Source organism: Mesocricetus auratus, unplaced genomic scaffold (genome assembly GCF_017639785.1).
Source record: "Mesocricetus auratus isolate SY011 unplaced genomic scaffold, BCM_Maur_2.0 Super-Scaffold_100008, whole genome shotgun sequence".
Taxonomy (NCBI): Eukaryota; Metazoa; Chordata; class Mammalia; order Rodentia; family Cricetidae; genus Mesocricetus; species Mesocricetus auratus.
The window spans coordinates 17,426,845-17,498,933 of NW_024429192.1; the positions used below are offsets into that span (position 1 = coordinate 17,426,845).

Here is a 72,089-nt window from a genome sequence, read left to right on the forward strand (position 1 = left end):
CAAATCTAACTCTATGGAACATCCTACAGACCTGTGAGAAAAGCAACAAAACATCTGGGCTTTAGAAGGTCCAGAGATATTTAAAAAATGGTTCATTTTTTACTAATAAGCATCCTTAGGATGGAAAGACTAGTGGACGCCTGGGCTTCTGTGATTTATGTTGAACACAGGCACATTCTGTCTGCTTCAAAAACCTCTACATACATATTTAAAATGCTTTTAACTCCTCGGGCAATACAAGTATCTTTTATATAAGCAGAAGGTATGCACAGCATCTTGAGAATTCATGGCAGGAGGAGCCAGCTTTGTAACTTAGACTGAGTACAGAAGCAAATATTTAGCTACCTCATTAGTTCTGAAGCAGATGTATTCGACTCATACTTGGCAAATTATTTGAGAAACTTAATTAGAGGGCAGTAAAGAGGAAGATATCTACATCAGAATGAAAAAGCTTCATTTTCTGAAGTTTTAAGATACAGTTTGAAACTATGTTGTAATGTTGACACAGGTGATTTATAATTCAGTCAATTTGGATATAGAAAATAAGATCCTGTCAAAATCTCTTCTGAGAAATAACTTTTCCTCTATTGTCCTATGATATTTTATAACATCTTGAATAATTTTGTACTCTTTTTTTTAGGTTTATTTTTATTTTCTATGTATTGGTTTTTGGCCTGTATGTATGTCTGTGTGAGGGTGTTGGATCCCTTGGAACTGGAGTTACAAACAGTTGTGAGCTGCCCTGTGGGTGCTGGGAATTGAACTAGGATGTTCCTGAAGAGCAGTCAGTGCTCTTAACCACTGAGCCATCTCTCCAGTCCCACAATTTTGTATGTTTAAATAATATTGTCCCTGTTTTAGACAAATACAGTCATTCTTTCACCACTGATGTCAGTGCTGTAGAACAAACTGGCAAAGAACTTTGTAATAAAATAGTAATAATAATAATAATGATACTACTACTACTACTACTACTACTACTACTACTAACAATAATCCTGCGCACAAACAAACCCAACATTCTCCAGATGGAGAATGAATGTTTTATTCAGCCAGAAACTACATATAATTAGAGGGGATTTGTCCCTACCTGCCCCTATATCTTCCTCATGGAAAACGACTTTGGTTAGGATTGACCACATGAATCAAAATCTGGTTCGTGTGGGCTGTGGCTGATGCCAGTGTCAAAGGTGGAAATATCTTCAGTGTCTGCTTTCCCAGGCTCACTAATTGATCCTCTACCAACCACGATGACAATGAATACATCCGCGAAGAGGCTTATTAAACAGGCACATGTCAGCCACCATAGAAATGAAGACACAAAGCAGTTAGACTTGTGGCTTTTATGTTATATTCACTGTGTGGAAAATGTTGAAGATGCCATTAAAGAAAGATTAGAAAGGATCAGTTGTCACTTGTTCTAGGACAGTTAGGGCTACACAAAGGAACCTTGTTTCAACAAAACAAAACAAAAAGGAAATGTTTTCTATGCATTTAAAAGAAAATTCTTAATGTTTTATGTCTGTTATTCAGATATGAGGGTTCTTTTTTGTGGGGGGCTTGAGAAAGGGTTTCTCTGTGGCGTTGGATGCTGTCCTGGAACTAGCTCTTGTAGACCAGGCTGGTCTCGAACTCACAGAGATTCACCTGCCTCTGCCTCCCAAGTGCTTGGATTAATGGCGTGCACCACCACCATCCAGCCAGATATGAGGGTTCTTAGATCTAAAGTCAGTCAGGTGTTCTTCATGCTTGTACAACAAGAACTCATATTAGCTGAGGCATATTTCCAGCCCCGATAAACTCTTTAGGTTGAAGCAATAGATGTAATTCAAGAAGAAAGAAGAAGTTTGTTTGTGGAAGTTGGGATGGTATGTCAAAATTCAGGATGAGAAACAGGGCCTCAGGATATAGGTATAACCAAAAAAATTGAGACCGTTAAATTCTGAGTATTTGTCTACTTTTTTTATATATGTTTCACCCCACTGTTTTACATACTCTTTTCTCTGACAACTAGGTTTCATCATTTCTCTACTCTGGAAAACTGATTTCCAGGCCTGCAGGTCTTATTCAGTTGTTACAACACTTGCCTAGCATGCCTGAGGCCTGTGTTTAATTCTTAACACGGGGAAAAATATGTTCCAACAGCTTTCATGATTTATATAAAGTTTAGACACCCAGAGGGAAGCCTGAAGTGTTCTTTTGTTTTTTACTATCATATCAAAAATACCTGGGGCGAGATCTGTCAACAGCTAGTGAAATAATGTGGACAACCAAATAAGCCCTGAATGTGTAATCCAAAGTGTAAAATAAATACTGTGCAGATACAGTGATCAGACAATAAGTAAATGGAGGCAGATTCATAAAGGGAAGCTCTCTCTCTCTCTCTCTCTCTCTCTCTCTCACACACACATGTGTATACTGTATTGATAAAGAAGTGAGCTTTAACTCCTGGCTAGAATAATTTACAGTTGATGCAGCCTGAAAAGGGGAGAAAGAATAACGTTAGAATGCAGAAACCCAGCAAATAACACATTAACCACAAGCCCTATACTATATCAGTAGTAAATATCCTTGATACAATCGAGTGCGACCTTTCCTTCAAAATCCAGAGCCAGAATCTAATCATGATAAAAACATAAGAGAAATTCTAATTCAGATAACATTTAGTAAACACCAGACAAGGACTCCTTAAAACTCCCAAGTCTTTTTTTTTTCTTTCTTTTTTTTGGTATTTTGAGACAGGGTTTCTCTGTAGCTTTGGAGCCTGTCCTGGAATTCACTCTGTAGACCAGGCTGGCCTCAAACTCACAGAGATCTGTCTGCCTCTGTCTCCTGAGTGCTGGGATTAAAGGCGTGGGCTTTGAGATGGCTGCCTCTGAGTCTCCCATATTTCTAGGAAGAGCTGACTGATTCTCCCGTCTTACACTATTTGCCTAACTACCATAGAATGTGGACATGTTTTGTCCCGAGTATCTCCTAGTACATTGAAAGGAAATCCTGTATTCTGCTACCCTTCCTGGGATGCTCATAGTTGAGAAATCCAAGGTGAAATCTAGGCTGGGTGTGACAGATGGGAGAGGAGGATCTGGGACTTTGCTTGGTTAATTTTGAAGATTGTCAGTGTCCTATACAGACTATATAGATGGTGCATGGTGCATGTTATGGTTTTGGTATGAAAGTGCTGTTTGGGCTCCTGACCTTAGCTGACTCATGCTGCTCCAGGCTTCTGACTTCAGTCCAGCCCATGGAGGACTTGGAAACAATGTGTGAGGATCCTATACTATCATCTGATTTCACTTTTAATAATATTTCAGTAGCTTTTAAACTTTAACTATCCTTACATAGGAATTATTTATAGGTCCTACTGTTACTGCATAGCTTGCTATAAGAAAATAAAACCACTTACTTAAAAAGCTGAAAACAACATCACCAACAACAAAACAAAGAAACAAACAAAAACCTCATGTGTTGAGGTCTTGGCCTATTATGCAAATTTTCGAGAAGGGGATTTTGGGAAGTGATGAATGATGTAAGCTCTGATCTATTCAGTGGATTGATCTATTGATGGATTCATAATCTGATGGCCGCTTTGGGAGATTTAGCGATCAGGAGATGGGACCTCACTGAAGGGAGTATGTCACTGGGAATGTGCCCTTGGATGGTCGACCTATCTTGTTCACCCCAATTCCTTACTGTTGTCAGTGGGTAGCTTTGCCTCATCACACCTTCTCTGTCATTTCTGTCTTGGTGGAGTACTGGAACCAAAGTAATCAAGTCAGGTAATGTATGGACCAAAACCTTCTGAAAGCCTTCTGAAACCATGAGACAAATAACCACTTCCATTTTTAAAATGGTTTCTCACTGATTACTTTTTTTTTGTTCAAGTAGTGATATTGTCCTTAAGACTGTGTCTTCTCTTGAAACCAAGGAGTGATCAAACTATCACACACCATTATTAAGTTCATAATACCATGACTGAGAGAACAGCTTCTAGCATTTGGAAAGAAAAGGACATGTAGAATATCACCTTTCCCATTATGTTCAAAGTCCTTACTACTAAACCATTTTTCCTCATGATTTCATTTAACTTTAAGATCCAAAACCATTATTTCTACAGTATCCCTTTCTTTTTGGAATTGTAATCAAACACTACGATACATAGTTTCACAGTGAAGTGGGTATTGTTACAGAGAACGTATGGGTTTATGGCTTTCTCACTGTTGAGCTAATATCTAGAGAATGTGTTAATATATGATCTATATGTTGAAAAACAAAATTTGAATGAACTCAACATACCCAGAAAAACACCAAAACAGAAACAACAACAATTAGAATACAAAATAATGCAAGGGCAGTGTCAGCTTTAAGTTCATTAAACCATTACATGCGTCATAATAAACCATCTTTTTGTTGTTGTTGTTGACATATGGAGCTTCTAAACACAACAAATCCAAAAACCACTTGGTGGGAGCTGGTGATAGGGGCTCACACCTATAATCCCTGGACTCTGCATGCATTCAAGTCTAGCATGACTATATATCAAGGGTCATGGAGAGATTATTCAACAGTCAAGCATGCTTGCTGTACAATAATTTGAGCTAGAGTCCCACTATTAGCACCCAGGTAACAAGAAGAACATTCTATGTACACCCATAACTCCAGTTCAGAGGGAAGCAGAGGCTGGAGCTGTGGGGCTTGCTGGCTTCTAGCCTGGTTGAAAAACTTCAAGTCCTGCATTGAGGGTGTGTGTGTGTGTGTGTGTGTGTGTGTGTGTGTCCCATGGAGTTTAATTAGGATTACTTGCATGAACCTAGGTAGGATATTATTTATTGGAGCATTAGCAAGTTACCAGTAACCACGTTGCTGAAACTATTAATTACCAGTAGTTCCTCCTGGAAGGGTGTAGGAGGAAGTCTGTATGCCGCCATTAAACATGTGACTTATTAGAGGCGCATACAGATGAGGTAATAAAAGGGCGGTTTACCACACCGCTAACCACACCCACTTCAGGCAGGACTAAAGACGTATACGGCTGGACGTAAAGACGTATACGTACGTAGGCGGAACTACGTCACTAGCCAGGCCCACTTTTGGGCATGGCTAGGGGGTGTTACGGGGGAAGGTATAAAAGCCAGCACACAGGAAGTCTCGCTCTTTTTTCCCGGAGTTCGGCTTCTGGTTCGGCAGCGGAAAACTGCTTGTCTCATCTGGGTTACTTGTTTGGTATCTTGTGAGTAATTTCTACAATAAATACTTAGTTTTACTTCCAGTAACTGTCGCTTATCGTTACAGCGTCCTTTGGAGCCTACAAAAGGGTAACCCTTAATGAGCCCCTCCACATGCTTGGCAGAATACTGACAGGCCCAAGCTCCTCAGGTCTTGTGCAGGCAACCACAGCTGCTATGAGTTCATGAGTGCTATAGCTTGTCACGGTCAGAACATAGCATTTCACTACACCCTTCCTCATCTTTCAGCTCTTAAATTCATTTTGCCACCTCTTCCCAACAATTGCTGTATTTTAAAATGTTTCACAATTCCAAATGTTGAAGGCAGTTGCATATTTGAGAAAATACATGTCTCAAAAACAGATTTATTATCTGCATAAGCAGTTTCAATCCCTTGCATTAATAATTTAGCTTTGATTTTGAGACCAAGTCTCATGTTTCTTAGCTTGGCCTTGAGTTTGCTGTGAAGTAAAAGATGATCTTGAACTTCTGATTCTTTTGTCTATACCTCCTTAGTGCTAGGATTAGAGGTATGTGCTATCATATGTGATTTGTATGGTGCTGGGAATTGAACCTAGGGCTTCCTGTATATTAGGCAACCATATTACCAAATATACCCCTATCTTTAATTAGATTTTTAAATGAGTCTTCAAATAATGGATTTTATAATTCTATATGGATAGATAACAGTACAAACAAGAGTCATGATAGCAACTGTTAACAGCTGTGGTACATTCTTGCTGCTTTAAGGGCGTGCTGTAGTATGTTAATGCAGAACAGATGCATTTTTAAGGCATGACAATTATTTTCAGTTATTGAGAATGGGAAAGGGTTTTGAAGACTATAATATAGATACGGAAAAAAGCTTTTAGGGTACCTGTAAGAAGTGCTTTTATGAAATTTGAATGCACAAGTGTGTTAGGTGATTAGGGATCAATGGTCTAAACCCCAGTGGGACAGTAATGTGGGACTAGATTTATGGAAGTCAACTCAGTCACCAAGTGTATCACTAAAAGGATGGTAAAGAGCCTATGGAAGGATCCAGTTATTAGTCACATGACCTGATACAGTGAGGAGATAAGAGCTTAGATGGATCTTATGGAAGCTTGCCAATACTTGTCTCCATAATACATGAGGAAACCCTGACAGTATGCTACTCCTGGGAGTTCAGCATTAAATTCGAGGAGTGGCTGTTCTTTGTGTTCACTGTTTTCAGATCTCCAAAAATGACTCTCTAGTTTAGAAGGCAGAATACTGAGGTCTATTCTCTTATCCCTCCAACCTTCCCCTTATTGCTCTATGCTGGGGTTTGCTGCAGAGTGATGGTAAATGCTAGTGTGTAACATGCAACATTTACCATGTTTCAGCTGCATTAAGATAACACACATAGAGCTTGAAGGATATCCAACTGAAGAACTCTCATCTCATTCTTTCTAGAAAAAAGATGTATCTACATACTTGTACTTTAATCTGAGATACTTTTGGCCCCCTTTCCAACTCAGAAAGGTAATTCAACTTAAGGAGATAGTTTTATTTCTAAATGATAACCATCAGAATTATTCATACCTGGAAGGAGTTTTACTTAGAAAATATTTATGTCTGTAGTGGAAGATGCAGAATTTACTGTGCCCAGAATGATGAGAAAAAAAAAGATGAGAGGGTTATAAAAGGGAAGAAAGAGCGAGAGTAGGGAGAAGACTTAATTTGACACATTTAAAAGGTCGATTACATATATTTGTGTGTGTGGAGTGCAGGTGCCTGTAGAGTCCGGAGGTACCAGGTCTAATGGAGCTAGAGTTACATGTGGACACTGAGTGCCAAACTCAGGTCTTCCCAAAGAACATTAAGTGTACCTAACTACTGAACTGTCTTTCCAGCCCCCATAAAAATTTTGTTAAAGTCCATGGCGTATGAATAAACTTTGGGAGCCCATTCCACATGGAAGGATACTCTCTCAGCCTGGACTCATGGGGAAGGGCCTAGGTCCTGCTGTGGATGAAATGACAGACTCTGGAGATCCCCTGAGGAGGGCCTCACCCTCCTTGGGGAATGATGTGGGGATTAGGTGGGGGCTGGTGGAGGGACAAGGAAGGAGGGGTGGGAGAGGGAGCTGGGATTGACATGTGAAGCATGCATATTTCTAATTTAAATAAAAACATATATTGAGAAAAAATTTGGTAAAGTCAAATGAACTCAAGAGTTTAAAACATTAATTTCTTTTTAATTGCAGTCAAACATAAATAACAAAGTTTATCACTTTAACTATTTTAAGGCATACTTTAGTGGCACAAGGTAATTCATGCTGTTGACCACCCATCACCATCTCCAGAGTTTTTGCTCCCTCCTGTAGTTTTTTAAAAACTCTTTGGGGTTCTGCCACCCATCTCCCAAATAAATACATGGAGACTTTTTCTTATTTATGAGCCCAGCCTTAGTTTGGCTTGTTTCTAGCTAGCTTTTCTAACATGAATTATTCCATTTTTCTTTAACTACATTTTACCTCTAGGCTTTTTACCTTTCTTTATCCTATGTATTTTTCTTTCCTTCTTACTGGCTGTGTGGCTGGGTAGGTGGCCCCTGGCATCCTCATCTTCTTCTCCTTTTCTTGATCCTCATTCTCTTCCTTAGATTTCTCCTATTTACTTTTTCTGCCCACCAACCTGGCTTATTTCTTCTCCCTACCTATTGGCCATTCAGCTTTTTATTAGACCAATCAGGTGTTTTAGACAGGCAAAGTAACATGGTTTTACAGAGTTAAACAAATGCAACATAAAAGAATGCAACACATCTTTGCATACGAATGTAACACATCTTAAAATAATATTCCTCAACACCATCCTAAATAAACACTTTATTCCTGTTAACAAAGACCTCTCCATTGTCCCCTTTCCCTCAGGTCTCACCAATTACCATGCTACCTCTTATCTTCATGAGTTTGATAACACTAGATATTTCATACTAGTGTAATCACATAGTATTTGTTCTTTTGTGAGAAATTCCTAGACATTTCATAGTATCTTAGACATGAATGAAGGCATGCTTTCACATGAACGATGGTATGAGTGTGGGCCAGAAGATTCTGAAGGAAGCCGAGAAACCTGGAGATGGAGGTGGCGCTAGAGCAGCGATGGAGATTTCACTTCAAGCTGATGGAGTCTTACCGCAAGGCTTAGCTTTTGCCTGAGAGTGCCTTTGGTGCTCTGGATGTCCCAAGGAGTGTATGAACTCAGGGCTCAGCTGGTTCCATCTGAAAAAGGCATTTCAGGGTTAGGAAATCACCATCCCTGGGTAGGGACTAATGTATCTATCATACTCTGGTCTTCAGCCATCTAGGGTATGGTTTTGAAAACTTTCTATATACCTTTCTGGAAGTTCAAGCAGAATGAGCCCCTTGTGTCCACTGACAGTACTGATAAAATCCCTTTATAATGGCTCTTATTTCTTCTCATTCTCATCTCCCCTGTCTCTACTATTCAGTGGGTTTACTTTTCAACAATTTATTTGCTTACAATTTTGTTATTCTGTCTACTTTTGAGCATTGTCACTCCAACCAGCTTGTTTTGGGGCAATTATTTATCCATTTGTTATGTATGAGTTGAACTGTAACAATGCACTGTCTCCTGCCCCCATTTCCCCACAATCCTCTGAGTGTTGAAGTCATAATGCTTAGTACTTCAGAGTGTGGTTTCGAAAGAGGGCTGTTGTAGATGCTAGTAGTTCAGCTGAGGTGACTGGGCCACCGCTACTGCCATTCTCATAATACAGGATATAGACTAATCATTACATAAGAATGCTTCCTGAGCATGTTGGTAGATCCTGTGGCTTAAAACTTTTACTCTGTTAATGGATGGCATGCCACCCATTAATTTTTAAACATTAAACAAATCTTGTGTAACAGAGATCAATTATACTTGGTCATCATGTATAATTCCTTAGATGCACTCTTATATACACATATGTTATTCTTAGAGATTTCATAAAACATGTTTTGATCATATTCATACTCTACTCCTTCCCACAACTCCCACTTCACTTCCTTGACCCCAAGCAAGAGACTACATATCTCATAGCAGAATCTTGGCCCTTTGGCTCTTACAATCTTTATGTCCCTCTTCTGTGACGTTCCTTGAGTCTTATGTGTAGAAATTGTGTTGTAAATGTATTAATTGTGTCTGGGCACCCTACTGTCTCATTTTAACCAGTTGTAGCTTTCTGTAATGGTCTCTGTCTGCCCCCAAAAGAGGCTTCTTTATTTAGGGGTGAGAGCTACATTACCTATGTATATAAGGATAAATATTTAGAAGACAGGGAAAATTATGTTGGTTTAGGAAACTGACAATAGCAATCCTTGATCTTACCAGCCACAGGTTGTTGGCTAAACTGGTTTGAATTCCTCCTTGCTGAGCAGGCCTTAAAAATCCAGTTAGGTGACTGTTGTTTCCCTCCAGGATTAAGTGTGACTATTACACCTCTATGAATATGTTGTCATGGTATACATAGTATTCTATTGACAATTGTTTTTAATCAATGTTTATTAAAGAAATTAGTTCATAGTTTTCTTCTATTGTGGTGCTCATGATGGTGGTATCATCACAGATGAGTTGAGAAGTAAAACCTATTCTAAATTTTATAAAGGTTAAGGAGAATTGATATGTTTTTCTGTGAATGTTTGAATGAATTCAGCTGTGAAGCCATCTGGTTCCAGACTCTCCTTCCATAGGAGACTTTTGATCAGTGGCATTTCTTCTTGACAGTAATCATCTATCCAAAATTAAAATAGAAAACATTCCAATTTATGACAGGTGCTTAGGATTGTTGTTCATTAGGGAAAGCAAATGAAGAACACATTGAAAGTTAGGATGACTTGTCAAAATGATAAAAGAGATGTTCCTTCTATTCCCAGGACCATCCCTGAAATGGATGCAACTGGGCATACTTATTAACCAAATTCCATCAGACTCAGAAAGATACATTTCTCATTTTTTTCTAATTTGTGGTTACTAGGTGCTATATAGACATAGAAAATCAGTTATGTATATGGTACACAAACAGAGAAGTGAAATTGAGAAAGGGAACAAATGAGACTATTGGGAGTGCAGTGGGGTAAAAAGTAGCCAACATATAATGTATACTTGTGTAAAACTGTCCCATGAGACATAGTACCATGTACAATGAAAATTATATAAAAAGATAGCAAGGGCTGGTGAGACTGTGGAGGGAAAGGAACATGCATACTCTTGGTGGGAGTGTAAGTGGGATGTCTGTTATGGAAACCAGTACAGCATTTTCTCAGAAAATTGAAAAAAGAATGACTCTATACCCCAGCAGAACCTATACCTAATATGAAACCAGCGCCTCAAACAAGGATCTGCAGTTATCTGTCTGCTGCAGCATTATTCATAGTAGACAAGTCATGGAGTGATCTAAATTTCCATGCATGCATGAAGAAATAGTGACATAAGTTTACATACATAATATTAGGTAATTTATAATAGAGATAGTGTCATTTTTCGTGTCAACACAGGAAAAGCAGGAGCATGTTATACTAAGCCAAATAGCATAGACAGAAAGATGCTATATGATCTCAAGTGTCCGTAGAATCTAATAATACATCCAGAAAAGACTGTAGCTATAAAATAGAGAAAGTAGATCACACTTGCAGAAACGTAGTATGAATAAGTCTAGAGCCAGTCTACATTAATTAGTAACAACAACAATAAATCTGCCAAGAGAGTGTATTTTCCACCCCTTTTCCATATGCACATGCAAACATACAGCTACATTATTGAGCTTGGTCAGGTTGATAATCTCAACTGTAAGATTGTGCACACAACAAGCTATCATACTGCATACATTGACTACATAAAAAATCACAAAAATAACACAGCCAAATTTTCTAACCCTTTACTCACAATAGTGCTACTTTTTATCCATTCTCATTCTGTTGCTTTTATTTTTTTTCCTGAGCACACAGGCAGGCAGTTTTCACTAGCCTCATCTACAGATGAGGTTATGTGACAAAATTCTGGCCAGAAATTGATTTAACGGAATGTAAGTGTGCATATGAAGCCAAGGATGAAAGTCAATATTAGCTAGGAGAATTATGATGCAGAAGAGAAATCAATGAGGTATCTTTGAGTTAATAATAAAGACTTCTCGGTTGGAACAAAGGCTCAGACATCCAGCTCCTTTCTGATATCCGAGCCCGCTAATCTTCAGTGAATCCCAGGATCAGACAAAAGCTTGTTTGTGGAGCTTTATTGGTATTTCAAGGTCTGTGGAAAACGATGAGGCATTCTGTGTGTGTGGTGAATCTCAGAGGAGATGCTGTAACACGTATCTATAGCTAAGCTATTACTTATTGTTTCTGCAAGTTTCCTGGACAAAGCATGGTTGTTTCCACTTGGTATGTCTTTGTCGTAATCATTATAGGCTGTGGACATGGTAGACTAACAAATACTTTCTTACTAATTAGGAACGATGCTATGTAAGGTACCCCGAGTTGGGAATAAATACATCACTCTTGACCTTTGAGAACCTTCTAATCTTATGAACTCTGTATACAGTGAAGATAAAAATTAAAAAAAAAGATAAAAATGAACTTGAGGATAAAAGAATAGGAATGGTAAAGAAAGAGTTTGACAAGGAGGGTGGTTGTAGATGGAGATAGCTGAGAAATACTTAAGAGGCCTAGACCCTGCCCCAAATGACTTGACAGACTTTGATGATCTCTCATGGAAGGCCTCACCCTCCCTTGGGGGAATGGGAGGGAAAGGGAAATAGGATTGATATGTAGAATAAGATCGTTTCTAATTTAAATAAAATTTAAAGCTTTCAGAAAGGCTTGAAAATGAAGGATGGTGATTCCTGAAATGTGATAATTTAACTCATCTATATTATACACACTCAACAGGCATTGATTTCAATCAACTCTGCCATTTCAAACATATTTTTTTACCTCTTTTTCCTGGAGTAAGCCAACCTATCTCTTTACACCCAATATGTAGTTATTAACTAGAAAAACAAGCCTTTATTTAGAACTATTATTAAAGCTAGAATAAACTGGTTACAGTGTCTGGACAGGATAGCAATATACCTTTATTGTCTTTTCCAGGGACATTCCTGTCCATCTTACATAATAACCTTGTCTGTAGGAATTCATTCCACAGAGCTTATATCAAACAATTCCATTGGTTGTGCCATGTAAACTGGGCGACCATATCAGAAGTAGTTGCGTTAATCAACTTAATGTTACTATATAACAAAATTCTTGAGGCTGGGTACTTTATGGACTAGGAGAGGATTTTTTACCTCTCAGTTCTGGAGGCTGAAGCACTTGGCAGTAGCTTCTGCTTGGCTCTCATGAGATCCTTGTGGCAAATGTCAGGGTTGTGGGTGCACATTGGAGAAAAATTCATTGTCTAGTGTGACGGGAATCCAGAGAGAAACTGGTATCCCCCAGGAATTAGGCTAAGGCTTTGCAAGTGTGTCCTTCAAGGGCTTCATGACTTCTATGCTTCACCACCTCTGAACATTGCCACACTAAAGACCAAGCTTTCAACCATCATGAGACAAGATGCTTGCAAACATACCAGTATTACTGACTACACATTTTGGTGAAATACACACGTGACACAGGGTGGGTGACAAATCCTACAAGAATCAATCTAAAATCATAGTAAAATTTCCAAAGGTGTACTGTTCTGAGATGTTTCTGTATTGTGTTCCAAGAGGACTGTCAGGCTTCTTTATGGTATTTTCTTCTGTCTTGAAGAAATAGAAATGGCACAGCACATCTAGGTGCTGCAGGCAACATATCCATTCATCTATGATATTCTAATCCATCAGTCAGATAACTTGCAAGGAAATTCTCATAACAAGCCTAGATCACTGTGTAAGCTGGTCTGTCCCTTGTGGAAATCTAGATGTGATGTGATAGCAGTTGATGTGTGAGTGGCAGACGGTTGTTTTCTGGCAGTGGTTCTCAACTTCCCTAATGCTGCAATACATTAACACACTAATACAGTTCCTCATGTTGTGGTGACCTCCCAGGTTGGTAATTCATAACCATTATTTTGTTACTTATATGAATTGCAATGTAAATATCTGTGTTTTCTAATGACCATAGGCAACCCCTCTGAAAGTGTCATTTGATCCCCAAAAGGAGTTGTGACCTAATGTTCTATGGCATCTTTTGCAGAACCCTCTAGATAAACTACAGCACACCAACTCTCGGGTTTTTAAAACAAAACTAACCTACCTCCTGTAGATAGCTCTCGTTTTGAGAAGCAGCACAATTGTGACCAGTGAGCTATCATGGAACCTGAGTTTCCATAAACTGGGACACCAACTTATGATGTGAACCTCGGATTCCACGGCAACTTGGCCCATAGTCAAGGCACTTCTCAAAATAAGTCATTGGGCCAAACAGGCACTCCAAAGGTTTAAGCTTGTTTCATATGCAACTATGCCGATAACCATGCTTCAAACTCCTTTTACAGCAACAGTTTGCTGTCAGTGTTGATGACCTAGTGGAAAACACCCATCATCAATTACAGGGTTCTTCGCACTCTGCTGACATCAACCAAAGATGACTACATCATGATAGACTCACTTTGTCATGGCACTATGTCAGTTGGCGAGCTTTTTGCATTTTCGTCATTTTCTTTTTCCCCTGAGGGAGGTCAGATGGCAGGATGTAAAGACCTACATTATTTCATGGCTTCAGATGGTTCGCCTTGATGAGGTTAAAGGTTTGGAAGACATATGCCTGGAAAACCAATGACATAGATGTTGAGGGAAGTCTATCAGAGTGAGTGTCCTTTGTGAATGATCACCAAAGAGCAACTCAGACAGAGGAAAATCATCATAGTAGGTGGTAAAGATGACCTGTTCTCTGGACATGAGTCAACCTCCTAACCTTGCCACCCCTGTTTTTGCTGGAGGGATCATAAACAAAGTAGCCATGGTGATGCAAGCAGAGGTTATATATAGGCTGGGCAATGTGGATTTCAACTCCTTTAAGCTCATTTAGTTTTAGACACTGGTTATTATCTGTCCAATCTGTTCACATCAGAGACAAACACAAGCTCCTCTCAGGACAGCCTCTCCTGAGAGCTTTCATCAGTTAGTTATCTGGTGACAAGGACTGTGTATGTCATGGAAGGGCTAGTATTTATTCTTAGCAGAGCAGAGTTTTACAGTGAACACACACTTACATTTTTTTCCCTGAAATACTTCTATGGAAACTACTGCTCATGAACTTGATGAGTGTGTTACTAGTTACTGCAGTCCATACAACATTGCCTCTGGCCAAGTTCTCATTTTACAGAGAGTGAAGCATAGTAGTGGGCTCATTCTCACAGTTCATCATTCAAGCCACATTTCCTCACACTGAAGCAGCTGGCTTCATATGAGAAATGGCTTTTGGACATTCTTCTATTGTGCTGGCTATAGACCAACATCTATATGTTTACTGTTCTTCTAGTACACAGTGTATGTTCCAAACTGGTTGATGATACAGTACTTTTTCTCTTATTTCCAATATTCAATTTGGGGAATAAATGGATTGAAATAGATGTAAATCCTTTCATTATGTCCATCAGAGAAATCAATTAATGAGCTTAAATATTTGGGTTTTCTTTTACAAAAATTTGAGTCATACTAGATGAGGCTTTGTCTCCATGGGAGGAATGATTCTACCTAAAATACAGCAATGGCTCCACTGCCTGCAAAGCTGATCCTGGCATTCTGGATTATTAAGATCGGAAAACCAACAGGCAAAGGACTTTCTCTAGTACCTTTAGTCCTTTGATCTGTGGTGATGATTATTATTGACCATAAAGAAATTAGATAGTTTCTTCTTAATATCAGTAAGTATGAATGTTTTTTGAAGGCAGGAGATCCACCAAGGCATGACTGACTACCCTCATATCCTCTGGTGAAAGTCAATGGAAAATTAACAAGCAGATAGGGTGGAGTGATACAGATCTTTCAGGAAGAAGGATTCTAGGCATGATAGGATGACAAGCTGGGATGTAAATACTGCACTTGACAGTTAACTCTGTGGCTTACGGGAGGAGAAACTGAATAGATCAGAAAAGAACTGTTTACAAAGTTGAAGGTGTTAGAGACTGCATTGATTTCTCTGCTTCAGTAGTAAAACAGTGTCATTATTCCATTAGAAGAGAAAAAAGAATAAAATGATTAATATAACAATTGATTAATGAAAAGGTTGCAATCCATAACTAATATACTCTAGTAATGAATGGAAACTCAGAGTTTTATTCCTTCTTTTACAATTTTTATTTTAAATGTTTGTCTTAAATTGGAATAGAATTGTATAACTTTCTCCCTCTTTCCTCCACGTAGCCCCTCTGAGCTACCTGCCCGCAAACCTCTCCCATGACCCCCACTCTCCAGTTGATATCTTCTTTTTCTTTGCCTATTAATATTACACATATATGTTTGTGCATGTAGAAATATATTTAAGTACTTCTTGAGTTCGGTTTTGTTGTTTTGTGTGTGAATGATTTTGAGGTTGACCACTCCACAGTGGGCAACCAATAAGGGGGGCTTATCCCTGGGAGAGGCTGTTTTCCTTCTTTCAGCATTAATTAATTGGTAGGCTTTTTTTAAATCTGTGGGTGGGACCCTGTGGAATCCCCCCCTTCCATGTCTTTGGTATTCTCATTGTTCCCATCTTGTTTATTCATCCATTTTTAGGAGATACTGTTTCACAGTTGCCTTTTTTGATAGGGGAGTATTCTGGTTCTTATTATCTTTCTATTCTCTCTTCCGTGATGTGCCCTGAGCCATAGGTTCATGAGCTGTGATATAGATGTATTTGTTCGGGATGGGCCCACCACATTCTGTTGATCTCTACATTGTGTCCAGTTGTGGACTTCTAAGATGGTCTCCACTTACTGTAAACAGAGGAGTGGTAGTCTTTGACGGGGTGGGGAGGTAGGGTGGGGGGCAAGGGGGTGGATAACTACTCTTATCTATGGGTCTAAGGACAGATTAGATTGTAGTAAAGAACTTTTGGTCTAGCAAATGACAGTAGTATATTCTTTTCTGAAGTTCATGATGTGCCCTCACTAGCCCTAGGAAGCTGATTCAGTTTCCAGTACCAGGCATGATTTCTCTCCTGTTGAGTGGGCTTAAAGTCCAATTAGACATCTGTTGGTTGCTACTGACATGTGAGTGACAATTATTGTACCTTTATACATATCTTGCCATTCTATTATCTTGGCTCATAAGTGTTGCAGCTGGGTAGGATGGTTGAATCACTTCCATCTCTTGGCAGCTTGCATAATATTTTTGGAACCATGGGAGGTAGACCACAGGAGACAGACTTTAAGGCCAGATCCAATTTGAATCTTCAGAGTCCCATGCCGTAAGTGTGCAGTGTCTTCAGCAATAAAGCCCCACTCTTAATCAGGAGAGGCAACCAAGGTTTACACGAGACTTCATTAAATAACCTGGTTGTTAATTGTCTCTCATCCCTCTTTCTTCCCTATTAACCCTTCTCCTGCCTCCCATTGTTTCTTTTTTAATCTCAAGCTTCTTGTGAGACACTGTCCCAAGCAGATACAAATTTTGATTAAGTGATCATTTTGCTTTTTTTTTCAGTGTGAAGGAGGCAACCTTAAAATATTGGTATATCCAAAGTAAGCAACATAGTTTTAAAAAAGAAATTCCGTTCTATAATGACAAAACATAAGCTCAAAGAATATGACTTTCAGTGTCAACTTTCCCATTTCTGAATTATTGTTTTAAAGGGCCCAGATACAGGAAGACATACATACAAGAAGATATATAAGCAGAGGTTCCATCTTATATCTAGATTCCAAATTAAGCACATCATCAACATCAGTGTCTTCAAGAGCTGCAACTGACACACTTCTCTTTGTTATGCCTTGGGAGGAAGGAATGTGTTCTGAAATCCCTTGTCTAGTGTTGTATAGAGGTGTTTATAGTGGTAGAATCTGGAGTTGCTTCTCTGTGGTTGAGCTCCCAGGCTGGAATGCAGGTCACCATAGCTGTTTTGAAATAGTTTAATAAACTCTTGTGTTCTCTAGTGAGTACTCACATTTCCCCTGTTAATTTTTATTACATTTTTACATGTGTTATGGTTTGTTTATTGGAGAAGGGCACACATGTGCAATGGTATGCTTGGAGAAGTCAGAGAATAATTTGCAGATGTTGTTTCTCTCCCTGTGTCATGTAGATGCTGAGAATAGAACTCAAGCCATTAGGCTTGGTGCAACATGCTTTAACTCCTTTGGTCAGTTTTATTACAGCAACAAAAAAGCCAATTTAGGACAGGAGGTGACTGTTTCTGTGTGGCGGCCCATGAGGACCACTTCTTTGAGTAAAATTTATATCTAGCATGTATGTCTTATGATTTTTACTTTTTCATCAACTTAATGAACTTTTAATTTGGTCAACATAAAAGTCATCCATTGTAAGTGTAAACTCCAGTGATGGTTTTGCCACAGTCCTTACAGACCAAGTGGGAAACATTTCCCCTGCTCCATGAAGATTCTTGGTTCTTTTTCAGAGCACAATCCCGCTTGCCCTCCTAACCTAGGCAGGCCTGCTTTGCTTTTGTCTATATTTGCTTTCTCTGGACTTGTCTTGTGAATAGACTTTCTTTTTTCCCCTAGATTTTTTAAATTTAAATTAGAAGCAATCTTATTTTATATATCAATCCCATTTCCATCTTCCTCCCATCCTCCCATGCCCTCACCAACCCCCATCCCATTTTCCTTCTTCTCCCCAGGAAGGGTGATGTCTCCAATCGGGGATCATCTAAGTCTGTCACATCATTTGGGGTAGGCTCTAGGCACTCTCCAGTGTGTCTAGGCTGAGAGAGTATCCCTCTCTGGGGAATGAGCTCTCAAAGTTCATTTGTATACTAGGGATAAGTGCTGCTCCACTACCAGAGGTCCCTTAGACTCCCCAGGCCTCCTAACTGACACCCTCATTCAGGGGGTCTGGTTCAGTCCTATGCTGGTTTCCCAGCTGTCAGTCTGGGGTCTGTGAGCTCCCCCTTGTTCAGGTTAGCTGTTTCTATGGGTTTCCTCTGTCTGGTCTTGAACCCTTTGCTTATCGCTCCTCCCTCTCTACAACTGAATTCTAGGAGTTCAGCCCAGTGTTTAGCTGTGGGTGTCTGCTTCTGCTTCCATCATCTACTGGATGAAGGCTCTAGATGGCACATAAGATAGTCATCAATCTCATTATAGGGGAAGGGCATTTAGGGTAGCCTCTCCACTATTGCTTAGATTGATAGTAGGGGTCATCCTTGTAGATCTCTCGACATTTCCCTAGTGCTAGATTTCTCTTTAAACCTATAATGACTCCCTCTATTATGGTATCTCTTTTCTTGCTCTCCTCTTTTCTTCCCCTGACTCAATCTTCCTGTTCCCTCACATCCTCCTCCTCCCTCCTCTTCTCCCTGTCTCTATCTCCTAGCTCCCTCTCCCCTCCCCCATGCTCCTACTTTGCTCAGGAAATCTTGTCCCTTTCCCCTTCTTTAGGGGACCCCATATGTCTCTCTTAGAGTCCTCCTTGTTTCCTAGCTTCTCTGGAGCTGTGGATTGTAGGCTGGTAATCCTTTGCTCTATATCTAATATCTATATATGAGTGAGTACATTCCATGTTTGTCTTTTTGTGACTTGATGAACAGACTTCCTATACCCAGCCTTTCACATGTGACTTTTTTTTCTTAGCGTGCTTTGGAGATTTATTGTTGGCATGTGCATGAGTAGCCTGTTCCACTTGTTGCTCAATACTATTCCAGGTAGTTTCCACACATTCATCCTATGTGTTTAACTGTGGTGAATGTAAAGTTTGTTTCCATATTTTCACCACCATTAAGAATGCTGTTGTAGCCAGGTATTGGTTGCTCACACCTTTAATCCCAGTACTTGGGAGGCAGAGGCAGGCGGATCTCTGTGAGTTCGAGACCAGCCTGGTGTACAATAGCTAGTTCCAGGGCAGCCTCCAAAGCCACAGAGAAACCCTGCCTCGAAAAACCAAAAAAAAAAAAAAAAAAAAAGAATGCTGTTGTAATCGTTCATACATAAACCTCATGTGGGCCTGTCTCATTTGTCTATTGGTACATTCATGGATGTGGGCCTGTTCTCATTTGTGTATTGGTACATTTCTGCATGTGAAATTATTGAATTACATGGCAGGTTTGTATTAGGTTTTTTGTCATAGTGGCTCTACTGTTTTTACATTTCTAGCACCAGTTTGTGAAGGCGCCAATCTGTCTACATACAACTGATATTGCTTACTACTGTTTGTCTTTTATATTGTAGTCATTTCTTTTGTATTTACCTACTGGCAGTGCCACTGAGTGTCTTTTCATGTGGTTATCTGCCATGCAGGTATCTTAGGTTTGGTATTTTCCATGTCTTTTGCTCATCTTCACATTCGTTACCTTTTTGCTGAGTTTTATGCATCCTTTTTTTTTTTTTGCTTGTTCCAATAAGACTTTATTAGCAGAAGCAGATGGAGAATAGGCCTGTACTGCAGGCTTCTGGTTCAATGGTCTGGAGGCTACTGACATGGGCTTCTTGGGTCTGTGAAGTCAGTTCCATGTCTCTTCAATATTGTACTTGAAGTTCTAGCTACAGCAATAAGACAACAAAAGGAGATCAAGGGGATACAAATAGGTAAAGAAGAAGTCAAGCTTTCACTATTTGCAGATGATATGACAGTTTACATAAGTGACCCGAAAAACTCCGCAAGGGAACTCCTAGAACTGTTAAACACCTTCAGCAAAGTGGCAGGATACAAGGTTAACTAAAAAAAAAATCAGTGGCCCTATTATATACAGATGATGAAGTGGCTGAGAAAGAAATCAGAGAAATATCACCATTTGCAATAGCCATAAACAGCATCAAATATCTGGGGATAATGTTAACCAAGGAGGTGAAAGACCTGTATATCAAGAACTTTGAGTCTTTAAAGAAATAAATCAAAGAGGATACCAGAAAATGGAAAGATCTCCCATGCTCTTGGATTGGTAGGATCAACATAATAAAAATGGCAATCTTGCCAAAAGCAGTCTACAGATTCAATGCAATCCCTACCAAAATTCAGGCACAATTGTTCACATACCTTGAAAGAACATTAATAAACTTTATATGGAAAAACAAAAGGCCCAGGATAGCCAAAAAACAACCCTATACAATAAAGGAACTTCAGGAGGCATCCCCATACTTGACTTTAAGCTCTATTATAGAGCTATAGTCCTGAAAACAGCTTGGTATTGGCACAAAAATAGACAGGTAGACCAATGGAACCTAATTGAAACCCTGATTTTAACCCACACACCTATGAACATTTATGCATCATTTTATATCCTGGTTGTATTCCTGTGGTAGATATGTCTGTGTACTACATATGTGTGGTGCCTATTGAGGTCGGAAGAGGGCATTGGTTTCCCTAGCATTGGGGCCACAGGTAGTTGTGAGTCATTATATGGGCTCTGGGCATGAACCCAGGTCCTCGTAAGAGCAACCACTGCTCTTAACCCCTGAGAGATCTCTTCAGGCCCTATTGTAAATTTTTTCAGAATTCTTTTTGGCTAGATTATGGGGAGGAGATTTATATTTCCATGTAAAACTTAGGGTAGTTTTGTTTCTATAAAACTATGTTGAGGTTTTATAGTAATTATACTGAATTTGAAGTTCAATTTAAGGATCATTGGCATCTTAATGTTGTAACCTGAGCCACAGGATGCCTTTTTACTTATTTAGGTGTTGCTTAGTTTTCCTCAGCAATGCTTTAGCGTTTTTGATAGACAAGTGTTGCTTTGGGAGTAAAATGACTCCCAGTTGCTCCATTCAATTTCTTGTTAATATAAATGGAATTTCCACAATTTCAATATTGGATTACTGTTTATTGCTGTTACATGGTTATAAAACAATTTTTTTGTTCAATATATTGAATGTGTATTTTGCAACTATTTTAATTTTATTAGTTTTAGTGCATTCCTAAGAATTTCTCTCCTACAAGATCATATAACCAGCGAGTAGAAGCTGATTTATTTCTTCTTTCTTTTCACCATGGAAAACTTAAGATCATTCTTTTCTAATTTTTATGCCTTATTGAACTGGTTAGAATTGTAAATATAATATGAACAGCAACAAATAAAAAAGCAGTAGCAGAAGTCCTTGCATTGTTCAATGTTAAAGTGAAAGCAGCTCATGTTTTATTAAGTATGATACTAGGTAAAGGTACAAGATAGTTTATTATGAGAAGTTTCCTTTTCCCTAGTTTCTTTAAAGTTTTATGTGTATTAATATTATTAAAAATGAAATTACATGTAATCAAGTTGTATATATTCATTTTAAAGATGTATTCATTCTTATGTCTGTGTTTTGCCTTTATGTATGTCTACATAGCACACCTGGAAGTACTCATGGAGTCCAAAAGAAGGCATAGGATCCACCGGACCTAGCATTACAGACAGTTGTGAGTCGTCATGTGGGTGCTGGAGATGGAACCCAGGTCCTTAACCAGTGAGAAAACTTTCTAGCTACTCTTCCTTGCTTTTTGATGAGACAGGGTCTCATTATGTAGCCCTGACTGGCATGACCTTGCTGTGTAGACCAGAATGGCCTCAAACACACACAGATCTACTTGCCTCTGCCTTCCAGGTGCTGGGTTGCAGGTGTCTACCATCACGCCATGTCAGTTCAGGTTTGTTTCCTTTTTTTTTAAAAGTAGAGTCTCATGTGGTCTAGGTTGTCTTTGAGCTGCTGATTGTCTTGCCTCCACCCCCCAGAGACTGGGATTATAGATGTATATATACCACTACTCATGGCCTGTGATGGGGTTTTGCATTTGTATACTTTGTGGAGTGGTTACTGTAATTAATATGTTTATCATGTATAATTACTATTTTTTGTGAGAACATTCAATACCTACTTTCATCAATTTCACTATTATGATACATTATTAACTCTAAAAATCAAATTTTACAATGTTTTCAGAACTTATTTATCTTATTGCAGACTTCTTTTTTTTTAAGCCATCTGACCGAAACCCTCCCATCTTCTTTACCATACAAGCCCAGTAACCACCTTTCCACTCCATTTCTATAGGTTAAACTTCTTTATTTTACAACATTCTCTGGATTTATCCTTGGTGCAATTGCCTGAATTTCCTCTGTTAAGGACATAGCGTTTCATTATACACATAGCTACACCCATGTATTGCCTTCTTAGCATTCCTTTGATGGGTCTTTTGGTTATTTCTAGAACTTGCTATTGTGAACAATGCTGTTGAGAACAAGGAACTGAGATATCTCTATGATAATGGTTTTCAGTCCTCTGAGTATGTACGCAAAGGAGGATTGCAGGGTTTCTTTCATTTTTTACCCAGTTAATGTGACTTGTATTGACTGATTTTTAATTTAACCTTAAATGCCAGCAATCAACCTCACCTTCTGTGGTGTTAATCTTTTTAACACAATGTTGATTTGGTTTGTTAATTATTTTGAGTGGTTTTGCATTGATGCCCATAGACTTGGTCCAGTGATTTTTTTTTCTTTCTTGTGTTTTTCTCTGACTATGGTATCACAATGCTGATATATACTGAGTTGAGAACTTTTCTTGCCCCTTAATTTTTAAAATTAATTAACATTTTTCATTTATTTTACTTATTGACCACAGTTTTCCCTCCCTTCTCTCCTCCCCCCTTCCATCTATCCCCTTCCCCATCCACTCCTCCATCATTCAGAAAGGGGCAGGCCTCCCATGGTCTTGAATAAAGCATGGACCGAGCTCCTCCTTCTGCATATAGGCTGGCAATCCAACATGGGGAACTGGCTCCCAAAAGTCAAGTGCCAGGGACAGGTCCTGATCTCCCTTTTAGGAGCCTTACAAACAAACCAAGCTACACAACTGTCACATGCGTTCAGAGGGCCTAGATTGGTCCCATGCAGGCTCCCTAACTGTTGGTTCAGAGTCCATGTGCTCCCAGGAGCTCAGGACAGCTGCCTCTGTGGGTTCCTCTGTCATGACCTTGATACCCTCTCCATCCCTCCCCTCTTTCTTCAGGAGGAGGAGTTCCAGAGCTCAGCCCAGTGCTTGGATGTTACTCTCTGCATCTGCTTCCATCAGTTATTGGGTAAAGGCTCTCCAATGACAATTAGGGTAGTCACTGATTGATCACAGGGGAAGGCCAGTTCTGGCACCCTCTCCACTATTGTTAGGAGTCTTATCTGGGATTATCCTTGTGGAATCCTAGGAGTCTCTGTGGCATCAGGTTTCTCCCTAGCCCTGAAATGTGCCCCCCCCATCAAAATGTCTCTTCTGTTACTTCCTTCTCAGTCCTGTCCCCAGTCTCCCCAGCACACCCCCTCAAGTTCCCATCACCCCATCCTCCCCACATCTGCCCCAGTTTACCCAGGAGATCTCTTCTATTTCCCTTTCCTAGGGAAATCATGCATCCCTCTTTGGGGCCCCTCTGTTATCTGTGGATTGTAGGTTGGTTATCCTACACTTTACTTGTAATATCCACTTATGAGCTATGTTTGTCTTTCTGGATCTTGGTTACCTCACTCAGACTGATTATTTCTAATTCTGTCCATTTGCCTTCAAGTGTCCTGTCCTCCCCCCTCAATTTCCACACATGAGAGAAAGCATGTAACACTTATTTTGTGAATCTGGTTTATCTTGTTTAAAATGATGATGTATCCATATTCCCAAAAGAGAAATAATTTTCTTTTTTTATGGCTGAATAATGCTACAGTATTGTTTTGTATGCACCATACTAGTATATTATGTATGCACAGTGTTTTCTTCATCTGTTCATCTGTTGATAGGTGGATTCATGCGTAGGAAATTTTGAATAGTATAATGATACATGATACACAGGGGTGTGCATCTATCTCTATAGTAAGCTGATTATGTGTCTTAAATATAAACCTAGAAAAGGCATTCTAGTGTAATATAGTAGTTTATCAGTAATCTTTATAATTAATTTCACAACAGAAGCACTAATTTACATTCCACTAGAGTGTAGAAGGGTTTCCTCTTGACATCTTTGCCAGTTTTTTTTTCCTGGATGGTAGCAATTTTGACTGGAATGAAATGGGATCTCAATATAAGTTTAATTTGCATTTTCTTGGAGACCGAAGATGTACTTTTTAGTGTATTTCCTGAATATTTGTATATCCATTTGTTTAGTTCTCTTGTCCATTTATTGATCCAACTATTTATTATTTTGGTGCTTAATTTCGTTTTTAGTTCTTTATATGTCTTGGATAGTAATTCCCTCTCAGATACATAGCTAGGAAAATTTCTCTCCCATTACACAGGGTTTCTCTTTACTCCAGTAATTGATTCTTATGCTCAGCAGATTTCAATTTGCTGCTCTCCAACTAATTGATCATTGCTGTTCTTTCTTGAGCCAACAGAGTCCTTTACAGAAAGTCATTGTCTATATTTATCCATCGCAGTGTTTCCCCTATGTTTTACTCTAGCGGTTTCAGATATTTCTTATGGCCCTCAATGTAATTTGAATTGATTTTTTTAAACAGGGTGAGAGATAGGAATCTAATTACATCCTGCTGTATGTGAATATACAGTTTCCTCAGCATCATTTGTTGAGGAGGCTGTCTTTTCTCCAATGTATGTAAGAATAAAATGGCTGTAACTTAAGAACTTACTTCTGGGTCCTCTATTTCTATTCTGTTTATTAGCATATCTGTTTTTGTGCTGGTAGGATGGTGATTTTGCTGGTATGGTTCTATATTTTAATTTGAAATCAGATATTATGATACCGTTGGCACTGTTCATTCACTTAGGATTTCTTTGGCTACTCAGCATCTTTTGTGCCTCCATATGAACTTTAGGATTGCCTCTGTACTGTGAAGAATGTCTTTAGATTTTAAGTCTTGAACTTACTTTATTTCTTTCATCTGTTTATCACCTTTATGAGGACATTAGTCATTAAAAAACGAAAACAAACCTAAAAAAAAAAAACTAGGCAGCGTCTTCCATCCCAGCAGCAGGAACCAACGCACCATAGTCTCCTGCTCCACCCACGGGTCCAGGTAAACCAGGGCCCATTTCCGGGTGCTTGGGGGCTGCCACTGCGGCTTCCATCCCAGAGGCAGGAGGTAAGGCACCCCAGCAGCCTAATCTTCAGCTCTACCCATGGGACTAGGCAGGGTACCTGTGCTTGGAGTCTACCACCGTGGCTTCTATCCCAGTGTTGGAAACCAAGGCACGCTAGTCTCCTGCTCCACCCATGGGACCAGGTAAACCAGGTCCGATTTCCGGACCGCCTGCCTGGACCTAGGCTCAGCCACTGAGGCTTCCATCCCGGCAAAGGTAGGAGTAAAGGTACTGTAGTTTCCTGCTCCAGCCACGGAACTAGGACTAGACTGGCTGCAGGTGCTTGGGGATAGCCACTGCAGCTTCCATCCCAGAGGCAGGAGCAAACTCACCCCAGCATCCTAGTCTCCTGCTCCACCCACGTGTCTAAGACTATCAGGGCCTGTCTCCAGGCCACACTCCTGTGCCTGGAGTATACCACTGGGGCTCCAATCCATCCCAGTGGGATCCAAAGCACCCCAGCATCCTAGTCCATCTCTCCACCCACAAGACCAGGAAGTGGAGAGCTACCTCAACAGTGAACTTGCCTACACCCACCAGAAGGGAACCCTGGTCCCACACACACCAGGAGAGGAAGAGGCACCCTCTGGAACCCACTGCAAGAACGGATGGGAAGGAGACAATATAAAAACACAAGGAGCAATAGAAAAACCAATATGACACTGCCAGAGTCCAGAGACCCTACACCAACAAGACTGAAACACCCCAACACAAGTGAACCAGAAGAGAATTACATAAAAAACAACTTCATGGAAATGGTAGAGGCCCTCAAAGAGGATATGAGAAAATCCCTTAAAGAGATGGAAGAAAAAACAATCCAAAAACTTCAAGAAATGGAGCAAAAGACAAAGCAAAAATTGCAAGGAACAATTCAAACAGTGCAAGGGCTGAAATCTGAAATAGAAACAATAAAAAAACACAGTCTGAAGAAAGGCTGGAAATAGAAAAACTGGGGAAATGGTCAGGAACCACAGATGCAAGCGTAACCAACAGAATACAAGAGATGGAAGAGAGAATTCAGGTGTTGAAGATACACTAGGAGAATTAGATTAATCGACCAAAGAAAACATTAAGTCCAACAAATCCCCAACACAAAATATCCAGGAAATATGGGACACCATGAAAAGTCCAAACCTAAGAATAATAGGTATAAAAGAAGGTGAAGAAACCAACCTCAAAGGGCCAGAAAACATATTCAACAAAATAATAGAAGAAAACTTTCCCAACCTAAAGAAAGACATGCCAATGAAGGTGCAAGAAGCTTACAGAACACCAAATAGAGTGGACCCTCCAAAAATCCCCTCAACACATAATAATCAAGACCCCAGATATACAGAATAAAGAAAGAATATTAAGAGCAGCTAGGGAAAAAGGCCAAGTTACATATAAAGGCAAACCTATCAGAATTACACCTAACCTCTCCATGGAAACTATGAAAGCCAGAAGGTCCTGGACAGATATTCCAACCAACGTTAAGAGACCACGGATGCCAGCCAAGACTGCTATACCCAGAAAAACTTTCAATCAATATAGATGGAGAAAACAAGATATTTCATGACAAAACCACATTTAAACAATACATATCCACTAACTCAGCCCTACAGAAAATTCTGGAAGGAAAACTCCAACCCAAGGAAGTTAACTACTACTAGAAAAACATAGGCAATAGATAATCCCACTATACCAACAGGCAAAAGGAAAAGTGGTAGGAATCCACATACAATTCCACCACCACCAACCATTCCAAAACAAACAAGAATGAACAATTATTAATTTCCTTCAATATTAATGGTCTTAACTTGCCCATAAAAAGACACAGGTTAACAGAATGGATTCAAAAACAGAATCCATCCTTCTGCTGCACACAGGAAACACACCTCAGCTTCAAAGACAGACGTTATTTCAGAATTAAGGGTTGAGAAAAGATTTTCCAATCAAATGGACCCAAGAAACAAGTGGGGGTAGCAATCCTAATATCTAACAAATTAGACTTTAAACTAAACTCAATCAAAAGAGATGAAGGAGGCCATTTCATATTCATCACAGGAGAAATCAACCAAGATGAAGTCTCAATTCTGAACATCTATGCCCCAAATACAAGGATATCCATGTTCGTAAAAGAAACATTACTAAAACTCAAAGCACATATAAAACCTCACACACTGGTAGTGGGAGACTTCAACACCCCACTCTCACCACTAGACAGGACCACAAGACAGAAACTTAACAAGGATACAAAGGACCTAATAGATGTTACGACCCAATTGGGTTTAACAGGCATCTATAGAACACTCCATCCAACACAAAAGAATATACCTTCTTCTCAGCTCCACACGGAACCTTCTCAAAAATCAACCACATACTTGGCAACATAGCAAACCTCAACAGGTACAAAAAATTGGAATAACTCCATATATCTTATCAGACCATCATGCCTTAAATTTGGAATTCAACAATAACACAAATTGCAGAAACCCTGCAAACTCATGGAAATTGAATAATACACAATTGCACCACTCCTGGGTCAAAGAAGAAATAAAAAAAGAAATTAAAGATTTCCTAGAATTCAATGAGAATGAAGACACAACATACCCAAATTTATGGGACACTTTGAAAGCAGTGCCATGAGGGAAGTTCATAGCACTAAGTGCCCACATGAAGAAACTGAAAAATAGTCACACTAGAGAATTAACAGAACAACTGAAAGCTCTAGAACAAAAGGCAGCAAACTCACTCCAGGGAGCAGATGCCAAGAAATAATTTAATTGAGGGTGGAAATCAATAAAGTATAAACCAGGAAAACCATACAAAGAGTTGGTTCTTTGAGAAAATTAACAACATAGACAAACCTTTATCCAAACTTACCAAACAGCAGAATATGAACGTGCAAATTAACAAAATCAGAAATGAAAAGGGGGACATAACAATGGACAGTGAGGAAATCCAGAGAATCATCAGGTCATATTTTGAAAAGCTGTATTCCACAAAATTTGAAAATTTAAAGGAAATGGACAATATCCTGGAAAAATATCATTTACCAAAATTAAATCAAGAAGAGATAAACAATTTAAATAGACCTATAACCCCTAAGGAAATATAAGCAGTCATCAAAAGTCTCCCCACCCCCCCCAAAAAAAGCCCAGATGGCTTCAGTGCAGAATTTTACCAGAAATTCAAAGAACAGGTTATACCAATTCTCCTCAAAGTATTCCATGCAATAAAAGCAGAAGGGTCTTTGCCAAACTCTTTTTATGAAGCTTAAATAACATTGATACCCAAGCCACACAAAGACACAAATAAGAAAGAGAACTTTAGACCAATATCCCTCATGAACTTTGATGCAAAGATACTCAATAAAATACTGGCAAATCGGATCCAAGAACACATCAGAAACTCATCCACCACAGGCAAGTAGGCTTCATTCCAAGGATGCAGGGATGGTTCAACATATGAAAATCCATAAATGTAATCCACCATATAAACAAACTGAGAAACAAAAAATCACATAATAATCTCACTAGATGCTGAAAAAGCCTTTGATAAAATCCAACACCCCTTCATGATAAAGGTCTTGGAGAGATCTGGGATAACAGGAACATACCTAAATATCATAAAAGCAAACAAACAGCCAACATCAAACTGAATGGAGAGAAACTCAAGGCAATTGCTCTAAGATCAGGAACAAGCAAGGCTGTCTCCTCTCCCCATACCTCTTCAATATTGTACTGGAAGTTCTAGCTAGAGCAATAAGACAACAAAAGGAGGTCAAGGGGATACACTTTAGAAAGGAAGAAGTAAAACTTTCACTATTTGCAGGTGAAATGATAGTTTACATAAGTGACCCAAAAAACTCTACCAGGGAGCTCCTACAGCTGATAAACACCTTCAGAAAAGTGGCAGGATACAAGATCAACTCAAGAAAATCAGTAGCCCTACTATATATAGATGATAAAAGGGCTGAGAAAGAAATCAGAAAAACATCACCCTTTATTTTTTTCATTTTTTATTAATTTAATTTTAAATAGCTTGGTTCACATGTCAATCCCAGTTACCTCTCCCTCCCCTCCTCCTGCACCCCCCATCCCCCCCAGCCTCCCACCCTATCACCACTTCCTTCCACATAGGGGGTGTCTAGAGTCTAGACAGGTAGACCAATGGAATCTTGAAATTTGCAGGCAAATGGATGGCACTAGAGTAAACCATCCTGAGTGAGGTAACCCAGATACAAGAAGACAACATGGTATGTACTCATATATGGATCAGGGGAGTCTCAGCCTATAATCCCAGTGCCAGTGAGTCTGGGAAACAGGGTATCAAGAGAGATGCATGATACCCCAGAGAAGTGGAATGAGGCAAGATCTCCTGAGCAGATTGGGAACATCAGGGGAGGGGAGAGGGAGCCGGAAAAAGAGAGGGGGGGTAAGAGGAGGGGAGAAGAAGCTATGGGGGAGCAGGAAGTTTGAGTCGAGGTAAGAATAGAGGAGAGCAGGATGAGAGATACCATAATAGATTGAGTCATTATAGGCTTGAGGAGAGAGCTGACACTAGTGAGATCTCCAGAGATCTACAAGGATAACACCAACCGGCAAACTAAGCAATAGTGGAGAGACTACATTAAATGCCCGTCCTTGATGGTAAGGTTGATGACTACCTTATATGCCATCCGAGAACATTCATCCAGTGACTGATGGAAGCAGAGACAGATTCCCACAGCTAAACACTGAACTGAACTCCTGGAACCTAGTGACAGAGATGGAGGAGTGATGAGCAAAGGAGTCAAGAGCATGATGGTGAAACCTACAAAGACAGCTGACTGGATAAGGGGGGAGCTCTTGAATCCCGGACTGATGCCTGAGAGGCCAACAGGGAACTGATCCCGACTCCATGAATATAGTCTCAGTGAAGAGGCCACAGAAATCACTGGGGCCTTGGGTAGTAGATCAGTGTTTAACATGGCTTATGAATGACCTTTGGGAGCCCATTCCAAATAGAGGGATGCTCTCTCAGCCTGGACACATGGGGAAGGGTCCTGCTCTGGATGAAATGACAGACTTTAGAGATCCCCCCCAAGGAGGGCCTCACCTTCCCTGGGGAATGATGTGGATTGGGTGGGGGGCTGGGGGCTGGTGGAGAGACAAGGGAGGAGTGGTGGGAGAGGGAGCTGGGATTGACATTTGAAGCATTCTTGTTTCTAATTTAAATAAAAACATTAAAAAACAAAGAAAAACTTAGAATTCTGAATTCTTTGTCTAACATTTAAACCATTTTGATATCTTTGAACTGAGCCAATGATTAGTTTTGACTTTTAGAAGAGTAATACTGCCTTGATTTACTATGTTTATTGCTTTTCTTTCTGCTTTGCAATTTGCATTGTTGGGATGGATACCCCTCCAGTTTTGAACAGGGGGTTTCTGTTGCGACACTTACTCTAGCAATTTTAATTGCCACTACCATTTACAAGAGAGAAAGACTCCAGCAATAACAACCCCTTCAGAAACAAACTAGGTATTTGAAAACAGAATAGACAATTGAAAATAAAAATACAACCTCAATCAGGATAGGAAAGACTGGATCTAAGATACAGAGTAAACTAAGAATTTATCAATAAGGACAATGGGATTGGGTAATTGATAACAAAGGAGGGCTAAGGAAATAAAAAAATGGGAGATAGGAAACATACTAGATTAAGATGTACAAGAAACAGTGGTGAGTTGTGATAGTTAGTTTTCATGTTGACTTGCTACTAGTCTGCACAGAGAACCTCACCTCAAGAATTGTCCTGATTGTCCTAATTGATGTAGGATTCATCTTGAGTGTGGGTGGCACCTTCTGGTAGAAAGACGATTGATCACCTTCAATTGATTTCCTTTCCTTCTTGCCCATTCAGTCTTTGCTGCTGCTGACCCTTCACTAGTATCAGAACCAGGGTTTGCAGGCTTCCATTGTTAATTGAGGACCAGCATCTCTCCAGACACCTTAAGCACCAAATTGGAACAGCTTCATGGACTAAACGATGGTTGGATTGTTGACTCTCTGGTGTGAGATAGCCAGTGTGGGAATGCTCCAATTGCTGAGGCCCTGAATCTCTAGGACCAAGCAATTCCTGGGTTCTCAGTTTCTTAGGTGTGAGACAGCTGTAGTTACTATTTCAGTATAAGCTGATTTAGTAAATATGTATTCATCCTATAGGTTCTGTTCCTCTAGAGAATCCTCTAGAGAATACAAGGGAGAACAAAATCAAATAGGAATAAAACTGATCAAAACATTACAAAAACGCTGAGTAAATATTTCCTCTCTGAGTAGATGGAGAAAGGAGATGTTATTTTATAGCTTACTCTGTATGTGTGTGTGTGTGTGTGTGTGTGTGTGTGTGTGTGTGTGTGTGTGTGTGTGTGGTGCGTGTGTGCACGCCCGTGCATGTGTTGAGTTACTTTCTTGTGAATTCCAACAGGTCACACTGTAAAAGAGGCTGAGACCTGTCCCACCTTTCCTATTTGGGTGCATTAGCCACTATGACTAATACTTGCCCGAGTTCCTGCCACTGTTGTCCATATTCAGCTCCAAGGATGTACAGAGTATAGGAACCACTCTCCAGCTAGCTCTGACAGCTGAGCCTACCAATGACTGGCTGAATACCCATTCACACTGGAGGCAACAGGCCAGCACTTGTGGGTATGGGAAAGGTCCAAGTAGTGGTTGTGTTTCCCCACCAAATCCCTTCCGTTCTGAAAGTATAGAAAGCAGCCAAACAAAAGCAATCTCTACAGAGCCAGCATGGGTGTGAGCAGAGGCATTAAGTGACCTTATGTGCCACCATCTCAAATCATTTTTTGAAACCTTCAGGACAATTACTCATTTTAATTATTATACTTTCCAACTCCACAGTTTATATTTAGTTTTTTTAATAAATTGGGAGCTTGTTTGACATCCTACTCTCATCAAATTCTATGATTCTTTAAGCATAGCCTCTTTCGTTCTTTGAGCATATTTATAGTAGTTGTTTTGAAGTCTTTGCTTATAATAACCAATCTCACCCCCTCAGAAGTTTTCTGTGGAGTATCCTTCAGACCTCTTAATAGAAGTCACCTTCTCTTTTGCTTAACACGTGTGGATTGTTGACAACTAGATGCTTCAGATAGCACATGGTTAATGATTCTAGCTCTTCTTCTTTTCCTGTTGACTGTGGTTATACATGCACATGTGCATATGTGGCCGTTTACTTCGGGCAGCACTGTCACTTTAGGGTGATGGTGTCCTTGGCCTTTGCTCTTTGCCACATTGGCTCTTGCTCCTCCCTAAACCAAGTGAGCCTCCTCCAGCATTGGAGCGGACGGCTCTCCAGTTTGCTCAGCTTCATCCATCTTTCATGTTAAAGAAGCTGGGGATAGTTTAGGGAGGCAACAGCCCCAGATCAAATGCTACATATTCTCACCGCTCTTCCTTAAGAGACTTCTTCATTAAATTCATCTCGATTCGTTACATACATTTGGAAAATTTTCCGGAGTTCTGAAGTAGCTTACATTTTTTTAAGGTCTTAGTTATTTTGTGAGTATTGGTGTTTCACCTGCATACATGTATGTGCACCACTTGCATGCCTGGTGCCTGTGGAACCCTGAGGAAGACATTGGATCCTCTGGAACTGGATTTACAGGTGTGGTCGAGCTTCCATATGGATTCTGGGAATTGAACATGAGTTTCCTGGAAGAACGATAAGTGCTCTGAACTACCAAGCCATCTTCCCAGCCCCATAGTTTTCCTTTTAAAAAATTTGCTTTTTCTTTTTTTTTGGGAGAAGACTATTTGTTGAGATTGCCATTCATCAGTTTGGAAGTTCCCTGCTATGAAATATTTATTTGCTGATAGACACTGTTTACTTCCTTTTGAGTTTTCAGCCAAGTACTAAGGTATTAAGATAGTAGATACAAGCAAGTGTGCTTTACCTGTGTTTCCATAAGTATTATACTATGCTCTGCAGTTTGTGATGGGCTTGCATGTTGCTGAAAATACTTAGAGTGCAGTGTATTACATGGGTTATTTACTTTCATGGTGATATAAGTGACAGGAACTGTGGCTCAGATTCCACAGAAATGCACACATTCTACGGAATGCATATCACTTTGGCACCGTCGAGTTAAAAATTACAAATTAAACTTCTTATAGCTCCGTGGACAGCTATGCCTTTATTTTCAGAAATACATCTACATTTCAAAGTGTTCATTAACGGTTCAATTTTCCTTAGATACTGGGCTGAATGTTTTATATCATAGGCTGTCCTGTGCTGAAATAAGATATTACCACGGATTGGACATTTTATGAAGAACAGAAGTGGATTTCTTACAGATTTGGAGGCTGAGAAGTTCAAGGTCAATGTGTCAATATCTGTGGTCCTGTAAGGTCCCTCTTGCTGCATGTTCACTTGGTAGATGAGCAAACGGAGCACGTCCACTCCCAGAATATCTTTTTTTTTTCATTTTATTTACCAGTTTAAATTTAGATAAGAAACAAGGTTGCTTCACAAGTCAGTTCCAGGTCCCTCTCCCATTCCCTCCCTTCTTCCCGTGCCCTCCCCCCAAACCCCCCCCCCGTTATCCCCCTCATTTCCCCAGGGAGGGTGAGGCCCTCCATGGGGGTGTGCATAGTCTGTCATTTCATATAGGGCAGGGCCTAGACCCTTCCCCAAGAGTTCAGGGTGAGAGTGCACCTCACATTGTTCTATGGGAGTCCAAAGTCCGTGTGTATACTTGGGATGGGTACTGATCTGCTGCCCAAGGCTCAATAGATTCCCTAGGCCTCTTCACTGACACCCAGATTCAGGGGGTCTTGATCAGTCCCATGCTGGATTCCCAGGCTGATGCCTGGGATTCAAGAGTTAACCTTTGTCTGGTCAGCTGTTTCTGGGGGTTAAACCAGCCCAGTCTTAATCCCTTTGATCATCAGTCCTCCCTCTCTGTTACTGGCTTTCTTGAGTTCAGCTCAGTACTTAACCAAGGGAGTCTGCCTCTTCTTCGATCAGCCACTAAATAAAGTTTCTGTTTCCCAGACTCTCTGGCCATAGGATTGTAGGCTGTCACTCCCCAGATCTATGTCTAAAATCCATATATGAGAGAGTACATGCCATGTTTCTCTTTTTGTGACTGGGTTACCTCACTCAGGATGGTTTCTTCTAGTGTCATCCATTTGCCTGCGAATCTCATGATTCCATTATTTTTTTCTGCTGAATAGTACTCCATTGTGTAGATGTACCACATTTTCTCTATCCACTCTTCAGGTGAGGGGCATCTAGGTTGTTTCCAAGTTCTGGCAATTACAAATAAAGCTGCTATGAATATAGTGGAACAGACATCTTTGTTGTATGAATGGGCATCTTTTGGATATATGCCTAAGAGTGGAGTTGCTGGGTCTTGTGGTAGGTTTATTCCCATTTTTCTGAGGAATCTCCATACTTATTTCCAAAGTGGCTGAACCAGTTGGCACTCCCACCAGCAATGGAGGAGTGTCCCCCTTTCACCACATCCTCTCCAGCATAAATTGTCATTGGTGTTTTTGATTTTAGCCATTCTGACAGGAGTGAGATGGTATCTGAGAGTTGTTTTGATTTGCATTTCCCGGATGGCTAAGGATGTTGAGCACTTTCTCAAGTGCCTCTCAGCCATTTTAGACTCCTCTATTGAAAACTCTCTATTTAGTTCTGCAGCCCACTTTTTAATAGGGTCCTTTGGTGTTTTGGAGACTTGCTTCTTGAGTTCTTTGTAAATTTTGGAGATCAACCTTCTGTCAGATGTGGGATTAGTGAATATTTTTTCCCATTCTGTGGGCTGCCTTTTTGTCTTGCTGACTGTGTCCTTTGCCTTACAGAAGCTTCTCAGTTTCAGTAGGTCCCATTTATTAATTGTTGATCTCACTGTCTGTGCTACTGGTGTTATGTTCAGGAAGCTGTCTCCTGTACCAATTCGTTCAAGGGTACCACCCACTTTCTCTTCTAAGAGGTTCAGTGTGGCTGGATTTATGTTGAGGTCTTTGATCCATTTGGACTTAAGTTTTGTGCATGGCGATAAACATGGATCGATCTGCATTCTTCTACATGCCAGTCTCCAATTATGCCAGCACCATTTGTTGAAGATGCTTTCTTTATTCCATTGTATATTTTTAGCTTCTTTGTCAAAGATCAGATGTTCGTACGTGTGTGGGTTAATACCCGGATTTTCAATTTGATTCCATTGGTCTACCTGTCTATTTTTGTGCCAATACCAAGCTGTTTTCAGGACTATAGCTCTATAATAGAGCTTGAGGTCAGGGATGGTGATGCCTCTGGACATTGCCTTGTTGAACAGGGTTGTTTTGGCTATCCTGGGTCTTTTGTTTTTCCATACAAAATTGATTATTGTTCTTTCAAGGTCTGTGAAGAATTGTGCTTGGATTTTAATGGGGATTGCATTGAATCTGTAGATTGCTTTTGGCAGGATTGCCATTTTTACTACATTGATCCTTCCTATCCAAGAGCATGGGAGATCTTTCCATTTTCTGAGGGCTTCTTTAATTTCTTTCTTTAAAGATTCAAAGTTCTTACGATACAGGTCTTTCACTTGTTTGGTTAGTGTTACCCCAAGGTATTTTATGTTGTTCGTGGCAATTGTAAGGGGTGATGTTTCTCTGATTTCTCTTTCAGCCCTTTTATCATCTGTATATAGTAGGGCTACTGATTTTCTTGAGTTGATCTTGTAGCCTGCCACTTTGCTGAAGGTGTTAATCAGCTGTAAGAGTTCCCTGGTAGAGTTCTTTGGGTCATTGATGTAAACTATCATATCGTCTGCAAACAGTGAAAGTTTGACCTCTTCCTTCCCAATTTGTATCCCCTTGATCCCCCTTTGTTGTCGTATGGTAATAGCTAGAACTTCAAGTACCATGTTGAAAAGGTATGGAGAGAGTGGACAGCCTTGTTTTGTTCCTGATTTTAGAGGAATTGCGTTGAGTTTCTGTCCATTTAGTTTGATGTTGGCTGTTGGTTTACTGTATATAGCTTTTATTATGTTTAAGTATGTCCCTGTTATCCCAGATCTCTCCAAGACCTTTATCATGAAGGGGTGTTGGATTTTGTCAAAGGCTTTTTCAGCATCTAGTGAGATGATCATGTGATTTTTGTTTTTCAGCTTGTTTATATGGTGGATTACGTTGATGGATTTTCGTATGTTGAACCATCCCTGCATCCCTGGGATGAAACCTACTTGATCGTGGTGAATGATTGTTTTGATGTGTTCTTGGATCCGATTTGCCAGTATTTTATTGAGTATTTTTGCATCAATGTTCATGAGGGATATTAGTCTGAAGTTCTCTTTCTTAGTTGTATCTTTGTGTGGCTTGGGGATCAAGGTTATTGAAGCCTCATAGAAAGAGTTTGACAAAGGCCTTTCTGCTTCTATTGTGTGGAACACTTTGAGAAGTATTGGTATAAGCTGTTCTTTGAATTTCTGGTAGAATTCTGCACTGAGGACATCTGGACCTGGGCTTTTTTTTGGTTGGGAGACTTTTGATGACAGCTTCTATTTCCATAGGGGTTATAGGTCTATTTAAATTGCTTATCTGTTCTTGATTTAGTTTTGGCAATTGATAGCTGTCCAGGAAGTCATCCATTTCCTTTAAATTTTCGAATTTTGTGGAGTACAGGTTTTCAAAGTATGACCTAATGATTCTCTGGATTTCCTCAGAGTCTGTTGAATCTAGTTTTGTCATGGAATATCTTGTTTTCTCCGTCTATAGTGATTGAGAGCTTTTCCGGGTATAGTAGTCTGGGCTGGCATCCATGGTCTCTTAGTGTAGGAAGAATATCTATCCAGGACCTTCTGGCTTTCAGAGTTTCCATGGAGAAATCAGGTGTAATTCTGATAGGTCTGCCTTTATATGTTACTTGACCTTTTTCCTTAGCTGCTCTTAATATTCTTTCTTTATTCTGTATGTTTGGGGTCTTGATTATTATGTGGCGAGGGGATTTTCTTTTGTGGTCCACTCTATTTGGTGTTCTGTAGGCTTCTTGTACCTTCATTGGCATGTCTTTCTTAAGGTTGGGAAAGTTTTCTTCTATGATTTTGTTGAATATGCCTTCTGCCCCTTTGAGGTGGATTTCTTCTCCTTCTTCTATACCTATTATTCTTAGGTTTGGTCTTTTCATGGTGTCCCATATTTCCTGGATGTTTTGTGTTAAGGATTTGTTGGATTTAAGGTTTTCTTTGGTTGATAAATCCATTTCTCCTAGCGTATCTTCAACACTTGAGATTCTCTCTTTCATCTCTTCTATTCTGTTGGTAATGCTTGTATTGGTAGTGCCTGACTGTTTGTCCAGCTTTTCTATTTTCTGCCTTTCTTCAGATTGTGTTTTTTTTAATGACTCTATTTCAGTTTTCAACCCTTGCAGTGTTTGCATTGCTTCTTGCAATTTTCTGTTTATCTGTTCATCCGTTTGTTGCCTTTTATGAATTTTTTGGTTTGTTGTTTCTTCCATTTCTTGCATTTTTTGGTTTGCTTTTTGTTCCATTTCTCGCATTTTGTGCTTTGTTTCTTCTTCCATTTCCTGCCTTTTTTGGTTTGTTTCTTCCATTTTTTTTTCATTTTTTGCTTTGTTTTTTCTACCATTTCCTGCATTTTTTGCTTTGTTTCTTCTTCCATTTCCTGCCTTTTTTGGTATGATTCTTCTTCCAATTCTTGCATTTTTTGCTTTGTTTTTTCTTCCATTTCTTGCATTTTTTGCTTCATTTCTTCTTCCATTTCCTGCCTTTTTTGGTTTGTTTTTTCTTCCAATTCTTGCATTTTTTGGTTTGTTTTTTCTTCCATTTCTTGCATTTTTTGGTTTGTTTTTTCTTCCATTTCTTTGAGGGATTTTCCAATATCCTCTTTTAGGGCCTCTATCATTTTCATGAATGTGCTTTTAAGGTCGTTCTCTTCTGCTTCGTTCGCATTGGAATGTTGGGGTCTTGCTGGTGTGGAGTCTCTAGAATCTGGCGGTGTCATATTTGTTTTTCTGTTGCTGACTGTGTTTTTGTATTGTCTCTTTCCCATCTCTTCTTCTAGTGGGTGCAGAAAGAGCCCCTTACTGGTCTTGGGACCAGAGTTCCCTTTTTGGTGGGTGCTAGCAAGTTCAATAATCTGGTGGTTCTTCTATTCCTTGTCCGAAAGCTGGTCCCGTGGGTGGAGAAGAAGAACAGGAATCTGGGGTGCTTATCCTCTTACCTGGTCCTCTGGACCCTATGCTGGGTCCTGTTGTACTTGATCCAGAACAGCTACTCCCCTGGTCTCCCTGGGTCCTCTGGTTTCCTGGTCTCGTTGGTGGGAGAGAAGACCTGGGGTCTGGGTGCTTGCCTCCCGCCCGGATTGGGAGCTCTGTGCAGTTCCCAGACGATCTGCAGGCACTGGAACACAGGGCGGGAAGCAGGCCTGTTTACCTGATGCTGCCGGAGGAACAGCTGCTTCCCTGGACTCCCAGCCTCCTCTCCTTTCCTGGTCTCGTTGGTGGGAGAGAAGATCTGGAGTCTGGGGTGCTTGGCTCCTGCCGGGATTGGGAGCTCTGTGCAGGTCCCAGGCGATCTGCAGGCACTGGAGCACAGGCCGGGAAGCCGGCCTGTTTACCTGATGCTGCCCGAGGAACAGCTGCTTCCCTGGACTCCCAGCCTCCTCTCTCCCAGAATATCTTTACGGTGATGTTTGTCTTGCACATATTCCATTAGGCTCCACTTCTTAACACACTGCACTTTCAACACCAGTTTCATAGAAGACAAAAGTATTCAGACCACAGGGTGACTGGACAGGACAGGACATAAACAAAGGACTCTCAGGCTTATCTAGATAACTGGGTAGATGTCTGTAATGTGTTTTCTGCTCCCTGTGACATTTTAGGAGGTATGACCTAAAAGATGCCACCAGCAGAACACATAAACTGACTTGCAAACAGAAGTGTTTGAAGCATTTGAAAAGCTTATCTGACATAGCTTTGAGGCTCAAGAGTACAACCATAGTTTAATGGGGAAAGGTATGAGACTGAACACTTTACCAGAATGCCACACAAAATGGGATTGTCTCTAATACAACGGCTTCAGGGGAGCTGTATAATAACATCATGCATAGTCTGAAGAGAGAGGAGGATTTCTAGGTTTTGAAATTCATGATCAGGTTTATTTCATTACATAATTCCTTCGAGGATTCAGTGGAGGAACCATACATAGTTAAGAGGAATTAAAACCCCACCGACATTCCTTTGTTTAGGCACAATGAAATTTCATTGAAACAATGGAATTGAGAGTGAAAATGTTTTGGAAGCAGTTGTAGTTATAACTGTTTCCACTAAGGTGTGCTAGGTCTCTAAATATTATTCACATGCCTCTTGTGTTACCAGATGCAGCACAGTGAATTCAGCGTTCACTGCCTTCCCCGGGCTGCCAAGCCCTCTTCCTTTCTTTCTTCCTTTCTCTCTTCCTTTCTCTCTTTCTCTCTTTCTCTCTCTCTCTCTCTCTCTCTCTTTCTTTCTTTCTTTCTTTCTTTCTTTCTTTCTTTCTTTCTTTCTTTCTCTCTTTCTTTCTTTCTGTAATGCACTGCACACAAATTCATCTAAAAATACAAAGGAAGACAAGAGACTGTTTTAAAATGTCAAATGAAAAGAATAGATGAACACTGAATGACTGATTTTGGTTTTAATTTCAAGGAAATAATTTAGTCTGAAAATTTTCAAAGGTGAACTTGATACAGGGAATTTTTTCAGGTACTTCTTGCTTTTAATAAAACTCTTTGAAGTCCTATTATTATTTGCAACTAATGGTAGAAATGTCAGTTCTCTTTTGCTTAATAGAGTATCTGTATGGCTTTACAGTTATTCTGCTGAGTTGTAAGTCCCTAATGGTTCCTGAGATAATCTAGTAAAATCTGTAAAACAATATACCATAGCAGTTCTGAAGAGATGCCTCAGGTAGGAGGTGGCCTAGATCATGGTGTTTTTATTAACTAACTTTTTTGAGCAGAAAGAAAAATTAATTTTTCATTTGCAGTACTGAGCTTATTTTTCCAAGTATTAAAGTTATCAACCAGAAACTTCAAAATTTTGCAAAACTTTCTATGTATCTAGTAATTTAATGATAGACTAAAAGATTTTTTTCCCAGGAGAATATGGCAACTTTTCTTACAGTTCAATTCTGGGTGCTTCCTAGAGGCCTCCATGCATTTGCCTTTGTCTCGCAGCACATTTTCATATGCAAGTACTCCTTCTGGTCATACAGTTTCATTTGGAATGTGCTGTGGTTTGCATCCTTTTCTTTATTTTGATGTGTTCTCAGTTAAAAAGGAAATTTTACCTCCCTCTCTTTAGTCAGTGGGATGATTGTGCGTTCAGCAGCTTGTCTAGTTCCATAATTTGATTCCATGATTTTAGTTACACTGACTAATTGTTGTGATCAATGACTGTTTGAGTTATACTTAAAATATTAGATTTAAATTTAAGTTAACCTAAAAAGAAAACCCAGATAACTATTGACAGGGATATGTGGACAAAAACAGTTTATATCCAGTTTAACATCTGGAAGTCAGTTGATTAAATAATTGTGTAGTCAGAAATTATTTTTAAAATGACAACTTTATTAGACTGATCTAAACAATTTCCACTGAATGATGTTTTTTCAAAGATACAGCTGTATTTTCTTTATGTCACCAAAAAATATTACCTAATACACTGAGACCAAATTTGCTAATATTTACAAAAAATCTTTTTTGGCTACCATAGGTTCCTTTTATTTGTAAGAACCTCTGTTATAATTGCAATGAGTACATAATAAGGTAAATTTGTTTTTGTAGATATGAAAAGTTTCATTTGAGTATTCAGGAAAATAACATGTTTCTCTTTCTGTTTCCTTCTTTCTGATTATTATGTTAATGAGGTGGAGAAGTGTAAAATAACATCTATGGTCTTACTGATATATGTTGTTTAAATAGTAGTAGGATAATCAGGAAGTGATTTAGGACAGTAAAAATTTTACATTATTAACCTAGAAAGCCCTTTTGTTACTGAAATAATTTGGGATGATTTATTGTAACAATTGTCTCCATAATTATCACTTGCTAAATAATAGTTATTTCCTAAACCCTTAAATGAGACAATAAGATTCATTAAGCCTACTTTGAATGTACCCAGAGGTGTAAAGAAATATCTGTGTGACAAAATAGAAATCTAGAGGAGTTGCTGTCCAGTATAATAAAAACATAAAACAAATAAAATATTTTATGCCCGATATGAACTCCAGGTTCTTTAAATATGTTCTAAAAACAGTGAATGTTGACTATCATGTAGAGTTAAAAGCTAATGAGAGAATATTTGAATTACACGGAAAAGTTTTAAACAAACTAATTACTTCTGAAAGGGAAGCAGGAGAAAATGAACATCTTTGGCACTGAGAAGAGCAGCAAGTTTTGCTGAAGAGAGAACACAGGTCAAGCTGCGGGTAGCGGAGGGGAGCACAGGTTCTCATCAGTGTGCCTAACTTGCATTAAGAGGGCCCATTTCATCTGGTTTAGTTTAGATTCCAGGCATTAATAAATGATTTTTTTCTAAAAAGAAAGGCATGCTTGGGATTTAATTACAAGTATAGAAGTTCTTCAAGGAATACTGTACCAGTTAATGCTTTACAATTATTTAATATGAAAAACAAACAAGGAAAATATACCCCATTTAATTTTTGATGAGTAAAGCTAGGCTTCTTCTCTAATGCTACTTTTCCAGGAATATTTCAAACAAATAGGATTAATGCGAATTCAACAGGCAATCCAGGGATGGAAATGTTCATATATAATAGCAAATTTAGTTAATATTGCAATGTTTACTTTTCTTTTCCTTGATTAACTGAGGAAGGCTACAAGCCCTGAATAGATTAAAATTGTTGCTCATCTTATGACTTTTCAATGTCAAGGTTATATATATATATAGGAAGAAGTCATCATACATATATAAACCCACTTCAAAGTTTGCTGCAAAGCTGTTTCATTACTGAAGTGAGAAAGTATAGGTACATTTTGACACAGAAGTAGGTAAATTTGGTCATGAAGGCCTTGGAGCCAAGGGTGGCAGGGGATAAGTAAATGTACAAGGTCCTGGCAGGGAGGTTCTGCAAGCCAGAACACAGAGTCCCTCAGAAAGTCAGAATGAAAAGTTTATTCTACACTTTCATGTGTACCACTTTAAATTAATTTTATTCAAGTAAGAGAGAAGTAAATTGCACACATGAAAGCTAAATAGTGGAGGACAAAACTTACCGATTGTTGGTGGGTTGTAGGGTGAGGAGGATTCGATGGTGACAAGACCTTAGCGGATGAAGCCGAATTACCCTGAGAAACATCCTGCAGATTCAGGATCAGGAAAAACAAACAAGCATGAATTATAGCAGCTCAGAAATGGGAACAGTGAGTATATGCCTGAGAGCTGAAGAAATAAATGCCTGTAAATTTAGCTCTATGACTTTTTTGGTAGTGAAAGCCAATTATTTGCAACATGTATAGAGAAATTGCATCAGTGTTTTTCTCTTCCCTCCTTCCTTTCTTTCTTTCTTTTTTCCCTTCTTTGAGAAGAAATTTCCTTTTGTTGTGTTCCTGAGAATACATGAGAGTTATGATTAATAGTTTATTACTTAGAATTAACCTCAATGTTTCTTTTAAAATACAAACTCCCAAGGACACTTGCTACACTGACTCAGTATCAACCACACATTATAACTTTCTTATGCCCATTAGTCAGGATGATGAGTTAATATTGTCAAAAGTGAGTTGCAGAGTCAGTAAGAGAATGCTTTTTAGTAAATTTCCCTTTGTCAGCTTTGATTAACTCTAGGTATAGGAGTTGAAAATTACCTGTACTGAAAAAAAAATGGGTACACATTACTACTGTTCAATATTGTTTAATGTAAACCACCAAATGACAACTATATTGTATCTTTAGGTATTAGATACCCAGAAAGATGCTTATGGTTATTGACTTCATGCATATGATTCATGCTGATAAAATCTTTCAATAAACAAAGACTAAAGGTATTTGTTTTCTTTCCTTTTATTGATTCTTTGCGAGTTTCGCATCATGCGTTCCAATCCCGCTTATCTCTGTCTCCTTGCATCTGCCCTCTGCTCTTGCAACCTCCCTCCAAATCAAAAGCGAACAAATCAAAACAAAAGGAAAAACAAAAACAGAAAAAAAGGAAGAATCTTGTTGAGGAAGCTGTAGTGTGGCCCGTTGAGTCACACAGTTGACCCTTCAGTCCATTCATCTTTACTTGCAAGTGTTCATTGCTGTGAGTCTTGGCCTGACACTAGGTGGCCGGTTTCTGCTACACCACCAAAAATGGGCTCTCACTGGGGATCCTCTTAGATACCTGTTGTTGTTGTGTGTCACGGAGATCTCGCTGTTTTGGTTCTGTAGGTTCGTTCCCTTCACATGCTCCAACAGGTCATAGATTAGGTGGATGTTGGTGTGGGCCAACTCAGTCCTAGTTCTGGGCCTGGGAGGGAAGTGGGTTGGTCAGCTCATTAGCTTGCCCTGGTAATCACTACTCAGGGGACTTCTCCAGCACTGACTTGGTTAGCTCACCCGAAGCAGCCTACAGCAAGGAGCAGGGCCAGTTCTGCTCTCCCGCCCTCAGATCTGGTCCCCTTCACACATATCTCCAGGACCAGCTCTACTGTTTTGTCCGGGCGAGGTGCAGGCCTGCTCTCCTGATTGCTGTAGGGGGAATAGGATGGGGTGGCAGGATCAGATTTCCTGCTCTCTCGCCTTCAGGGCTGGCTTACCTGTATCCCCGACGATACGGTCAACTCTATTGTGCTTTCCAGGTGGGGTGCAGAGTCCACTCCTCTGTTTTCTACAGCTGGTGTGTTACAGACTAGTTCTTTCATTCTCGTGACCCTGCAGCCAGCTCTCTTGCCTGACGCAGGTAGTGAGGGTAGGGAGTGGGGAGGGCATCTTTCCCTCACCCATGCCACCGAATGAAAGACGGCGTGAGGGGTCAGCTCTCCTGCTCTCATGTCCTCAAGGTTGGCTTGTCTGTAAGACCGAGGATACTTTTAACTAGGTCAAGTTTACTATTAGTTGATTCAGGGAAGCCAGGTTTTAAGAAAAATAACAGCAGAGCTAGAGAGAGAGCCCAGTGGTTAAAAGCACTTGCTGTTCTTACAGAGGACCCACGTTCGGTTCCCAGCTCCCGTGGCGGCTGCAAACATCTATAACTCCAGTTCCAGGGTGCTTTCCACCCTCTGGCCTCCACGGGTTCTAGGTACACATGTAATGTACTTACAGACATATGCAGCAGGCAAAACACAAAATAAAATAAATCTTAAAAACAACAGGAATTAGCATTCATATGGGAGGTTCTAATTTGGTTTGACAGTAGAGCAGGGGCATGGTAACTGGTGCTTACTTAAGAGATGCCCTCCACTACACCTGCAGTGAATAGTCTCTAGTTTCATAATTGATCGGCCACATCACATCTTCGCTATGATCTCAGAGGACAAACTTGCAAGTCTGTCCTTAAGATGCCCTGACATTTTTAAAGAACCTAAGGCATATGGGTGTGTCTCTTCTGTTTGGTCTTTGTTAGTGGTGTTTAATATCCCCGAGAAGCCTTCAAGATGCTCATCTGTTTCTAGTTTGTATCATACTAAAAAAAAAAAAAACCTCTTGTTGTGGGCCATCTTCTGCTTACAGAGTGGAAGATGTGTTTCTTACTTTAAGTTGTCAGTGGGGGAAATCCCCACTGTGTGACAAATATTCTCTTTTACTTTGTTGAATACAGTTTTTGTTTTCTTGCATCTGAATCTGCAGTGTGAGATATTTTCTCCTTATTACAGCATGGGAGACTATAACAATGAACTGAGCAGGTTGTTTTCTGGACTTTTCTAGGTATACCTTGGGAGGCAGAAAACTGTAGACTCCTAAACATGGGCAGGAAATAGTATGCATATGCAAATATTTGTCTCAAGTATGAAAAATAATTACAGAAATAACAGGTAAGAAATCACTGAATGTATAGGAAAGATCTATAAGTTTGCTACCTGAAGTAAAGTCAGACCAACCAGTTGACAATATGATAACTAATTAATAAATGTTAATTGATTATTTTAATTGATAATTCTAGTCAAGTAGAAACAAAAATTCAATTTCATACCAATAATCAGGCTTGGTCTTCTTAAATAGATGCATTCATAAATATAAGCCAATCTAGGAGCCCCAATCTATGTAAACTTGCAACAGATCTTTGTTAGTATTTAGGCATTTGTACTGGCCTGTCATTGGGGTTCTGACAGAATGTGCCCTCAGTTGCAGCCACTAAGAGCACTACGTTTCTTTTTAAAAGGGCCCCGGCCACCTCCCATCCTACCCCCTCTTTCTTTCTCTTCCTCTCTCTGTCTCCCCCCTCTTTCTTTTCTCTTTCCCCCTTTCCCCTCTCCTGCTGCTCCTGTCCCCAGAGGCCAATCTCTCTCCTCCTTTCCCCCTTTTATGATCCCTTTCCCCAATAAAAAAACCCCTCTGTTTGAACCCTGTCCCCGGCGTCTTTTCTTAAATTACAACAATCTTAACTATGTGCTATTAAAAAAAGGTTTTCATTGAAATTTTGTCAGAAACGTAATATAAAGCAACATAGTTTTCTTCCTTTTAATAATCTCAAGCATATTTTTCTAATATTTTAATATGAAGTAAAATATAACATTTTTTTTGTACCTAGGTTAGTTTTTTGTTTTACCCTTTGGTAACTAAAAGTTTCAACTTGAATTCAAGTATTAATACAGATATAAACCAAGCTTCAAGTTTCCAGTCTTGATGCACTGTCATTCATGACTGTTACATTCAAAGTTAATTTAATATACATGATTGCTGTTATCTGTTTTTTTAGCAGATTAATTTTTGGTAAATATGTGTGTATTATATTTGTTTGTGGAAACTATGGATCTTAAAATTTTATTTTAGGTTTTCCAAGCATTATTTCTGATAGAAACATACCCATTAACTTTCCCTGTGTGGATGTAAATTATGATGCTGCTGTCAATTCATCCCCACATGGGATACAGAAAGTCATACAGTCGAATGTAAACTAAAAGCTTACCTTTTCCTTTAAGTCCACAAAGGATTTCTGTCAGAGAGTGAAAACCTGGAGTTAGAATTTATTGGGCAAGGGACGGAGGGCAATTTGTGGTTATGTTGGGATTTTCACAATTTTTCTATTTAAAAATTTACCACTGATTTTATGTGGCATTTATAAAGGAAAATGTCATCCTTGGTGGTGTGAAGTCATGACTAGTACTTTATGGAGGGTGTTGAAGGAATCTTGGGTTGAGTTTTGAATTAATGCAACAAAAGTAAGCAAACCAACACAAAAACACTTATTTTATGAAGACTTATTTAGCAGAGTTATGGCATTTTCTGAGGTAATACTCATACAGCACAAACAGAAAAAAAAACTTTTCCATAGGATTTTCAGGAAGTAGTGTCCTGAGAGACAGACGTCAGTCTATGCACAAGAATTACTTTAAACGTCCTTGCTGTCTGGTCCACCCCTTAACATCACTTGGCAGTGCTCGAGCATCCTAGAGGGTACTCATTGTGTCTTCATCTTCATTTTGGTTATTATAAACAACCCCTTAGCAGAAGTGTGTGCCCTGTCCCTTAATTCTTCTGTGTGTGATTCTGCTCATCAGTTTTCTTGCAGAGCCTTAGAAGAGAAATGCTTATATAGGGCTGCTAAATAAATAATGCTGCGTATTATCTGTGTGACAAATGGAAGAAAATAGCAAGCAGATGTTTGTCATTAATGACCTTTGGGCTCTTGATTTAAGGAAAGATTTTAAATACATGAAATCAATCTAGAGGTCCAAAGGCTTAACTGCAGCATGAGCCCATGTGCCCATCACTGAAGTACTGAGACTGGCTGTTTGCAAATTTAACATTTGAAGGCTTGTCTAAAAAGGGATGTGAAATTGTATTTTTCTAGAGTGATTACAGATTTTTAAAATGAGAAAATGACATAGGTCAGTAGAAATTGGCAAAATGCAGCTTTTATGGCACTCCAACAGTGGTAATAATAGTCATAATAATACATACATACATTTTCTAAATCAATTTTCTAATGGAGAGTGGAACATTAGTTGTGGGAATTTCAGGCCTGGGTAACACAGCACTTTCATTGTAATGCTCAAAAAAGATCTAATATAGAAATTGCTTTCTATTTTGAGTGCAGTGTTTTGTTCTATGCAAAGATGATAACATACATACAAAATTAGATTGCTACAGACACACAAAACTCACTGAAAGTGGATAATTTTGAAAAAGATGATAACCAGAGCATATCTAAAAGCATGTGTGGATGTAAAACTAATAGAATTATTTGTTTAAACCCATAAAACTGTTTGCTTTACAAAACAAGATTTTGAATTTGTAGTTAAAGCACTAGTGTATGTGTGAGAGATCACTTTTGATCGGATAGAAATATACTACCTATTTAGTTTAGATTTTGCAAAGTTTATCAAGCAGAAATAATAACACTGTCTTAATACTTTCCAAGAACCTCAGAGGAAAAGATTCAGATATGGAGTGAGTTATTAGTTATAATTAAGTAATGCAGCCAATTTGGCCTTGTCTAAACTCATGGATAATCTATCTTTTAAGAGAGTTTTAGTTTTATTATTTTTGTATAAACAGCAAGATGAGCTAAGAGAACCAAATGCTTCCTCCTTTAAGTTATTTAATTATTAGCTAAGAACCATTTACTATTAGCTGGCTGTATGAGCCAGACAACACTTATCCCTGCTTACATAACAATGAAGTATGTGTAAATAGAGAGTTATATATTTGGTAAGTAATGTTTGTCAAAAATTTTCTGAGAATTATGTCCTTAAGAGCATTCCTTAGCTATAAAGAGGACAACATAATTTCTCTTAAACTCTGACTAAATAAAAATAAATTCCATGTAAATTAAGCTTGAAATAATAAACTGCAAAGCAAGTAAGTTTCCAAATAAGAGCAATTTATATGGCTTGTCTCATAGACTCTTTTAAAGAACATTTTATTTCTTTATACTTGTGATTCCTGTGTCTCTTGCAATAGAAGGTTGACTTACAGAAATTGTATATTGTCATCTATGATAAATCAGAGATGACATGTGTTAGAAGGGATTCTACACTTCACAGAAACATCCAAATCCAAATTACTTTGACTAATAGTATGCTGTTGGTGTCATTTAAATACACACATCTTAGTTCATAATTCTTAAGAATAGAAGTTTCTTCAAATCCCATTTCAGACACTGCTTCCAACTTTAACACATACAGAAATAACTTGAAGGTTACTGTGAGAAGGCAAAAGTAGTTTCATAGCTGTGGGGTGAAGTCCAAGATTCTGCATTCCTACTGAGCTACTGGAAGCTTTTGACTTCATGACTGTACCTCAGTGTTCTGAGGCATATTCCCAATGAAGTTGTTTCTTGGGGGTTCATCTGGATATTATAGTATTCTTTATCACACCAAGGTTCACATGGCCAGTTTGCTACAAAACATTTGTTTCCTACATTAATGTTTTCTGAAATGCTCAGGAGATACTGAGATACACAAATAACTGGATTTAAACAACTCATAGCATTTCTTTTTGTCTCTTAGAACAGATGTGTTCTGACTTTTGAACTTGGTTAGGACATTGAAAGTCTCTGGGTTTCAGTTTCGTCTTCTGTGACATGAAACATCGGACAAAAGAGAGAGTGTCCTGCAGACATTAGAATCATTTGTTGTAGGAGTGAAAGAATCACTTTCAGCCTTTGACTTTGTGGTTTTATAAATCAAGGGTGGTGTGCTTTCATTCAAGAGGGAAGGAAGCACTGGCTTAGGTATGATTAACAAACAGTGATTGCACTTGGGCTTAAAAGAGCTACAGTGAGCTTGCAACAGCAGGTGAAGAAAAACAATCTGGGTGGGAATGAATTACGATTCCAGTTTCAACTGACAGTCCTCCTTTTGATTCACCCTGAAGTTCTGAGGATGGACACACAGATGGTGACCTCATCCTAACTGGTTTAACATGGGAAACAAAAGTCTACATGTGATTGCATGGTGCACTCAAGGGACTAGTTATTAAATCTGGAAGAGTCTCCATACACTTTATTCGCTATTTCCTGATGAATTTAAAAAGCACAAAAGTAGTAGTATCTTTATCCATTGGATAGAGTATTTCTCCATTTCTCCTCATATCATTAGTCTTCTCTCTGGTCTTCTTATTTTTTTTCAGAGCCTTAACTTTTATTCAAAACTGCCTATATATCCCAAGTTATACACTGTAGTGAGTAAGGCAGAATGATGAACATGATCTTAAAACAATAGGACACACGTGACTTTAAATTGTGACATTCAGGGAATAGGCTCATGTCAACCACAACTTATAAGAAATTATTTTTCAATAAACTGACCAAGTTGGTGACTCTATGTCTTTATCTCACTTTGTGTTTACAAGATGCTTCTGAGTTGTTCACCTCAGAAGCTTTTGAGAACTGTTTTTAGTCTCTCTGTCTCGTCTCTGTCTCTCTCTCTCTATATGTGTGTGTTTACATTTTCAGGGTGAGCAGTAGAGGAAACAATAGGGTGGGAATGATAAAAACAATCAGCAATGGAAAATTCCAGATTCATTTTTCTAACTGGCTAGAGCTGAGCCATGGGTCACGGATACACTGTCTCCCTTAGGTTCAGTCTAGCAATGGAGAAGTGCACATGGGATTCTGAGTTGGAGAAAGGAGAGTTTGGATTTAAGAGAACTCATTTTTAAAAACAGAGCTTTTCTATTGTGGGAACTCAAATAGTAAGACCTCCTAAGAACACAGGAGAATTCTGCTGTGTCTGCCTTTGCTGGAACCTTTGTAGCCCTTGAAAGCCCTTCCCTGTCTTTGGCCTCCTTGGCTTTTCTCCCAGGTCCTATTTTAAACTACTTGTTAGAATATATTTTAAAATATCATCTTTGACTCTTCTGAATTTGCATTTATCTTCACATTACAGAAAAAAAAAACAGAACAAAGGAGATGGCACTTGAAGCACTTCTCTGGAGTAAAACACAGTCGATACAGAGACAAGGAGCCAGGTGTGATCCAGAGCTTCTGGACAAGGCTTCTCTTTGATGGCTACTCTCAGAGAAAAGAGATGGCTAGAAAAAACTGGAAAGCCATTGCCAGCCTTACCTAAGAGATACGTTAAATTCAAAGGAAAGACTGTAGAAGTTGTCCCTTATCTTTCAAATCTTTTAAAATATTAACTAACTTTGTTAGTGCATAAAGTGGCTAACGAGATAATACTATTGTATACTTCTTTCTTATTTATTCTCCTCCTTAACTATCCTTTACCTATTCTTATTTCTCCCTTCTTTCTGGTTTCCTTGTTTCTCCTAAATAGTTCTCCTATCTGCTATTTATATCACTTGCACTGTGTTAACCTCTTGCTTCTCCTTCCTCTCCCTAAAGACCACTTCTTTCCATTTCTACTTTCATGACTTGCACACACACATATTCATGTGTACATGCATGTACACACAGACACACACAATATATGTATATTCATATTTAAATTTAGATGAATGTATTTGTCTTTCTGTGTTTGTATTATTTTGCTTAACAAAATCTCTATTTCCATCAATTTTCCTGCAAAAAAATCTTGACTTCACATTTCTTTTCTTTAAGGCAGCACAAAATAAAACAAAATCCTACTGTGCATGTGTATCACGGTTATTTTATGTTGACATATGTGTTGACAATGTGTAGGATGGTTCCATTTTTAAGTTATTGTCAATAATACAGCAATGAACATGGCTGTGCAAATATCTCTGTGGTAGGCTGACTCGGGGCCCTTTGTGTATGTATTCATGAATTATATAGGTTTTGAGGAACCTCCTTGCTGACTTCCATAGTGGCTGTGCAAGCTTACATTTCTATAAACATCCTCGTCAGCATCTGTTGTTTGTTTTCTTGATGCTATCTGTTCTGACTAGGGTGAAGTAGCCTCTCAAAACAGCTTTACTTTGCATTTCTCAAAGCCTTCCAAGTCCTTGTTACCTTCTTGAGAAATGTGATTCTTGGATTGCAATAATAGCATTACGGTATGATTTTGTTTTTGGTGTTTCGAGACACAGGCTTTCTCTGTGGCTTTGGAGGCTGTCCTGAAACTAGCTCTTGTAGACCAGGCTGGTCTTGAACTCCCAAGGATTTGCCAGCCTCTGCCTCCCGAGTGCTGGGATTAAAGGAGTGTGCCACCACCACCCAGGTCACTATGGTATGACTTTAAAACTTCATGGAACTGGGGTTTGTGAAATGACTCAGTTCATTCTCAAACATGAGGACTGGGCTATGATTTCCAGAACCACGTGAAAGCTGGGTGGGTGTGGTCCCTGTCTATAATCCCAGCAGATGCACAAGACCTCCTCACTAACTGGGTAGACCAGTAAACCTGGGAGCTCAGGATTTCAGGAGGGAGACCCTGTCTCTCACAAAATAAAGTGGAGAGTTGTCACAAAGACACTAGAGGGCAACCTTCTCCCGCCATAGGCCTGAGCACATATGTGTACATACACATGCTTACCCACATGACCAGGCACACACTCACATACACATGCAAAAAAAATTCACAGAATCACCTTAAACTTGTGTGCTTAAGAACTTCAGTTTTAGGATGCGTTGAATGAGAGTTTTTCTACAAGTTATTCTGAGGAGTGGTTTTTCTTAAATGCATTCTCAACTGTGTGTCATGGCCATTAGGAACATGTGGCTTGGATTTTAACTCATTTTTCTAGTTGGCTGGAATGTTAAGTGCAAATGTTCCTCAGAGTCACAGCAGCTGTGGCCCACAATTCTGCTAGCCATCTTGTCTAGCGGTTATGGGGCTCCTCTGAGTGGCAAATGCTAAATAGGGAGGACGTCTAGCAGTCATAGTAACAAGGGCACACTGGAGTTCCAAGGGCACCCTTAGAAGGATTCCAAGTTTTTGTGTCCTAGAACAAAGACACTAGATAAAGACAATTCATTAAGAGAAAACTCAGAGATAGTATGCTTTCAAGGTGTGAGGAGTGTACTTGAAACACAGTTTATTAGTTCAAATGCCCTGTTCTACGACCTTCATATGGCCAACAGTTGTTGTCCTCTTCTAGAATCATTGGCATCCAAGGAACAAGAGTAAGAAAAGGACTTGTGATTATAATGCAGAAGTTATTACCATGGGAGAACTTCCACTCCCTGTCTAGCAAAGGACCAACTTAACTCATGCTCAGACTCATTTTAATGCCCTCATCTTCAGTTTACAAAGATAATTCCAATATAATTATTAGTTTGAAATTAATAGCCCTTCCTAGGAGTAATGTACTCTATATTCTCAAGACTACTGATACCCAGTGATTTCATACATGATTTATTCTCACCATCTCTTTGGCATTGGGCAGGATTAATCACCACATTCTTAATGGATTTGATTCTTTTTCTGATGTCTTTAACATTACCTCGGTTCCTTGGCTACCTGGCCACTGCTCTGGTGACTTGTGCCCCTGCTGTCATTTTTTTTGCTGTCTTCTCTCTGCTATCCACACACACGATCTCACCTCATGTGCAGCCTGCTCCTATCCAGTTCTCACCATTCGTGGTCTCAGCGGCTTTTATTGCTTCATGCAAACGATTCCCAGCACTACAGCTTTGCTCTTCGACTGCAACACCAAAGCTCCAGCCACACCTTCTGAACGGGCTGCTAGACATCATTATTTGCATGTCCCCACAGTTCCTTTTGACTAAAAACTTCTAAAAATTCTCAGAACTTACTTATCACCTTCTTCCACAGAGCAGCTTATTATTTTTAAACATCAAATTTCTGCCAAATAGAATACTTTTCATCTATTGACTTAGTTTAAAATATATATTTTCTTACAGTTCAATTTTTTAAAAAAATTAAAGATCCCCTTCTTTCTTGCTATACTTTCAGTTCATGTAGCCTGTCACTACTTTAGTTCACAGCCTCCATGCTCCTCTATTTCAGTTCAAGAACTATTGCGAGGCCTGCTTACGATGTACCCACACTCGGAGCATCTAGAACCCAGAGAGCAAGAATTATTTCTTCCTTTGTTTAAAGTCTAGGGAACATGAAATCAGATCAAATACTAATAACCAATAGGTACCTGTTCAATTAGTTACTTTACTATTGTGAGGTACATATTGCAACATAATAAAACGAGCAATGTCCAAACCTGGTCATTAAAAATAGCACACAAAGCATATAATATTGACTACTGATTTGATTTTGGAGTCTTGGTTAGTCAATATAAGATCAAACATATGCTGGAATTCCTTTCAATTATTTGTTGTACTCTGAGACAAATATGTTTCACAAGATTGACTTTAATAATTTTAATGTTTCTTTGGACTTCAGACTTGAAAGCTATGGAGGTGGAAAAGGGTGATTTTGACTTAAGTTGATAGGATTAAGAAATGACCCAGATGAGCAGGCTTTTGTGGCAGCAATTCATTTAAAATGCAAAGGGCAGCCTGATGTATAATGAATGTTAGACAGACAGACCAATTTCAAATGTGGAGAGGAGTTCAGACTATTAAATACCACCTTGCTTATGCAGTCCGAAGTGATTCCACTTGTCTTTAAACAAGAATTGAAAATGACATTTGCATTAAAGGATCCAATGAAACCAGTACAACGATCAAGTATCTGTATTGTTCATCTAAATGAAAATTCCATGATACAACTGGGATTGACAAGAAGGAGAAGGAAGACCCTCGTGTGTTATCATCATCACAGGAGCTTCATGCTGCTCTGCCCAGTGTTTGCATTGGACAGTGGCTTACTGTCAGCCTCTGACTTTCCTACTGTGGAGGCAGGGAGTTCTAGTACCTGCAGGTCCCATTATGAAGTCAGTTCTTGACCAGGCTTGCAGAAAGTTCAAGACCCTATAGTTGGTCACTTGTAGTTGGGACTTCTTGTACCTGACTCCTAATCATTATCTCTCCCTAGTTCTCATTTTTCTCTGTATCCCATGTATTAAATTTAAAAAGGAAATTAGTAGATTCTATTGTTTTAAAACAAATTATGTGCTTGTACCAATATTGAGACTTTGCATGGCTTCATTATTGTACCTATGAGCTCACAGCACCAGAAGTTACCTGTCAAGATTCTGCACAAGATTGAGCTGATCAACCGTCCACCAGGGATGATATACACTCCTAGGAAATATGGCTATAGCATATAGTATAACGTAAAATGGATAGGAAGACCAATCTTCATTGTATGAACAATTATCTCTGGGGATTTCTTGATGCTTGCCTTTATAATGTTTAATGTGTAAGTGTGCCTCTCTTTCCTGAAGTCTTAGCTTTAAACAGTAACAAATGATTTCAGGGGTTAGAGAACTACACATTGATCTCCTTCAGTCTTCTTCCCTGATTCCCTTCCCATGTGTTATTAATCATATATGAAATCGGACTGGAGGAAACTCATCTGTTGACCAAGTTTAGAGCTTGCTAAGCAAAGGTCTTAAAAGCAAGGGGGATATTTTGAATTGGATATGGATTTGGAATGTTGACAAGTTTATCTTTTAAATTGCAAAGCCTGTTTCTGATAGAAACAAGATCTGCGAGCTAAAGAATATACTAAAGGGTAGTAGTAACGTAAGGTAATTCTCACAGAGTGCAAACTGAGAGCTGTGTTTACAGCAAGTGGTGGTCATTCCTGTGTGTTCCAATTGTGCATCATGTTTCTATTGGTAACCTTCATAACTTTCAAAATCAAGTGTACATTTCATATTATGTTTCCATGTAGGAGGAAGAAGTGAGTACTGGCTGGCCCTCCTTTCCACAGCATTCCCTTTCTAAAGTACGGCCAAGCACCTGCAACTTTAATGTCAAATTAAAAAATGGAAGCCACAGTGTATACATGTCATTTCTTTAATTTCTTTTAACAAGAAAAAACAATCTCACACCTGAGGAATTTTGGTGAACTTTTACTTATGTGTGATTGCACAGATAATGAGACAACATTAGTGAGTGCACATTTTATTATATAATAATTATACTAGTACATGTTTATCTAACTGGGTCACACTTTTGGGAAAACTAGCTTTGAGCTTCACCACTTCAAACAGATGATTTTATTTCAAATGGACAGTTACTTAATTTTACTCTATTATTATGGACAGCCAAACATATCCAAGCCCTTAGTCATGTTTAGAGTACCTAGTTAATGGAGCATCACTTATGGTTTCAACTGAGTGGATATTGATTTCTCAGAGTTCTCAATGAACAACTTGTGAAGATGGGTTCACTAAATAGACATTTTTATAGTTATGGAAACTGGATTTCTCAGCTTGAGGGACATCATACCTTACCTGTAAAATGAAAGTGAGGCTCTTGTACATTTAAAATAATATGTTTTGTGTTATATAATTTCAGTCTTTTCTTGCACAGATTTGCATATGACACAGCAGAAGATTCTGCAAGGCTGTCTCTGTAGAGGAATTGCTCAGTGATAATATCAGCCAAATTGCAGGTTGAGGTTGAGAGATGTCAAGTCATTATTTAAGAAAAGAAAGACAAAGTGAATAAAAGACACATTGTAAGGAATACATTAGATACTTTAAGCAACATACGTAGGAAGGCCAGTAAAGGACAAGAAGCTGGAGTGATGTCATTACAACTGGCTTGGGTTCAGAAGTGGTAGGGTGGCCGTTAGCCAAAAAGGCACTTTGATATTGTTTGTTTATGCATTCTTATTTAGCTATCCATATCCAGAAGTGGATATTGCAACAGATAATTTTAGGGTGGATGGCTGATTATTGCAATTACTGCATCATTTCAAACTTTGTTTTTAGAATTCAACAACTTTATCTTAGAGCTTTCCTTTTGAAGATATGTTTCCTCCATGCATGAATCTCTGAGGACCTTCTAAAAATGTAACTGGGTTCTATTGCTGCAGAGGTGTTTGTTTGATAGGGTGATGTGGATACATTTGTAATTTTGACCATTGATAGTGCATTAAGAAAATATTCCCATGATATTTTGAAGTTATGAAATAATACCTCCACGTCTCTTGGTCCCATTAAAGAAATAAGCTGGAGGTATGTTTTCCTTTTCAGTTCCTCACTAGCTTGCAAACACATTTTGTTTCTTTGTAGATCACAGGCTTTCCTTTGAACAGCCTCTACTTTATCAGCTACATCATACACATTTAGCTATTGATGACTTCATATTGGTCAAAGGTTTAATCAAGAAGTTGTTTGTTTTTCATGCAGATATTATAGAGTGGTTCTGCCCACTGGAAATATGATACTGCATGACCACATTACACGTCTACATTCAAGCAGCCCTAATGCTGCTGTTGGTCTGGAGGCTGCTTTGCACACACGCACACATACCCACACACCACACTCACACATCCACAACCATACCACACACACTCTCTCTCTCACACACATCAAAATGAACTCAAAATTTGTCTTAAAAATGTGATCAGTTTCTGACAAAAGTCAGTTTGCAGAATATCTTTTGGATTGATCCTGGCTCTGATTTAAACTCTTGATAAAACCATGAATAACATGGAATATCTGATGACACCCTCACTGGTTTATCATGAACCTACATGTGCTGAATACTTAGAGAATTCCGGGTACCCTTTAGGTTCAGGGCCTCTGAATATGCGTATGAACACTGATGACAATAGCAATAATTTGCTCCCAAAGCTTATAAATTTGGCAGAAAAATAAAGGTCTAAATGTCTAGCTATAGCACTATGTGATGAGGTTAATGAGGTACTGTGCTACCAGAGAGCCTGGGGACAGAAAAGAGAAATGGACACTTGAGTTTCAATAGAAGAGGGATGCACTCAGATTCAGGATCTAACTTCATTAAAACCCAAAAAGAGAAATGGATGGCTTTGGTTCGTGAGAAACAGCAAAAACACAAGACAGATTTTAAAATCAGCTTGCCATGCAATGGTACATATTTTAAAAATTCTTATTTTATTTGTTTTTAATGATCCTCTTCTTACTTTTATTGATGTATATGTGTGTGAGCCTATATGAGTTTGTGTTCACCACATGTGTGCAGGTACCTGCAGAGGACAGAGGGCATGGGGTCCCTTGGTACTGGAGTCATAATTGGGAGGGTGTGAGCTTCCTGATGTGGGTGTTGGCAAATGAATGAACCTGAGGTCTTCTGGAGTGCAGGAAGTGACCTAACTGCTAAGCCATCTTTCTGGCCCCAAGGTTTGTTTTAAATTCTCTCTCTCTCTCTCTCTCTCTCTCTCTCTCTCTCTCTCTCTCTCTCTCTCTCTCTCTGTGTTTATCTGTGCATGTGAGGTCAGGTGCTCATGAAAGTCAGAGGCATCAAATTCCAATAGAGCTGGGGTTACAGGTATGTGTGTGTGTGAGACACTAGACATAGGTGCTGGGAATTGAATCTGGGTCCTCTGTAAGAGCAGTATGAGCTCCTAACTGCTGAGCCATTTCTCTGCCCCACATACTGATATTTTCAGAAAGATTAGTAAAGTAAACTTCAAAAAAAGTATTTTTCATCCCACTGAGAATTCTATGTTACATTTTCCTAAGGATTTTAATAGCTATTCATAATTAAAATAGATTTTAATATAATATTAATTTTTGCGATTTATAGACAATAATCATAAACTATGGGAGTTAACAAAGCATGCTGTTTTGAGTTTATAATTTACAGTTAAACCTTTGAGAATATTTTCCTGTTTTGTCACATACCTACAAACATTTGTAAGACTGCTCCACAGAAAGGCAGCTGGTAAAGTACTCCTCTGTCTCTTTATAACCAAATCATAACCGAAAAACATAGAGTTGTAGTCATCCAGGGGCTTTTGCGCTATCCTGACCCGAAGAGTAGCCATCTTTCCTTTCCTCCTGCTATAAGCAAGACACTAAGCACCTCACCGGTTGCTCTGTTACTGAATTAACTACTAACTGAAGAAGTCCAGCTAAAATTCCAGTTGGATTTGTGGTTGTGAATGATCCCAGCCTCGCCCATGGAGAGTAAAGGCAATGGAAGGTACATGAAAAGATTGTGTAAGAGTGTTATGACAGTAATTAGCCAAGCTTCAGTGCTACTGTAAGGCAGGCTATTTGATGATTGGCATTATAAACATATAAATAAAAATATAAATTATTGAGTAATCAATGAAATGAAAATTACGTCTCTGCCTGTCAAATGATAATGTGTGTAAATTAGAATCAGTATGGGAATAATGTATGAGTCTTCAGGGTGGTAGAGGCTTCTGGAAATAGCTAAATGAAATTTAGGATGAATACAACAATTAAAACAACAACATGCACATTTAACCTTTACAAGCACTTCTGATGTCTTTTCCACATCAATTAACTTCCAACTGGGTTGTACACATTGGTCAGCCAGGACAAAACATAAACTCGAAGACAGTTGCAAACTGGTCTTATTTTCAAAACTCTGTACAGATAGAAGCATTCAACTATTTACCTAGCGATATTTTTTTTTTTACAGAGAAGTCACTGATTTGCACAGGAATGGGAGAGAGCCAAAACCAAGGACTGAGTGATAGCCAGAGATGGGTGTTCAGGCTAGAGCAGGAGCAACTCAGGGGTATGGAAAAGTCACCTTCATTTTTGCTTGAATATAAAATATGAAAGAAAACTTAGAAGCCCATGGACTCAGAACTGTTAAAATGCAGCAACATACAGAAATGAAGTTACTTTTGGCCAAACTGCTCCTTGGAAGCAGATGTGTGGAGGAAAATACATTCCATTAATTAGAAAAAAGGAGAAAAAGTAAACAGTACAGAACAAACGATCAAATATGTCTCTCCTCTTTGTGCTTAAAAACATGCAGGAGAAAAGCAAGTTTCTGAAAAGACACTTAAAAATGTTGGTTAATTATCCATGTGGACTGCGAGTGTTTACTGAGAGAGGTAGGAGACACACATAAGAGTCTAGACAATATTGAGACTAGACAAGGAGGTTATAGATACTGAGGAAACTGTCTAGCTGCTTGATAGCATCCTAATGTTTTTCTACACCTTCTTCCAAATTTCTCCAATCTTCATGTTAATTTTCCCATCGTAGAGAGGTGACAATGGATTTCCAGAGAGCTTGATAGACTGTTTAATATTATGCATCACATATATCACCCAGCAGGGGTTAACTACATCTAATCCTATTGCTTACTCCATTGTACTTAAAGATAGAACTCGTAACTTTTCCTTCACTTGTGTTCTGAAACTGTAGTTCATTCTTAGTCTTCTAAGGAATTTAGGGTTGGAGATGGCTTGGTGGGTAAGAGTGCTGGCTGTATGAGCGTGGGGATGTGAGCTGGGGTTCTCTGCATCCACACAGAAAGGCAGTGTGATTGCACACCTGTAACCCCGGGGCTGGGAAAGGCAGACAGGAGAATAGTTGGAGTGTGTAGTCCAAGTCATATGTTGATATATTGTTTATGATCTAGTAAAGCTTGTCTGGAGTTCAGAATGGAAAGCTAGCCACGGCCATAGAGGCCACACAGTGGGTGGTCCACACCTTTAATCCCAGCAGCCATATTAGTTAGTCATAGAAGCTGGGTTGTCAGCGCACACCTTTAATCTCAGCACTAGAGAGGTATATAAGAGAGGAGTAGGGTCTCAGAACAGGCAATTATTCTCCAGTCCCACTGAGGACAGGATTGCCCCAGCTTTTGGGAGAGGTTAAGAACTCTCTGGGGGCTTGGCTGCTTTGTTTTGCTGGTCTTCAGCTTGAACCCTAATATCTGTCTCTGGGTAATTATTTCATACTACATAGTCATTCCAAAAACAGTATAGATTATAGATGTGGCCCTCAGCTCCCTTTCAGGAGTTGGGGGGGTAAGTCCCTGTTGTTGAATACAATGTGCACCCTCCTATTGTTGAAGACAATGCACACTTAAGACATAGGATTCAGATGGTTACCACTAGATCTGATATGAAAGCCTTTTTTTCACTATGTAGCTTTCATGGTTATAAAAAAAATATTATGCCAGCTACCAAGGGAAAGAGCAATGAAACAGTCTTACCCGGCTGCAGCACTTGTGAACCAAGACAATTGCCAGCATTGTGAGATATGCATAGAAGAGCAACAAGTGCAATTTACATGTGAGATATGCATAGAAGAGCAACAAGTGCAATTTACATGTTGGCGGCAACCAACAGCTGTCTAATTAGACTTAAGGTCCACTAACAAGATGGAAATTATGCCCAGCATTCAAAATAGAACCAGCACCCCAGGGCCTGGTGAGGACATCGTTCTTAGAAAAGAATCCGTTACCACTTTGCAGCATAATTCCTTAGTGAGTTCTAAATTTTAGACCCACAGATAACAGTAGTTGTTACCCCTAATCACAGAAGTCTCTCTTTATGGCAAGTGGAGACTATCACAGAAAGCCTCAACGAATAGGCTAACAGATTGTGAGTGAGGACCCCAGTTCCAATGGATACATTTACATCACAGTTTCTGCATCTGTAGCTCAGGGAGGATATTGGAAGAGGAGATTGCAGGAGTCATAACACCAGGAAGTTAGCTGTGAGACATCATCTCCTAGAAGTGGCTGGGTAAGCAAGACCAGGACAATGGCAATATCAATGGACATGTTAACATGGAAGGGTGAAAATTTCATGGAGTCCCACTCCTAGCTAGACAAACAACTACAGACAACTAATGACTGCTGGGAAAAGAGAATTTGCCTCTCCCAGAATGAGCATCCTGATTGGTTGTCTAATGCCATGTTGTTTGTCTTGAAACCATGTACACACAAAGAAAAAGAACAGACTCAGCAGGTTGTATTAATTTGTGCATACACTTGTGTACACACACATATATTATAATAATAAAGAAAAAGGGCTACCAATCAGCCATTCAAAAATTAATTGATTGGTGTACAATATGGTATGCCATATGAAAGCTAGATAGCTTTTTTTTTTTGTTTTTTTACAGAGAAGATTTAGTGTATCTATAGGTACTCAGGTTTGACTTTGTTTCTGAGTCTCCAATGGTACAGGGGCAAGGTGTGTATGTTCTCAGATACAATGGAGGAGGCTTTCTCACTTCAAGTGAACAGTAAGTATTTTGGAAAACCAATGGCTATGAAATCTATCCCAAACCAGTGGCTTACAGATCCTTCATATTATCAACTGGAAGAATGAATTTTGATGGGCATTAGAAAGAATTTTATTATAAGTTCACAGCCATGAGTTTATCAAGCAGCAGAACTCCTGTTTACCAAAAGCAATTCCCAAGAAATGGGTTACTGCTGAGGGTTGTTGTCTAGGAACTCAAGGTTTTTCTGAGTTGACACATGGAAGATGAGCTGGTCAGTCCCATTGTCCTACCCATGAGGACCCACATGCCTCCATCCTAAGTAGGACTATATAGTTTCAGTCACAGCCCCGTGGACTGCTCCCAGGCAGCTGAATAAAAGGAGAGAGAAGCTGAATAAACAAAATGCTAATAAGAAATCAGACCAGGAAGGAAAGGCCCTAAAACACTTCTGGTATTTATGGCCTCTTGTGAGGACATAATCAAGGGCATTTCTGGTTGTGAACAAGGAAAAGAATCACATCCCTGTCTTTAAACTACCAGACCAGTTCTCACCACCATGCCATATATAACTTTGTATATATTGGAGAGATTACAGGTGTGTGGCATTATTGGATTCAACACATAATTTTTAAGACAAAACAAAACAAAAAAACCTGCTTTGATTCATTAAGTCACATTGCTTGCAACTGTTTTGATTTCTGCCAGCAACATCATTCATGGAAAAAAGGGAAGAGTGATAGACTACTGATTTCTTTGTTTTAATTTCTGATGAATTACTGTATCTCTTTGATTCTTTTATTCCAGGCTTAGGATAAATGTGCCAAATGACAGGCAGGAAATCAGGACGAAAACAACCTGGCATTTCCAACCAGATAATGAAAAAAGGAAAAAGACATCATCTCCATAATAATAAAGATATTTTAGAAAAAGAACTACATGTAAAATTAGAATCCTTTGGCTGAATTTACATGAAAAAGGTGGGATTGCATCAGGAAGATTTAAGCACCTGAATTATATTAATAAAAGAAAATCAGTCAAACTGGCTTAAGTACAAAAAGATAGCCATATTGGCGTAGCCTTAAAAATGGGATTTACTTACAGAACCAGAGGTGAAAGGTTACTCATAGGAATACAGGTGATTCAAAAGTATTGGTATTACTAAAAATCCCACCCCACCTTAGGCAACAAGTCACAAAACCTGCATCTTCACAGCTCTCTGCAAATTGCAAGGGAGGGCAAGTGGTTGGAGATGCTGCTTTTCCTTGAAATTGTTATGGCTTATGTAACCTTGGGAAGGGATCTTGTGAATTTTGTAGTTTCTTGAGCCTTCTAAGTTTTGTGTACTTCCTGGGCCTTGTATGTTTACTTACCTCTGTAACTTTATGAACTTCTTACCTCCCTCCATGTTTCAATTTAGAGGAAATCAGGCGTGTAACTGTGGTGGATTAGAAAAAGCTTACCCAGCTTATAGAATTTTGAGGACTGCACAGCCTTAGACGTAATAGAGGTGGGAAACATGGTGCAAACTTGATGAATGAGTGTATGAGACAAAGGGAGGAAACAAACCCTGACAGATTGTAGTCAGTTCTGCCATAGTCTTTCTAGACAGACTCATTTTGAGTTTTATTTTCTCCATGTTGAAACCAAGGACTTGTAAGCCTATGTTTTGTTTTTAATATTTTTTCTGTGTCTTTTGAGAATGTTATATATGTGTGCAATGCATTTTGATAATATCCATTCCCTCATTTCTCTCCTCCAACTCCTCTTGTAACCCACCGCAATTACCCCTCCCGATTTCATGTCCCCCTCTTCTTTCTCCTCCTCTTCTTCTTTTCCACTGAATCCAATGAGTGCTGCCCATTCATACTTGGGTATGGCAGCCACTGGAGCACAGGTAACCTACCAGTGACCACAGCTCCAAAGGAAAAGGACTCGTCCACCCATACCAAGACTGTGATTTCTGATGTTTGGCTCAGTTGCTAGGAGTCAGTTGCTTCTTTTTTATACTGAGCTTCCACTTTGATGCCTGACTTTGCACACTTGTCCACTTTCCCCACTCTGCTGCAAACTGAAGTTCTAGACAATGTAATGTGAAGATCATATTTCTTAGGAAAGAAAATAGACCAGGGTAGCAGTGGTGCATGCTTTTAATCCCAGAGGCAGAGGAAGGTAGATGTCTGTGAGTTCAAGACCAGCATGATCTGCAAAGCAAGTTCCAGAACAGCTAGGGCTGTCACCCAGAGGAAACTTTTTTTGAAAAAACAAAAAAAGGAAATGTAATGTAGTATAAAATATATATTTAGTAAGATATTGGTACAGGTGCTACATACTTAACTATATATCATCATTTTCTTAGAGATCAATGCCGAATTATTGCCTATCTTAGTCTAATTGTATGAAGATTAGGCCATTTAAATGAATGAATGTCTCTGTTTTCATAGTTCTAGGGTGGGGAGTTCCAAGGTCAAGGACCTTTCTGGTCTGGTGAGGAACCCCAATCTGCTTCCAAGATAGCACACTGAATTCTGTATTCTCATGTGTCTGCAGTCAAATTTCTGATACACATTTGTCAAGCCAGGTTTTTTTTTGGGCCTTTCATATAAAAGTCTGTTATGAATATTATCACATGCATTTTCATTTTCCAATATAACATCTTGTCAAGAGCTATGAAGGATCTAAGATTCTATGCTATGTGGAAGCTAGTTTGTTAGATTCTTCTTTGGTGAATATCATCCGAGGATACAAAGTGTTCAATAAAAGAAGGACAGTTTATTTTTCACAGAGTATCAACAACATAACATATCAGAATAATTTTTGGGAGGCTATGTTGAACAGGTCAATATGGGGAAACTTACCCTTATCAAAATCCTAGAAGAAAGGAGGTTTTCATGGCCTCTCTCTATTGATATACACTTTCTTCAAAAGGAAATTGAAATAAACTGAGTAAACAAATTGAATTTTACAAAAATGTAGAGAATCTTTCTGAAAGAATCTTAATAATATTGGAGAAATGAAGGTCATAGATTCACAAAATTTTGGAGTTTGAATTTTTGGTGGGTACTTCAACAATGAGGTCTAATTGGGATTGGGGAATGTAGTCAATATAATAGTTTAGGAATAGTGGATACAGCAAGGTAAAGGTTTTTCAGTAAATCTTCACAATTAACATTTTGGGAAGCAAGCAATTCACCCCTTTGAGGTACTCATTATTTTCAGGAGGAGGTACTTGCTCATGAGCATTTGAAGAACTAATTAAATAGTGTGGAATTTCAGATTCTTGCAGTTATTTTACTGGGTAAGTTTTCTCTATGATAGGAAAATCACATCTCTGTTGACTGTCCTTGTTCTTGATCCCATTAACATTTGAATGTGTAGCTGTAACTCATTTGTTTTCATAAGATGTTGGTTTGTTAATCTGAAGATTTCATTTTATTCATTAAATGGAAGAAATACCTGTGCAGGAAAGATAACCAAGTAACACGAAACATTGTGATATGGGCAAAATATGGGATGTAAGCAGGGGTGTAGTGGCAGCCATTTCCAACCTGTGAGATGATCAGTAAGAAAGACAGAGCTGATGGGAGGAGCATCAGCTCTGAAGCAGGTGGGATTAGATAGTACAGATCGTGGGCAACTAGACAAGATGGACCCAGCTTTACAGCTAATAAAGGGACCCGCTGAGTACATATAGTTTAATAAATAACTTGTCTAGCTTTTGCTGTGGCTTCTTGACATGGATTTCCTGAGTGGCAGGAATATCTTTATTATGATAATGTGGTGGTTAGCACCTTGACAGTTTTATAATTTTAGGAGAGCATTGTTCACAAGAACTCAAGGCAGAGCAGAGGGCTGGGGATTGATCTTCACCTGGTCACCAGTGACTGGCTCAACCTTCCTTCCTTTCTTTCTTTCTTTCTTTCTTTCTTTCTTTCTTTCTTTCTTTCTTTCTTTCTTCCTTCCTTCCTTCCTTCCTTCCTTGCTTTCTTCCTTCCCTCCCTCCTTATTTCCTTTCCTTCCTTCCATTTTGTGAGTGTGTGTATATGTGTGTGTGTGTGTGTGTGAGTGTGTGTGTGTGTGTGTGTGTGTGTGTGTGATAGTGTTCACATGGAGGGCAGAGGACAACAGGCAGAAGCTTGTTCTCTAGTTCAAACATGCAGATGGCAGTGATCACACTCAGGTCAGTCTTGGCAGCAAGTGTCTTTACCTGTTGAATGATCTCACTACCTCCCCTCCCCCAGTGTAGTAAGTGAATTCTATTTGGAGCTTCCTGACTAGTAAAGACATAGGATGCTATGTGATGTGGTAAGTGTCTTCTTAGAACAAAGAAGCAGCATCAGTACAAGTGCACACGGTGGCATTACTGTGTCCCCGGTTTCATGGCATTCCCATCTCACCCAACAGCCTGGATGTCTTAATGCCATGGCATCCCTATGGAATTTGTATAGCTTTAGTGTCAGAGCTCTATAGATACAAAATACCCAATAAAATGTATGTTATTATATTAGGGAACAAAAAGGCTAAAATTCTATACAAGGCAAAGCTCCACTGTACTAATGGATATCTGCCTTTGGATAGGAATCTACTGAGAGTATGTTGGCACAAATAAAATTGCTTCCTGGCAAAATGTCTTAGTGTCCTCTTTCCTTTACTAAGAATGACATTACACTGACTCCATGGCACATAACACAAAACTTAATTCACTACTTTAAGTCTCTTAATTTGTCTGCTGTTACTACGTGTATTCCTTGTTATAGGACTGTAATAATAAGTCTAGCATTTTCTTGCCTTTGTGATTTGTTCTAGTGTATCGTTCTGGATGAGTAGTCAGTGGTTGACTGTGTGGGTAGCCTGGGTACCCCAGCTTCTAATATTTGGTACTGGTTTCCAAGGAGAGCACCTTTGTGCCTTACAATACCCAAACTGATAGAAATTAATGCTGACTTGGCGTCATGACTGAATGGTAGTACAGCAACTAGTATTAGATCCCTGAGACAGAAACAGGGTGAAATGCCATGGATAAAGAAGTAACTTCCACAGGAAAAAGAGGAAGAACACTTCCAGCTGCTTTTATGGGAAGACACAATATGCAGGAACTGGTACAAACTGGTAAAAGCACGGTACATAAAGAAAAGAGAAATCTAAACACTTTAAAAAGTAGCTTTCTACTATAGATTAAAAAACAAAACCCAGCTGGGTATGTCAGCACACGCTGGTAATCTCAGCTCTGCTACAGAAACAGGAGAGTCATAAGTTTAAGGTCATTCTTGGTCACATGGTGAGTTCAAAGAAAACCTTGGATATATACTGAGATCATGTCACTAAGAAGACAAAACTAAAATAAACACACCAAAAGTCAGTGAATCTCATCTTTCCTTCCAAATTACTACGTGTCATTATCATCTTTCTTTTAAAAATGACCATTTCATTTCTTTCTCTTAATAATTTGTAGTGCAATGTTCTATTCGTGAATAGCCTTAATTATAAAAAGAATACTAAGGATGGATTTTAAGTAGAACAAGAACCCTCCATGATTTGCATAATCCCCCCAGGTATTTTGCTGCTAATGGAGAAAGAGATATGTATTCAAAAATCCTAGCAGAATACTGAGAGCACCTTCAATCACTGGAGGGATGCCACTGCTCTTTACACTTAGAGCTATATAAAACGTTATCTCCCTAGCTAATTGAAATAAAGTAATACCGAAATTGCTAGAGGTGAAATGTCCAAATTGCACACTTAGCTGCTGAAATCATATCAGCAGTGTTTGAGTCTTCTTTCAAATTTGTTTTTGTGTCTATAAAAATCGAGAAATACCAGCTGTCAAGACAGAAGAAAAGAATAAAAGATGAATGTTACCAACCTTTTTGCTTCCACACCATTTTAGAAGATGTGTAGAAATTGAAGAACATTTTATAACCCACCCTTGTCATTAGCACAAAAGCCCCAGGAAGCGCTGCATTAAAAAAGTCTTTGTTGACTCTTGTCTCTATTCGTGAAAATGGTTTTAAACAGACATCCAAGTTATTTTCCAGTAGACCAGGACTTGTCAATGACTTCTTTATCCTTGCTTCTGCATCATGGGAAGTTTTATCCAGAAAACACCCCCATACCTTAATAGTTTCACATGTGTTCATCAGAAGTGCTGCCCGTTCCTGGAGAAGAGTACCAGGTTGAGATCATGCAAAGGAAATCGGAGGGAGATAGGTGTGGTAAGAAATGGCAAAAAAAAATTAGCTGAAGAAAGGCGACAGCTCTTAAAATGTTTGAAAAATAAATACAAAATTGTTCTGTGACTTTTCTCGGGAGATGTGAACAGACGTCTATTCACCCTAGATGCGGTACCAATGACAGAGACAGGATTCTACCCAGGCCTAGCTTGTTTACCCAATGATGTTATTGGGGTTACTTAGGGAGTACGGATGATGCAAAGGCAGCTAGCTGCATCACCGGAAGGCTTGCCCTGGGTGATGACTCTCGGGAGCTGTATCTCTAGAGTTTCCTGCTTAACTTCCTGCCGGCAGCTCCACTAGGTAGAGTCTAATTTCCTGAGAAAGTGTTCACTGCTTTCACAGCCTCGAATGGAGCCTGGCAGATGGCAGAGTTTCCAAACTTCCTGACCCTGTTAAAATTCAGTGGTTTTCTTAGTCTTGCAGGCTTCGCCCTCCCTTCAGGAGGTATATTTCTGTCCAAAAGAAAACAAAACGTCATTAAACCGTGTTTTTCAGCAACCGCCGATTTACCCTAATACCGTTGTTGTATTAAAGGTGGAAAATGGCGACCTTATGATTACCTCATTTATTTCCTAGGTGATATGGCGATCTTCTTTAGGGAAGTTCTTCTCTCTGCTCCAGCTTTTGTTTGCCTCTCACGGTTAGATGAACTAGGGTTTTCAGTGTTGCAATACATCACTGTATTGAAATCCTTCTCAGTTGGTGTCTCAATCAGGGTCACTGTGATGTAATTGTCTGTACCTTTGTAGTTTCACACATCTTAGTCAGAATCGCTGCCCATTCCAAGAGAGAAGCGTACCAGGTTGAGCTCATGCAAAAGAAACGGGAGGGAGATATTTCTGCAAGGCAACTAAGAAGATTAAACCAAGGAAAGGTCTTTCTGTTACTGTATGTTACCGAATTATATACACAGAATAACAATATGCATTTGTTTTGGTCTGGCTTACTATTCAGAATAATTCAAGATTCATCACTGTATAACACCTATCAATAGAAGATTCATTTCTATTGATTACCAGTCTGTTATTTTGATACATTGGTTTGTGTATCCATTGTCAGCAGTGGGCATTTGACTTTTTTATTTATTTTTTGGCTGTTAGAAATAAAGTTGCTAAGAACATTCATGTGCAAGTCTTTGTGTGAATATATTTTTAAATATCTTGGTCAAATATTTAGGACTAGGATGGCTAGGTCATATAAAATATACATATAATTATTATTATTATTATTTTGCCTGCTTACAATGCTTTCCAGAGGAGTTTTACTGCATCTGCACCAGCAGATATTGTATGCAGCACTTGGTCAGTCATCTTAAATTTGACCTTCCTAATAAATATACAGTTGGAGTTTTTTTTAATTTTTAATTTTAAATTTAAATTAGAAACAAGGTTGCTTCACATGTCAATCCCAGGTCCCTCTCCCTTTCCCTCCCCTCCTCCCATGCCCTCCCACCAACCCTCCCAGTACCCCCTCATTTCCCCAGGGAGGGTGATGCCCTCCATGGGGGTGTCCATAATCTGCCAGTTCATGCAGGGCAGGGCCTAGACCCTCCCTCAAGAATCCAGGGTAAGAGTGCATCTCTCATTGTTGGATGGGCACCCAAAATCCATTCAGTTGGATTTTTTAATGATATTTATTTACCCCTTTGGCTGGAGTTATCAAGCATATTTTTAATGTCCCTAGTAAAACTCCTTCAGTTAAATGTGTATCTATATTTCTTGTCTTCATCTTTTTATTGGGTCGTTTGCTTTCTTCTATTGAGTTCTACAGTTCCTCATGTATTTTGGCGCATATCTACCGTTAGCTATGTCATTAGTAAGTGTTTCACTTTGGGATATGTCTTGTCTTTTCATTCATCTAGTTGCATTTTGTTCTTCCTAAAGTTTTTGTTAGTGTATATTAATTGTACAAAGTAAGAATTTACATCATGGCATTTACATGCCCGCATATTGTTTATTTTGATCATATCCATTCCATGTTTTAATCCTTCTTAGCTGTCTTCCTATTCTCCATTCCCCATCCATCCTTAGGTCCCGCTCCACCTGGTTTTCATGTTCTTTTTCTTTGCCTCCCTATATCACAAATATAAGAGAATCATTTGATAGTTTTCTTTGTGGGCCTGGCTCAATTCACTTAACATGATGATCTCTAGTTTTACTTATTGCCCCAAAGTTATGTAAATTTATTCTTTTTGGATGAATAAAATTTCACTGGAAGTACAGTCCACACTCTGTTTATCCAGTCATCCATAGGTGGGTACTTTGCCCATTCTATAGTTTGTGATTGTAATAGTGCCTGACAAACCGCCAGACAGGTATCTCTGTAGTAAGCTGCCTTGGGTTTTATGACCTGCAGTATTATGGCTGGATGATATGAAAAGTATATTTTAATTCTTTAATTGAGGTACCTGTGTACATTTTCCTAATAGTTAAAGATGCTAAGTATTCTTTATGTATTTATTGACAATTTTGAAAAATACTTGTTCAGTTTCATTGCCCACTGGTTGATTGTTTTTTTTTTTTGCTAACTTTTTTGAGTTTTAGTATGTATATTCTGAATATTAATTCCTTGGCAAATACTTTCCTCTCATTCTGTAGACAGCCAGTTTACTCTGTTCCTTGTTTCTCTGCTTGTGCACCAGGCTTTTAATGTGATGCCCTCCCATTTGCCAGCTTTTGCTCTGATTTTCCATTCAGAAAATCCTTGCTTACACCAAGACCTTGAGTACTATTTCTGTGTTTTCCTGTGCTACTTTCAAAGTTCCTGGGTCTATTTTTGATATAATCTTGGATGAGAGACATGGATCTGATTTGATTCAGGACCACTTGAGCCCCCACCCCTCCCCCACATGTGTTTTGGAATTTCTGTCAGTGAATCAGATGGCTGTCAGTACTTGGGCTTGTTTTGGAATATTTTGGTTTTATTTTTCTGAAATACGTGTTCGCTTTGTGCCAGTCTTGCAGCGTTTCTGTTAATATAGCTTTGTAATATAGTTTGAAGATAGGGACCTCCAGGACTGTTGCATCTCTTTCAGGGTTGCTTCGGCTGTTCGGGATCGTCTGTGTGTCCATGTGCACTTGCAGATTCCTTGTGTGTTGACATGAAAGAGTGCCACTGGAATCCCGATATTGTCTCTCACTTTTGCCACCGTGGCACCTTTATAGGACTCTGCAGATCCACGAAGAAGGACACATTTCTGTCTTCTAATGTTTCTTTTAACTTCTTTCTTCACTGATTTGTAATTTTCATTGCAGAAGTCTTTAATGCTCATGTTAAGTTTATGCCAAGGCACTTGTTTGTTTGTATATAAAAGCTACTTTATTTTTCACAGATTCTTTAGGACCTTATAAGAATCATTTCTTACCAATGCTTTCAAGAGCATTTTCTTTTTATTTTGATGAAGTAAAATCACTTTTTATACACCGGGCTTTTCACTGAGTATACAAGAATATTGCTTAATTCAAAGTCATTCATTTTTTTAAAAAAGTGTTTTGCTAGGATATTTTATTGCTGTGGATTTGAATTTAGGTTTCTGAACCATTTCAGTTTAATTTTTGTATACAGCATGAGCTATAAATCAAAGACCCTATCTTGCAAATATACATTGCATTCTCTTAACATCATTTTTGAGAGACCTTTAACTTTTATTCTTATATATTTCTCAGAGCTTATTGCCCATGGGCTCTTTTTGTTTGTTCCATTGGTTTGCAATCTCTGTTTTCATGGCGAGATAGTATTATCTTGATGACTGTGGCTTTATAAATGTTTAATACATTCTACATTGTCCTTTTGAAATTTTGTTCACTAATTTTAATATTTTTTCTATTGCATAGACAGAAAAACTATAGATGTTTGCTGTGTGGAATATAATGTTTCAATGAATATGTATATTTCATGATATTTTAATAAATTTAAACAGATTTATTTCCTCAAATACTTTTAGTATTTCAAGACCCATTCTCACTCTGTGTTAAAACACATTATTAACCAGTCACAATACTGCACAGTATTGCACTGTGCAATTCTACTGCACAGTAGAAACACTAGGACTCACTTCTGTCTAACTGTAACTTAGAACTCAGTGATGGATTTCTTTCCATCTCTCTACTACTGCTTCCCTCAGCCTTTGATAGCCACCATTCTACTCTCAATGACGGGAGAGCCATACTTTTGTATTCCGCATATGAGTGAGAATTTGTAGCACTTGTCTTTTATGAATAGCTTACTTGGCTTATGACAGTTGTCTACAGTTTCATTCATATTGGCACAAATATTAGGATTTCATCCTTTACCATGACTGAATAGCATCCTATTTTACATGTGTTTTAATGCATTCATTAGGTTTTAGACCCTTAAGTTGTTTCAATTTCGTAGCTGTTGTGAGTAGTTTGCG

The 72,089-nt window shown here is 39.0% G+C and overlaps 1 long non-coding RNA gene across 2 annotated transcripts; it reads left to right on the plus strand.

Annotated features, from left to right (window-relative positions):
• The first annotated feature begins 5,182 nt into the window (after positions 1-5,182).
• Positions 5,183-51,070, plus strand: LOC121141762. Of its 2 annotated transcripts, XR_005878699.1 has the most exons (5): positions 5,183-5,230; positions 21,650-21,766; positions 21,905-21,947; positions 45,276-45,382; positions 50,402-51,070. It is a non-coding gene; the product is annotated as an uncharacterized LOC121141762 (long non-coding RNA). The 2 variants fall into 2 exon arrangements; XR_005878700.1 differs by lacking the exon at positions 21,905-21,947.
• Positions 51,071-72,089: the final 21,019 nt, after the last annotated feature.